This window comes from Myotis myotis, unplaced genomic scaffold (assembly GCF_014108235.1).
Source record: "Myotis myotis isolate mMyoMyo1 unplaced genomic scaffold, mMyoMyo1.p scaffold_m19_p_4, whole genome shotgun sequence".
NCBI lineage: Eukaryota > Metazoa > Chordata > Mammalia > Chiroptera > Vespertilionidae > Myotis > Myotis myotis.
The window spans coordinates 57187960-57260048 of record NW_023416346.1 but is presented as its reverse complement, the minus strand read 5'-3'; the positions used below and the strand labels follow the sequence as shown (position 1 = coordinate 57260048).

Genomic DNA, 72089 nt, shown 5'->3' with positions numbered 1-72089 from the left:
AAGAAATGCTTGGGATTCCTTACATCTGCTCTTCAACTGAACTTCAAACAGAACATAACTGTTTCCCCCTCCTATGCAAATCTTGTTTTGTCTTCATGGTCCAGCTCAGCAACTGCCTCTTCCTTTAGGCCTTTACTGTCCACACCATCGACAGTGCTCTTTCCCCCTGTGAACTCCATACTGGGTATAAATAGGCATTTGAACTTAGAAAATCTTTTCATGTATTCATGTCCTGTCTCTCTGCCTAGAGGAGAAGCCCTTGGAGGACAGGGCCCATTGCTCACTCACATTTCTATCCCCACATCATTGGACACAGAGTCACCTCTCAGTAAATGCTTGAAACCTTGTCTAGGCAAACCTGCAATTTCACATTTACCTCTGAAAATATATGCAGAACTTCCTTTCTTTTGACATTTTTGTTTATTATAAATTACACACCCATCATATGATGACATTGTTATTGTAAAATTTCAAATGATGCAGATAGTGTTAAATTCCTTTTTACCTTGACCACCTGCCGGGGTCCAACCCCAGCGGGTCCAGGGGTCCCCAAAGGTGTGGACGGAGTCGGCGAAGAAGGAAGGACATGGAGACAGTGTTCAGTTGATCAGCAGCCTAGCCAGGATCTCCAGCCAGGATCTCCAGCCAAGTTCTGGTCTGGATCTCCAGAGAGGTTCTGCTTCAGATCTCCAGCCAGGTTCTGTATCTATGTTCTCTTGCTAGGTTCTCCAAGTTCTCCAGCCAGGTTCTATAGCCATGTTCTCCAGCCAGGTTCAGTCACCAGGTTCTAGTCAGGTTCTCTTGCCAATTTCTGTAGTCAGGTTCAGTCCAGGATCTTTTGCCATGTTCTCTCGCTAGGTTCTGAGGCCAGTTTCTGTCCAGGATCTTTTGCCATGTTCTCTCCAGCGAAGTTCTTCTGTCTCTAGAGAACGTTCTGTGTAGGTTCTGTGCCTAGGTTCTGTCTCTCTTGGTTCTGTCTTCTAAGTTCTGTGTTGTGACATCTGTATTTATACCAGTTGATTCCAATCCTATCAATCTCTATTCCAAAGGTTAGGGCGTTTCTTATCTCCATTCCAGGGAGTAAATATTATGTAGCTTAAGCATGATTGTTCATAGTTAAAGTGATTAATTACCCGCCTGGCACTTAGTTAAGAGGTTTTATTCCCTCCCTAACTTCAGGGGAAAATCCCTACCTGGGGAAACAACCTTTCTCAGAGACCTTGGTTAAAACACATAGTGCCAAGAAGGTGAGCAAACATATTAAGAACAGTATGCCATATATGCCAGGTCCTTTGAAACAGCAAGGATGGACCGGCTCCCGGCAACCACCCTCCACATCTAAGTTCTCTTTCTAGACATAAATACAGTTTAAGTTTGGTGGGTATTCCTCCAAACATTTTCACTGCATTGACATACATGGAGATAAATATATGTGTGTGTGTTTTCCCACATATGGGTGTCATATATTATTTTGCAGCTGGATTTTTAAATGTAATTATCTTTAAGACTTTATCATGTTAGTAATACAGATTTACTTCACTCTATTAAACTGATGTGTTGTATTTCATAGAGTGGATATATTGATCCTCTATAAATGTTCATTTTGTTTTTTCTTAATGTTGGTTTAATTATTGCAAACAACAGTATGATAAAAAATTCTATATAAACAGCTCTTTGAGCACACATCTGTTTCTCTAGAGAAAATATCAAAAAGTTGAATCATTGGGCCATAGGGTATGTGTTTTTTCCCCCCCTCAAATAAAGCCTTTCTGACTCATGTGGAAGCAGCTGGAGAATGTCTCTCCCTAAGATCTACAGCTTACAGCATCAATGAGATTATTATTTTTTAAAATATTGTCAACCAGAAGATAGTAACAAATTTATCAAATCATTTCCTGGGCTTTATGGCTGTTGTTCAGAGACTTTTTATTTTATTTTAAATTTTTGTTGTTGTTAATCCTCACCTGAGGATATTTTTCCATTGATTATTTAGAGAGAGTGGAAGGGAGGGGGAGAGACATAGTGAGAGAAAGATTGATGTGAGAGAGACACATTGATTGGTTGCCTCCCTCGTTGAGCCTGCAACCAACGTACATACCCTTGACTGGAATTGAACCCAGGACCCTTCAGTCCACAGGCCGATGCTCTATCCACTGAGCCAAACTAGGTAGGGCTTATTTTATGTTTTTTTTCAATTACAATTGATAGTCAATATTATATTAGTTTCAGGTATACAGTGTAGCTTCTAAATAGTGTGATTTTACTGTCACTGTACAACCCTAGGTGGAATTTAAAATGGTTTTTGGGTTGTAAAGCAATACAGCAGCTATGCCAGCAGCAGGCAAGGTGGGGCTGCTACTCAAGGAACCTTCTTGTGAGCATACTACCATGGAGGTCTGATTGCCCTACTCAATGCTCCAGAAAGCCACTGGGAAACATGTGTTTTTAGCCTTAGTAGGCAGTTTGTGAATGAGTTTACATGGTTTAAGGACACATTTCTTTGAACTTGGAAAAAACAGTTGAAAGCCTAGCATTGCTGTCAGCAGGATGGCAAGCCACCTTGGAATACAAAGGCTGGCCCAGAACAATGAACATTCAGCAGTCATTTAAAAATAAATGCAGTTCAACTAAAATAATTATAAAATTAAATTTTGAGGCAATCTTAGAAATGTGAATATGTGCTAGGTTTAGATGATAGAAAGAAATTATTCATTTTTGGTGCTTGGTGTTATAGTAGGCAGTTAGGCATGAGCAGAGTAGGAATGATAGGCCAGGTGCAGGGGGTCACCAGGGTGAAGAATCTTGGGTGCTTAACAATGGGCAAAACTATAAGCCCTTGCACCACCATTCCCTTAAGCATTAACCCCTGGAAGATGACATCTAGGCTTCAGTTCCAGGCCAAGAGAAGCAGAAAAATTAGATGGAGAGATGTCATGGCTGACATCAGGACCAGCAGCAGTGACTAATGACTTTTGCCTTGGCACTGACCAATCAGTGGAGACCATGACCCCAAGGAGACACACCTGGAAAGCTGTTGAATATTCTATTGAGATCCTCCCCTGATACCTCCAGTTAAAAGCCCTCAGGATAAAGGACCCAGCTCACTTTCTCTATGGAGCGCCCAGGAGCCTTTTCCCCCCGCCCTTTCCCCCAGGCACGTTTTCCTTGCCTCTCTCTCCTAAGCCCCAAGAGCCCTTCTTTTGTCTCTGTAACTTTTTTGAGCCCATTTCTTCTATGGCTCACTTCTTTTACCTCTGTGACTTTCTAAGTAAACTTTCTCTTATAATTTGAGTCTTAGCTTTGAATTCTTTCTTAGCCAGAACTCAAGTACTGAGGTTGCTGAACTAAGGTTTGGTCTAGCTCAGTGGTCGGCAAACTCATTAGTCAACAGAGCCAAATATCAACAGTACAACCATTGAAATTTCTTTTGAAAGCCAAATTTTTTAAACTTAAACTATATAGGTAGGTACATTGTTATTAACTTAATTAGGGTACTCCTAAGCTGGCCTTTGCTAAAAACGTCCTCAATCTGATTGAGGTACGTTCATTGAGGTCGACCCCTTCCAACTCTTCCATCCTCAACTCGTGCATGAATTGCGCGCGTGCCTCCCTGCCCCCGCCTCCCCCCCTGCACTGCATATCCCATGGTCTGCCTGCGCTGCATCTCCCCTCACTGGACCACTGACCGACACCCCCCACTTCTAACGTCACTCGCTCAGGCCGAAAACCGACTTCTGCACATGGGCCACGAAGTTTCAATCACACTGTCTGTGCGCGCCCACATGTATTTTGTGGAAGAGCCACACTCAAGGGGCCAAAGAGCCGCATGTGGCTCGCGAGCCGCAGTTTGCTGACCACTGGTCTAGCTCATAGCTAACACCTGGTGCCATTTTCCTGCCACTAACAGTATGATAATGTTACTGGGGATGTGTAATAAAAATATCTATACTATTTAGAGATGCATAATGAAGTATGCAGTAACTAAATGACATTTTTGAGATTTGTTTTAAAGTACTTTAGAAATAAAGAAAACAGGGATAGCTAAAGTGAGAATTGCAGCATTTTGTTACTTGTTGCTTTGGATGAATGATCTATATGGTGTTCATTGTATTATTTTCTCTACATTTTTGTATGTTTGAAAATGTTCAGAATGCATGTTTATAAATTAGGCATGATAAAGAGTCACTTGGAGAAAAGGCACACCCAAAGCAACCTACCAAAGGAGACTATGGATTCATCTCTTGAGATAAATTTTAATGTATAGTTGGATATTCTATTCTCTAATGAGATTTAATGCAGATCTGTCAAAAAGATTGGGAACTGGATGAGATGACCTTTGAAAGTCTACTCTGGTATTGCTATTCCTTTGTACTCTAGGGACAGGAATCCGTATGCAAGCCTAAGGTAAGAAAATCTGAATTCTTACAGATGTAGCATTTTGGACATTTTTATTTTCTTTCTTCTTTTTTTTTATTGAATGCATTTGGCATATAACATATATAAAGGGCATTTTTTTAAAAAATATATTTTATTGATTTTTCACAGAGAGGAAGGGAGAGAGATAGAGAGAGTTAGAAACATCGATGAGAGAGAAACATCGATCAGCTGCCTCTTGCACATCCCCCACCGGGGATGTGCCCGCAACCCAGGTACATGCCCTTGACCGGAATCGAACCCGGGACCTCTCAGTCCGCAGGCTGACGCTCTATCCACTGAGCCAAACCGGTTTCGGCTATAAAGGGCATTTTAAAAAATAAAAAGTTCATTCAAAACTCATTTAAGTAGCCAGTTGCCCCTTTGTTTGTTGATTGGGTTAAAATATTTTTAGTAGTCAGATACTTATGAGAGTATATTGTGCTATTTATTTTTGACAAATAAATTGTATATATTTTAAGTGTACAATGTGATGGTTTGATATACATATACTTTGTGAAATTATTACCACAATCAGGTTAATTAAAACATCCATCACCTCACATAGTTACCATTTGTGTATGTGTGTGTGTGTGTGTGTGTTGAGAATGCTTAGGATCTACTCTCTTAGCAAATTTCAAGTATGCTATGCAGCATCCTTAACTGCAGTCACCATGCTGTACGTTAAATCTCCAGAACTTATTCATCTTATAACTGAAGGCTTGTACTCTTTGATCAGCATCTCCCCATTTCTAGTACTTCTCCTGCCCCTGGCAACCACCATTCTACTCTCTGTTTCTAGGAGTTCAACTTTTTAAGATTTCACATATAAGTGAGGTCATACAATAGTTGTCTTTCTCGCTCTGAATTATATTTCACTTACCATAATGTCTGCCAGACTCATCTATGCTATTGCAAATGGAAAAATTTCCTTCTTTATATGGCTGAATAATATTCCATTGAGGAAGTGTAATGAAAATATGTATAATATTTAAGATGAAGTATGAAGGGGCAAAAGGGCATGCTTGAAATTTGTTTTAAAATTCTTTAGAAATAAAGAATAAAGAGATAGCTATGTGATCTGTCTATATCTATATATCTATATCACATTTTCTTTATCTATTCACCTGTCATTTATCTGTCAACAGACATTTAGTTTGGTTCCATATCTTGGCAAATGTGAATAATGCTGTAATGGGCATGGGAGTACAAATATCTTTTCAAGATCCTGATTTCATTTCTTTTGGACATATACCCAGAAGTGGGATTATTGGATCATGTGATAGTTCCATTTTTAATTTTTTTAGGAAACTCTAAACTGTTTTCCTTAGTGACTGTACCAATTTACTTCCCACAAACAGTATACAAGGGTTCCTTTTTTTCCACATCCTCAGCAACACTTATCTTTTGTCTTTTTTATAGTAATCACCCTAATAGGTGTTTGGTGATTTCTCACTTGATTTTAATTTGCATTTTCCTGATTATTAGTGATGCCAAACAACTGTCATATATACATGTTGGCCATTTTTAGGCCTTCTTTGGAAAAATGTCTATCTATTCAGGTAGGTCCTTTGCCTATTTTTAAATTGGATTATTTTATTTTATTTGCTATTAAGCTGTACATATTTTTATATATATATTGGATATTAACTCTGTATCAGACATATGGTTTGCAAATATTTTCTCCCATTCTATAGGTTGCCTTTTCATTTTGTTGATTGTGTCATTTGCTGTGTGGAAGTTTTCTAGTTTCATGAGGTCCCATTGGTTGATTTTTGCTTTTGTTTTTTCCCCATGTTTTTTCTAGTTTTATATTTTCAGATCTTACATTAAAATCTTCAATTCATTTTTTAAAAATATATTTTATTGAGTTTTTACAGAGAGGAAGAGAGAGAGATAGAGAGTTAGAAACATCTATGAGAGAGAAACATCGATCAGCTACCTCCTGCACATCTCCCACTGGGGATGTGCCCGCAACCCAGGTACATGCCCTTGACCGGAATCGAACCTGGGACCTTTCAGTCCACAAGCCAACGCTCTATCCACTGAGCCAAACCGGTTTCGGCTTCAATTCATTTTAAGTTAATTTTTGGGAGTGGTGTAAGGTAGGTGTTCAGTTTTATTCTTTTTCACATGCCTATCTAATTTTTTCTAACACCATTCATTGAAGAGACTATCCTATTCCCATTGTGTGTTCTTGGCACTTTGGTTAAAGTTTAGTTGATGATATATGTGGGGTTTTATTTTTGAGCTCTCTATTCTGTTCTGTCTATGCATCTGTTTTTATACCAGTACCACACTTTTTTTTTTATTATTACTATAGCTTTGTATATAGCTTGACATTAGGAAGTGTGATGCCTCCAGTTCTGTTGTTTTTTCTCAAGATTATTTTCGCTATTTGGGGTCTTTAGTAGTTCCATACAAATGTGAGGATTGTTTTTTCCATTTCTGTGATAATTGCCAATGGATTTTTTTGAATTAATCTTTTAATGGGAAGGCATAAATATTTACAAAATGAATCTGAGTTTCATTTTGTGTCATCTGAATAATTTAACATATTCTAAGATGTGTAACAGTGAAATGTGAAGGTCAAAATACTCAGCAGAGATATCCAAAGACCCATGAGATGTACTTGCCAATGGAATTTTAATAGGGTATACATTGAATCTATATGTCTCTTTTGATAGTTTGTATGTTTTAACAATACTAATTCTTCCAGTCCATGAGCACAGGGTATTTTTTCATTTACTTGTGTCTTCCTCAATTTCTGTATGTGCATTTTAAGGAATGAAAACAGAGTGAAATGAAATGAACACTTAAGTCATCACCACCCAGCTTATGAAAGTAAAAATTTTGCCAATAATTGTGAAATTATCTGTCTGCTTCTGAGTGTATCCATCCTCTATCTCCCACGCAGAGATAACTGCTGGCCTGAAATGTGAATAGATCATTCCCTTGATTTTTATTTTATCACACATATGTGTATTCCTAAATATTGTTTCATTATGCTTTTGAAATTCACATAAATGAAATCATACTATGTCTTGCTATATTATTCAATATTATGTTTTTCAGATTCACTCAGATTAATGTGAATGGTATTAGTTCATTTTAACTACTGTATGATATTCAATTGTATAATTATATTAGGATTTATCTATTCTGTTGATGGATGTATGGGTTGTTGCCAGTTTTTTTTTATATTAAAAGTATTGATGCCATAACATTCTTATTCATGTTTGCCATTGCACCTGTGTAAAAGTTTCTCTAGGTATATAGCTTATACATATGTACAGCTGCCCTCCCCTGCTGGCCTGGTCCCCCCAACTGCCCTACCCTATAAGCCCGGTGAGGAATTCTGGGTTGACTACATGATATGAACATATTCAACCTGAGTTTGGTTAGAATTCTTTCAGTGATGATTTGCATTTGGTTCTGCCAGTAGTCTGGAGAATATTATGAACCTTGGACCAGTGGAAGTTGAAATTTTTGCTTGAGGGCTTTTGGACATGTAGCATGAATCTCAACCATAAACTCACATGGAGACGAGCTTGTGGATACAGATTCTCATGGGCATGCAATTTGTTTCTGACTGATTTTGTTTACTGTCCAGATCTGTCAGGTAGTTGTTATTTGGGGTTTGTCTGCAGTTTAATATTATTCTTAACTTCAGGAAGGTCAGTTTGTTAGGAGCTTACTGGACAGGACATAGTGTTGAGTGAAAAAACTTAAGTTAAAAAATATCATAAATGAAATGATCCTATAGCTTACTACAATCTGGATGGATAAACACACTTTTTATTTGTAGAAAAGTGGCATTATGAAGGATTTTTACTGTTTATTTTCTATACATTTTTATTATTTGAACTAGAAGCCCGGTGCACAAAATTCATGCACCGAGGTGGGGTGTCCCTCAGCCCAGCCTGCACCCTCACCAGCCTGGGACCTCTTGGGGGATGTCTGACTGCCAGTTTAGGCCCTCCCCTGCTGGCCTGGTCACCCCCACCTGCCGTATACTGCCAGCCTGGTCACCCCAACTGCCCTCTCCTGCCAGCCCAATTGCCCCCAACTTCCCTCCCCTGCAGGCCTGGTTGCCCCTAACTGCCCTACCTTACAGGCCCACCCCCCACCCAAATGCCCTCCCCAGCCAGCCCGATTGCCCTCAACTTCCCTTCCCTGCTGGCCTGGTCCCCCCCAACTGCCCTACCCTATAAGCCCGGTCCCCCCCAATTGCCTTCCCCAGCCAGCTCAATTGCCCCTAACTGCCCTCCCCTGCCGGCCATCTTGTGGTGGCCATCTTGTGCCCACATGTGGGCCATCATCTTTTGACCACATGGGGTCGGCCATCTTGTGCGAGGGTGTGATGGTCAATTTGCATATTACCTTTTTATTATATAGGATGTTTACAAAGAACCTGTATTATGCCCTGGCCAGTTTGCTTAAGTGGATAGAGTGTCGGCCTGCAGTCCCAAGGGTACCTGGTTCTATTCCCAGGTCAAGGGAATGTACCTTGGTTGCAGGCTCCTACCCAGCCTAGGCCCTGGTCAGGGCGTGTGCAGCAGGCAACCAATTGATGTGTTTCTCTCACATTGATGTTTCTTTCTGTCTTTCCCTCTCTCTTCCACTCTTCCTAAAAAAATAAAATAAAATAAAGAACCTGTATTACTTCTTCTAGTATAATCACAATAACAATAAAGATATTTTCACTTTTAAAAAAGAAAAATCTTGCTCCCAGAATAGGCTCCACTGTAAGTCATTATAAATACAGTGTATGTATAAGTAAATGTGTTCCCCTTTCTAGGGGTATATGCATCCTAAGGCAACAACCTCATTACAAAATGACAAGTCTGATCCAGGGAGGAAAAGATCTTTGTCATCTTGGGTCAGCACAAGACCTTTTAATAGTGGAACCTTCCCTGACCTTCTTAATAGCTCTTTGGGCCTGGAACTTATTCAAGGTCGTTTATGAGTTGACTTTTGAACTAATATTTCTCTCCATGGGAATTATCACAGCACTGAATTGGTTCTGTTAAACATCAACCTGGAAAATGTTACTGTCACCAGGAAGATGAATTCTTTTTCCATTTACTCTCATAGAAATAGCATTCTGCAGGGCCCCATATTGTATTTAGAAAAGTAGAAGGTGGGTAAAATTTGCCTGCTGGGAAGCCTCTAAACTCTTTTTCAGCCACCCTAGATGAGAGATGCATCCATAGCCCAGTGCTCTGGTGTTTTCTAGTGTATTGTCACATTCTAGCCTGTCTTCCTGGCAGTATGCTATGTACTACAATCTTCCAGACCTCTCTGCTACTTAATTTCCTAAAGGTCCTATGATTCCAAAGTGACAGCCAGCTAATCTGACACCAAGCTCCATGAAAATGTATTTGTGGTGTCACTGGGTACCCATGTGTTGCTAGGTGATCTCTTTCATTTCCAAATATAGTGTTAACTCAAATAAGTGATAGTAATTGGGAGCTCAGGCATGATGGTTGTTTGTAGAGGAGAATATTCCGGGTAAACAAGCAGGGAAGCAACACAGTCCAAACACAGTGGTGAAGTTTTAAGGTACAGGGTGAGAGATGTGGGATTTGGAATGTTTTTAGTCTGGTGTGAAAACTTCCCAGGAGGCATGAGTGACTTCTAATAACTCCCAACTTATTGAACAGGACTTGTTCTTTATGTGATTCAAAGGCAGTTCTAATTGATGAGCCCTGCAGGCTAAAAAACATCACTCTCTTAGTTTTTCCTGTGGAAAAAATGGCAGCTATGCCGATTGCTCCACTGGTTTATTTGTCTCTATAGAGACTCTTGAAACAGAAACCTGGAGAGTAAGGTCTGCCTTTGCCTTTATTGAGGCCAGAGCCTTATCTTACTGGAACCAATGTTTCAGAAAATGCTTTAAGTGTCTCCTTCACCAGAACAAAAGGCCTTCTGTTGTCTCCTAGTCACTACCATCACCAAACCCCCTTTGAGCTTCATAATTCTTATCTCCCCTTTTACTTTTTGAGTCTCTTTATTAAATCTTTAACACATCTCTATCACTACTTCCACTTTGTCTCAATAATTCTCTGTGTATTCTTTCCTCATTCTGTATCCTCACAAAGGAAGATGTAAGCTCACTCTTGTCCCCGTGGACAAGAGTAACCTCTAAGTGCTCTTTGGAACCTTCTCCTGATTTTATTCCTTCTTTTATCTGTCTCCCCATCCTTTATAATTCCATAAGTTATTTATCTTTGGCTTAAAAGAAGGCTCAAGGATTACCTAGTCCAAATAAAATAGATGTCTTCCCTAAAACCAACTTCTCCTGTTAGGGAGAATACAAGGAATAGCTTTCCCCTAAAGCTGCTATTTTCTCCCTCCATCCTTCTCTTTGCCAACATATTTCCTAAAACAGTGGCCTACATTTCCTATCTCTATTGCTTTACCACCCACTTGCCTCAACCCACTGCAGGGTCACTTCTGCCTTCACCACTCCATAGAATTGCTCTTTTAAAAGTCACCAATGTTCTCCTGGGTGTTCAATCTAGTGGCCTCTTTTTAAGCCCTTCATTTAATTAAGGCGGGTTTTCTAGGTACATTGATATTCTCAGTCACTGGCCAAATATAAAAGGCCCAGTCTTTGTTTTCGAGGAATAAAGGAGAACAGATGATAATGAAGCTTGTTTCTGACGTAACACTAGGGCAGTGATGGCGAACCTATGAAACGCGTGTCAAAGGTGACATGCAAACTCATTTTTTTTTGGTTGATTTTTCTTTGTTAAATGGCATTTAAATATATAAAATAAATATCAAAAATATAAGTCTTTGTTTTACTATGGTTGCAAATATCAAAAAAATTCTATATGTGACACGGCACCAGAGTTAAGTTAGGGTTTTTCAAATTGCTGACACGCCGAGCTCAAAAGGTTCGCCATCACTGCATTAGGGCAAGGGGATGGTGGGGTGGGGAGGAGCTGTTGTCTCTCTTTCCTTGCTGTGATTAAAAACCAAACAAAAATTCATTCTTTCGTTTATTTATTTGACATATACTTTTGTATATCTACCATGTGGCAGGATAGCAGCCCTCAACATTCTGGAATGTAGTGAGGCTTCTTTCTGCTAATATAAGGACCAAGAGGTGGGAAGACCCTCAAATTGTCTTAACTTCTGAGTTGGCAGATCAGTGGTTCTGAACCTGTGGGTTTTGACCCCTTTGATGGTCAAACGACCCTTTCACAGGGGTCGCCTACGACCATCCTGCATATCAGATATTTACATTACAATTCATAGCAGTAGCAACATTACAGTTATGAAGTAGCAATGAAAATAATTTTATGGTTGGGTCACAACATGAGGAACTGTATTTAAAGGGCCAGAAGGTTGAGAACCACTGTGCCAGATCTTCTGTAAGCTCAGCAATTAGTTGATACACCTGCCAGTCACTCTTTAAGAGCAATGCTCAGTTACCTGAGGATGAGTTTTAAAAGTCTCATACTAAGATACAAAATTATCCACATGGCATCACTTTTTTTAAATACCACTAGGATGAGGTGGGAGGAATAATTTGAGTGTAATTTATTTGAAAAATCCATTCTGGCAGGGGGAATTTAAGTTAGTATTAATACAGAGCCTCTTGAAAAGAGGTCAAAGGGGTAACAAAGGTTTAAAAAATTCTGTTTCATAATCCTGCCTGTTTGGAAGGAGGGAGGAGTGCAGCTTGTCTGAAGGACCTGGGGTGGGTGGGGGGAGCCAGGGCCTCTGGTCCTTTCTTTGAACTTCTGAGCTTATTAGCAAAGGGAATCAATATTCAGAAAGATTTCACCACAAGTTGCAATAACTTGGACTCTTCATTCAATGTGATTATTTCCTACCCCCTAGCTGTCTAGATGAGAGGCTCTAAGACACATTGTTCAGGCCTGATCAAAACATTAGCCAAGCCTTATGATGTTTGGACATGCTAGGCAACATTGGAGTCATTAATCATGGGGTTACTGACAGATGCTAAGTACAAGCATCTGTATGCTAAGTTTTTTCTTTTACTGATCAACACATATCAGAGCCCAAGGATGGGGGAAGAAAAGGATAAAGTACATTTGGGGGTGTTTTATGCATGCCTATTTGACCCAGATTCAGGAACCAGAAAATAAAATGCAAAATTGGATTCTTCACCACCCTATTGTCTGTTTCTATGGTTATGCATATATACATATGAGTTCATTGGTAAAGAACTGGGGAGGGGAGGGGAGAGAGGTCAATTGGGGGGGGGGAAGAGGACATATGTAATACTTTCAACAAGATTAAAGTAATATAATAACAAAACAAAAATACAAAATGGTTTTCTTTTTTTTAATTTATTGGGGTGACATTCGTTAATAAAAATCACATAAATTTTAGGTGTACACCACCCCAAGTCAATCTCCTTCCATCACCATTTATCTCCCCTTTACCCTCTTCTACCTCCCCCACCCCCAATTTCCTCTGGTAATCACCATACTGTTGTTTGTGTTTATGAGAGTTTATTATTTTTTGCTTAATCCCTAACTACGTTTGCAGACTACTAAGCATCTTAATTCTCTTGATGATCCTGAATGTCTTAAGGATAATTAAAGCTAACTAAAATAAAAGGGCCTACTCTTCAAAATGCACATAGTGAGCATATTCTGAGACTATGAAATTATACATTTCTGTTTCCCAGGTAAGAATTTGCTTGTAGCCGAAACCAGTTTGGCTCAGTGGATAGAGCGTCGGCCTGCGGACTAAAAGGTCCCAGGTTTGATTCCGGTTAAGGGCATGTACCTGGGTTGCGGGCATATCCCCAGTAGGAGATGTGCAGGAGGCAGCTGATCGATATTTCTCTCTCATCGATGTTTCTAACTCTATCTCTCTCCCTTCCTCTCTGTAAAAAATCAATAAAATCTATTTTTTAAAAAAAGAATTTGCTTGTAGAAATAATCCATAAGTAGAAAAAATGCTTATTTAATATTCATATTTTAGAAAGTACCAATTCCTTAGAAATTTTCTCAGTAACCAAGAAATTCCTATATTATTATACCAGTCTAATAGATCTGCCTATTAGTCACTTAAGCCTACAGGAAATGCATTTATTAGGGGGTAATCTATGCGATTAAGTACTCAGGGGAATCACTATTAAGTTATAAATTAGTGTCACTGTTGATTCAGGGAAAAAACAATGAGTCTTCACAGATGTTTCTTACTGATATCCATATATCTAGAGAAAATTGGGAAAACTTCAGCCTTGGTGCTTAAATATATGCATGCAACATGACTCCTTTAAACGGAAGAGGGAAAGTCCTTCAGAGTTGGCATATTTTTAACTCCAATTCCATGCATGAGATTATACAAGAGAAATCTATTGTATAACTGTATTTGAGAAAAAAATGGTTTGAAATGTGCTTAAGAGATTCAAGCCTCCTCATTAGTCTCCCTTTCTCTGGTTTTGATCCCTTTCCACACTGCAGCCAGATTGTTCCAAAAGGCATATCTGGTCATATCACTCCACTGCTTTCAACATTACTCTTAGGATAAGATAAATTTCTGTTCATCTTTCAGGTCTCACTTTATATACTACTTCTCCTAAGAAGCCTTCATTGATGCCCACTAGACTATGTGCCACTTCTACGCCCTCCCTAAATACCTCCTTTCCCCCCCAACCATACACTTAACACACTTAATTGTTACTTTTTATTAATCATTGCTATACTGTAAGCTTTATAAGGGCAGGGACCTCATGCCTTGCTCAGTGTTATATCTGTAGTGATTAGCACAATGCCTGGCGTTTCAATAAATGTTTGAATGAAAAAAAAAAAGAGATTCAAAATGAAGAAAGTACAAAATCATTTACACAGCCAAAGCTCAAAAACCAAACAAGTACCAGAGTGGATTATTTGTAGCAAAAATTGTCAAAAATGCTGTCTGGGGGGTCCTAGATGGTTTTGCTCAGTGGATAGAGTGTCAGCCTGGGGACTGAAGGGTCCTGGTGGGAGGCAACCAATTGATGTGTCTCATCAATGTTTCTCTCCCTGTGTCTCTCCCCCTCCCTTCCACTCTCTCTAAAATTCAATGGAAAATCCTTGATTGAGTACTAACAACAACAACAAAATGCTGAATGGGACAAGGTAATTATTTACTACTTACTTGTGTAACTAAGGCAAACGAAGAGAATAACAGCCGACACTAGATGTGTATTTGTATGGTCTTCATTGAATTTAATTATCCTCATGACTGTAAAAAAAATGGGTTCATAAAGAATAATAGTTAAGAAATATCATAGGCTTAATGGTTGTCAGGTATTCTTCTACATGTATTATGTCATTCAAGCCTCATAACTTTGCATTATGAGAAAGTGCTATTATAATTCCCATTTTACATTATTATCCCCATTTTACAGAAGATGAAACTAAGGTTCACAAAAGACTTTCCCAGTGTTACATACAGTTAACAAGAGATGGAGCTGGCATTCAAATGTAGGCTGTCTAATTCTGTGTTTATTATCACTATATAGGAATGGGGGCTGCCACTCATCATACTCCACTGGAGGGAACCTTATAGATAATTAACACCATTCTGTTCCACTTCCCCAAGTCTGTATTGTGGGGATAGTGAATCTGAGGCCGAGAGTGGGGAGATCAACACTCTAGAATATGGCTGCTTCTCAGATAAGAATTGTTGAGCTTATCATGGTCCAATATAGGAGGAGCATCCTAAGTCTATATTTATTGCCAAAACAAATAAGTAAATAAATAAATAAACCAGTTTATGGCTTGGGTAGCACCCTCTGGCACCAGGTTTAATGACCTTTGTGCAGGTTACTTCCGGGGCTTTGTGGTTAGAGAGTGAGGAGATGGAAGTGGTTTTGCCTTCACATCAGAGGGTGCAGCAAGTGTGGGGCCTCTGAGAATGGGAGAGTGCTTGACTCACTTGTCTCTGTACCTGGGCTATGCTAATCCTTCACTTTAAAATAAGTATTTAAATATATTTGATATACAATATTGTATTAGTTTCAGGTACATAATACAGTGATTTGACAATTAAATACCTTATGATGTGGTCACCACACTGTTTAGTAACCATCTGTCACCAGGCCAAGTTATCACAATATTATTGACTATATTCCCCTTCACCTTTTCTACCCATCTCCCCAACTCCCACCCATCTGGCAACTATCAGTTTGTTCTCTCTTTCTATGAGTGTTTTTGTTTCATTTTATTTATTTATTCATATGCTTGTTCTTTTAGATTCCATATATAAGTGAAATCTTATGTATTTGTTTTTCTCTGTGTGACTGGACAGTGAACCTCATTCCAAGTCCCAGCTGAGACTGGCAGCTCAAGTTCAAATGGATTCTAAGAGGTGGCTCCAAAGTTGGTGGGGAGATGGGAGCAGGAAAATGGGGAGGGCAATGTACTTGGGAGAGAGGGACATTGATGCAGTCCAACAAGGAACATCTTCCCTGAGCTTTCTCTTTGCCCTGACCATCCCTCAGAGCCTCTACCCTCCTTATCAACTGAGCAAAGAATGCTCACCCTTCATCCTTTGTTGTAGGAACTTCCAGAATCAGTTCATAAGGAGAGGAGGAGAGGATAAATTAAGCTGCAACTGGAATAATTACTCTTCATTGACACCCTTGCTCATCTTTGAACATTTAGAGGAAAAGAGAAAAAATGGTGAGTCTTGAGCTTGAAATCTTTTTATGCAATCAGATGGCTTTTTTTTAAGGAAGCCATATTTTTAGGTTTTTCATGTTTGTCTCACCATGATAAAGTGAACCATCTAACTCAAAGTGAGGCCAGAGAATGAGCCCAGTGCAGCTGTCAAGCTTGGAAAAAAGGAGAAAAATAGTTTTCATGTGCCATTCCTTCTGCCCGGAATGCTCTTCCCCCACCTTTTGAGATTTCAACTCAATTTTCGCTTATTCAGGGAAGCATTTGCAATTACACACCATCCTCTCCTTCAAGGTCACAGTCCTCTATTACCTCTTTTCAGAGAACCATATAGTTCCACTTGGTGTTACCTGTCACCATTATCACTTTACTCTTACTGGTATGATGTTTTTGGATGGATGATTATCTCCTACATTAGACTAGAAGTTTCACAAGGGCAGGAACTTACACCCCAATCTTCGGGCTACTCAATGTTGACATACTTCCTGTCACACCTTAGGTGCTCAGCAATAGTTTGCTAAATAAACAAATAACTCATCAAACAAAATCCAGCATGTGGAAGTAGAATACTTTCCATCACTTCTTCTGTCAATAGAGGCAGTATAGCATATTAATGCACCTCTGAAGTCAGAATACTTGGGTTCAAGTCCCAGCTTTCTCATTAACTTGCTGTTTAAACTTGGTAAGATCATTTAAGGTCTCTGCCTCCATTTCCTCATCTATAAAATGGGGAGAATAATTCCTGTTGTAAGGACTAAATGAGTTAATGCATGCAGAGCACATGCTTGGCATATTTTTTACATTCAATAACTGTGAGCTATTATTTTATTAAAGCAGTTGCTTTAGACTACACTAAGCAATTTCGTGCAGCTGTTCTTTATATGCCTTTTGACACCAGTGGCAGAGATATTGTATTGTGTTTTGATTCATAGTCCTTGGGTCCACTCCTATCCCCCCACCACACACACATTCTCTGTTTCACTCCAGTACTTGATTTGATGTCACTGAGGCAGTTTGTCGGGGTCCAGCCCCGGTGGTCCAGGGGTTCCCAAAGGTGTGGACGGAGTTGGCGAAGAATGAGGAACACAGAGACAGCGTTCAGATGATCAGCATAGCCAGTTTCTCTCTCTCTCTCTCTCTCTCTCTCTCTCTCTCTCTCTCTCTCTCTCTCGTCCTGTTACAACTGTATTTATACCATTTGATCCTATAAGCATGCCTCTATAGTCACATCATGGTATGTTTTGGGTCCTCCCTTGACCTTCTACAGTTCCTTGTTTCCTGTCCATAGTTTCTTATCTGACCTTTGCCAAAAATCTTATCTCTATCTAGCCATGTTGATTTTAATCTTGTCTAGGTTAATCTCTGTGTTCCATTATAAGGGCTATTCCAAGGTCACTATTTTACTGCTCTACTGATAAGCTACAAGGAAGTGACTGAAGGAGATTATCCTACCCAGTAAAGGTTATGTCCTCCCAGCCCTGCTGCTTGCCTTCCCTGGGACTGCCCTATGTCGGTGGGTCTCCAGGGGTATAGGCTTTGGTGCTTTCCCTGGTGGGCAGACTCCTGGGGATGTGGGCCCAACAAGTCCCAAATTTATTGCCAAAAGTCTTAGTCCAAGTTCTTCATAAGTAGTACATGGTATTTCTGTAATGCTAGAGGGTTTTACTGATTCATTCCCTTCCTTAGTCCCATTAATTCCTAACACCAGGGAAATATTCCCACCTGGGGAAACAACCTTTCTCGGGGAGGTGGCCCTGGTTAGAACACATAGCACTAAGAAGGGGAGCAAACATATTAAGAACAGTATGCCAGGTCCCTTGAAACATATGCTGTGCAGATGTTTCTTCCCTGCAGCGATTGTGTCAAGCAACAAGGATGGACCGGCTTCTGGCAGCAGTTAGTACCAGTAAAGGGGTCCTTGTGAATGTCACTAATGTTTCTGAAGGAGGGATAAACATGAAGGCAAAGCATAAATCCAGCAGCTGCCTAGGTTGCAAAGCAGTAAAATGAAATAAGTGTCCTGTGCATTTCTTTGTCTTGTGTCACTTTGAAGTGACAGTAAAATAAGTGGCTCATCAACACCTAATTACTTGGCAGATGACCAGTGAGGGTTCTGGCTTCTGCAAGATTGCTTGGGAGCCAGCTAGGTGTTTGTGGTTCAGTACATTGGCCATTTCATTAGTCAATGGGGAGGAATTGAAAGAAGCAAAGAGTTTCCATTTATTTAGTGCAGAGATTTTATGCATGAGGTTCCCAAGCTTTGAACAAATACATGTTGATAAGGAGGACATTGTGCCTGCTATTCTAATCCTGCCGCCCATAGGCAACCATAGTGGGTATTCCATCCATGATCACTGAAAATCCTCAACTCCTTGAGTGCACTGTTAAAAGAGCTCTCATTTGTTTCCTGATGCTCATATTGGATCCAGAGACGTTAGGGTAAAGATTTGGTTTTCTGCTTCCAGTGGTAGAGCAGCTTTGACATTTGTTTGAGGAGAGTTTCGTGTTTCTTTTTTATTTTATTTTTCAGTTGCAGTTTACTTTCAGTACTGTTTTGTATTGTTTTTATGTGTACAACATAGTGATTAAACAATCATATACTTTACAAAGTGTTCTCCTGATATTTCCAGTACCCACCTGGCACCACACATAGTTATCAAAATATTATTGACTATATTTCCTATGCTGTACTTTATATCTCCATGACTATTTTAAAACTACCAATCTGTACTGCTCAATCCCTTCATCTTTTTCACCTAGTCCCCCAACCTCTCTCCCTTCTGGCAATCATCTGTATGGTCTCTGTGTTTATGAGTCTGTTTCAATTTTTTTGTTTGTTCATTTATTTTGTTCTTTATATTCCACATATAAGTGAAATCACATGGTATTTTTTTCTCTATGTTCATTGCAGCATTATTTACAATAGCCAAGATATGGAAGCAACCTAAGTGCCCATCAATAGACAAGTGGATTTAAAAAAAGCTGTGGTACATATATTACATATACAATGGAATATTATTTGGCCATAAAAAAGAATGAAATCTTGCCATTTGCGACAGCATGGAAAGTTCTAGGCTCAGGTTCTGGAATGAGACAACCTGGGTTTGTGTTCTATAACCTTGGCCATGCCACCTAACCTTTCTGTTCCATCTTTTTCACTGGAAAAAAGATCTCAATATTAAAGGTTGTTGTGAATATCAAATGTTATTTTTTTTAATATATTTTATTGATTTTTTACAGAGAGGAAGGGAGAGAGATAGAGAGTTAGAAACATCGATGAGAGAGAAACATCAATCAGCTGCCTCCTGCACATCTCCTACTGGGGATGTGCCCACAACCAAGGTACATGCCCTTGACCGGAATCGAACCCGGGACCCTTCAGTCCGCAGGCCAATGCTCTATCCACTGAGCCAAACCAGTTTCGGCAAATGTTATTCTTATAGAGCAGTGGTTCTCAATCTTCTGGCCCTTTAAATACAGTTCCTCATGTTGTGACCCAACCATAAAATTATTTTCGTTGCTACTTTATAACTGTAATGTTGCTACTGTTATGAATCATAATGTAAATATCTGATATGCAGGATGGTCTTAGGTGACCCCTGTGAAAGGGTTGTTTGACCGCCAAAGGGGTCGCGACCCACAGGTTGAGAACCGCTATTATAGAGCATCATGTAGACTAAATGCTCAACAAATTATTATTAGTAGTAATATTTGCTTCATTTTTCTTTTCTTTTATATAATTTATAATAGTCATCTCTGTGCTAAAAGTCTTATTTAGTCCTCACAATCATGACTGTGAAATAAGTATTATTCTTATCTCTGATGTACAGGTCAGAAAATTGTTACTGTAAGATATTAAGTCACTTATCTGGGGCCACACAACCAGTAATTAGTTAAGCCTTTTCACCTCAACACCATGTGGGGAGGAAGGAAGAAGGCTGTAGAAAAGAAGGAGAGCTAGCAAGGCTCCAGGCAAGATGCTTGATCTGTCTTCAGGGTAGAGTGAAAAGGGAAGTCCAAGAATTCTGGACAATCAGCCACCCCCAACTGAGCAAAGAATGCAGTATGCCACCAGGCATCTCTAATATTTGGACTCATTGCCACCATGATAATTGCTCTCTATGGAATGTAGATATCCTTTTCCTCCCTGACTCGAGGGCAAACCAAAGAAGTTTCTTTTAGGTAGACAGTATAGCCCAGTGATTAAAAGCAGGCTCTCTGGACTCAGACTGCTTTGCTTCAAATTCGATCATTTTCTGAGTGATTGTGAACTCTTATTCAACCCTCTAGGCTAATAGTTTTTAAAGTGTGGTTGAAGATCCAAGGAGGTCCATGAGGTCAGAACTATTTTTATGATAATACTAAAATGTTATTTGCCTGTTTTACTTCCATTCTCTCACCAGTGTACAGTGAAGTTTTTCAAAGGCTTCATGATGAGTAATGATGTCATTACCCTCTTGGCTAATGTGATGTGTGCTCTTTGGCTTAGAATTTGTTAGTTTTAATTTCTAATGTGCTAAATATTGAGATACACATGTTTTACAAACAAAAGCTCATTGGGGCCCCGGCCAGTGTTGCTCAGTGGTTGAGCATCAACCTATTAACCAGGAGGTCACAGTTTGATTCCCAGTCAGGGCATATGTCCAGGTTTCGGGCATGATCTCTAGTATGGAGCATGCAGGAGGCAGCAGAACAATGATTCTCTCTCATCACTGATGTTTCTATCTTTCTCCCTCTCCCTTCCTCTGTGGAAAAAACCAAGCTCATTGGGGTCCTCCATGATTTTTAAGAGTATAAAGTGGTCTTGAGATCAAAAGGTTTGAAGACCACTCACTGCTTTAGACTTTAGTTTCTTCTGCAGATTAGGAATGATAATAATACCTACATTATAAAAGTTATTAGGAGATTAAAGGAAATCATGCACATAAAGTTCCTAGCCCAATGCCTGGTATATGGTAAGTAGGTGCTCAGTAAATAGTTATGATTTTCAATGTCATTATTGATCTTCTACTTTGTTCTGGATTTGCCGAGGGTCTACAGCTAATATCCTTGTGAACTATAATGTGGGCATACACATGTTTATTTATTAGGAAAAATACATGCATTATCAGTCATTGGTGTGGTCATCACAGTTCTGGGCATAGTAGCAAAACATATAAGAGCTTTCAATTAGTCTGGAGAGACAGGACTCACAGGGGAAACAACATCAAACCTGGTAATATGTGCAAGAATGCACGGAGTGAGACACTTCTGTACTTGTGTCCTCTAGAGGTTCAGAGAAGAAGTAGGCCAGAGCCAGAGATTGAAAGAGGTTTGGCTGGGTGATACATGTCACAGAAATATTCTAACCACACCCAGTGAGATTGTGTGCCTTCTCAGGGAGCCTATAGGGTATGTGCCAGGCTCTTAATATCTACATTAGAAATGAGATGTTCCTTAGAATCTGGGAATGCTCTGGTGCACTTTAACAAAACAGAAACCAAATTCTTAGTTCTTTAATTGCACTATCAGAAAATGCAGGCATTCAGACTCAGGTGACCTGATTTCAAATACCAATTATCTTACTTCAGTAACTATGGGAGCAGGGCATGGCCAGTCACTCTGTGCAGACTCGTAATCCTGTTGTAGAAAATGGCGTTGGTACTAATTGGCATCCAACATAAGGGGGTGGTGGCAAAGGAGAGCATGATGATGGCACTTTGCAAACTATAAAACCCTAAATGAATGTGTAGTGGTGTCACCGCATGGTCCTTTGTCTTTTTTGCCAATTACATCTCTACCCCCATAATGTTCTGAGACTGGTGGCATCTGCTCCAGAGAGGAAGCAGTCCTGGAATAGCCTGGGTATTTACAGAGGAAATTGGCAGAGTCTGACTTGTGAAACTCAATGGTCTGCTCCAGATCATCCTGTTGAGTTTCTCACTCTCATGAGCACTAAATTTGCTCTCCCCATTTTTAAAAGTAGCTTTGTAATTTTGCTTATTATGTTTCTCCTCACTTTCTGTTGGGAAAAAATTTAAGGATACTTCTGTACAAAGGGGCTGTTCCTTACCTCAGAATAATCCTGGCAGGTTGATAGCTCACCTCTCATTGTCAGGCACACAGCAGGAGAGTAATTTAGAATTAATGGTCTTTTCTAAACCCATTAAAGAAACTCTAAAGAATAGTTCCACTGTTCCCGGGCATAAGAAGGATTGCTTTATGTGGTTTGGGTTCCTCCAATAAGCTAGTTACCAGTGGAAGAGTAGCTGTAACCTGCCCTCCAAAGACTTGCACTCATAATGTAAAGGAAGTCACATCCCTGACTTCTGTGGCTTGGAATCAAAGTGAGATAAAATATAGTAACACAGACAACCCAAACGTGGGTGGAAGAGCCAGGGAGGTTGCATTTAGTTCAATGGTTCTTATTCCCTCCTGGTGGTTTCACTAAATTCTCCTTACCACGGAAGGAAACATTCTTTTAACTGCTTGGAAACCACTTTTCCTTTAATAACCCCTGCCCCAGGTGGGGTGAGGGGAAAGAGAAAGGGAGGAGTTAGTGGGGACAGGGAGAAACATGAGTTCTTGATTCGGAGGGGCTTTTGGGAAGATTGCTTGGGTGGTTTCACCAAGGCAATGCTTTATCTAATCATCTTGTCGCAGGCAATGTTCTGGCTCTAGCCAATCATGTATTTACATTCAGAAAGTGCAGATGCCAGACGCAGGTGTCAAAAACAATGGCATTCCCAGAAATGAATAGTCCTTCCCTAACTCTGCTGCTTGGGAGAGCTCCTTGTGAAACTGCATTCCCAGCCAGGGCCATGGGATGGGTCCATGATGTGAACATTTGATTCTGATCTGTAACCACACTGCAAAGCCTGTGGAATATGGGAGTAAAGGTTTGCCTTTTCAAGGACTCATCCTCAGCCTTGCTTGCAGTAGTTGGCACCCATACAAAGCTAGTAAACCATTGCTTGTAAATCTTTGCATCTTTCTGCTCAGAGAAATGCAAAGACAGACAGGGAACTTAAAATGGTGGGAGCTGTCATTCTTTGAAGATAAAATAGAAATAAAGAGAAAGTCTAGAGTTGAAGATGGAAAATATATTTGTTTTAAATTTAAATTGAATTAGAATATAAAAATTAATTCAATGATGTTTATAACAACCCTAGGAAGTATGCACTATTTTTTTTTAAATATTTTTTTTATTGATTTCAGAGAGAGGAAGGGAGAGGGAGAGAGAGGTAGAAACATGGATGGGCTGCCTCCTGCATGCCACATACTGGGGGATCAGCCCCAAACCCGGGCATGTGCCCTGACTGTGAATCGAACCGGTGACCTCCTGGTGCAGGGGATTATGTTCAATCAACTGAGGCACACCAGTCAGGTGGTACGCACTATTATCATTCCCATTTTTTAGATGAAGAAACTGAGCCACAAAAAGGGCTAAGCGATTTGCTCAAGTAAGTAGCACAGCCAGAATTTGAACCCAGGCAGTCTGGCTCCAGCATACATGATTTCAACCATTACACACTCTGTTTTGTTTTTTCCTGCTCAATTCAGAGAAAGGGCTTCCTTATTGTGACCCTATAGCTGAAGGTTGTTATTTTAGCATATAAGTATTCTTTCTAAGACTGTATATGTTGGAATTTATTTCTCATTTTGGTTTAGAATTTCGTAATGCTTTGAATGCTTTCCCACCTGTTCTGTGCACAACTGCACATAATCTCAAATAATTAAAATATGTTTCTTCTTGATTTAGGACAGTGATCGGCAAACTCATTAGTCAACAGAGCCAAATATCAATAGTACACTGATTGAAATTTCTTTTGAGAGCCAAATTTTTTTAACTTAAACTATATAGGTAGGTACATTGTTATTAACTTAATTAGGGTACTCCTAAGGCTTAGGAAGAGCCACACTCAAGGGGCCAAAGAGCCACATGTGGCTTTTGAGCTGCAGTTTGCCGACCATGGATTTAGGAGATGGAAATTGTTGTCTTTGGAGCTGGTGTGTCTTATGAGTGCCTTGTAATCTGAATTACAAGTAAAATCATGCTAGCTGCAGCCAGTTTTTAGGGATGCCTTGCCATTTTACCTTTGGAGACATGGGAAGGTATTTGCCAGTGACCTGACCTAGAAATGCTGTACCTTTGCTCTCCAAACCACATGATTCTTTCAGAACCATGAGGTTTGGTATGCATCTGAATATTGAAATTTTCAACCTCCTGGAGAACTATGTTTTCTTCATTACCTCCTCCAATCCTGTCTAGTAGAAGGCTGGGCCTTGGGAAGTAGGGTTTGAGAATTTAAATATCATGTTGCACTGAGTCAATGCTTGCTGGTGGATTGATGGCTGGAATCTGCTACATAGGAACTTTTGGAACCTCAAGAGCAAAATAAATTGTGCTTCAGATTCCCAGGCTAGATTCAATCTCCTGAATTTGGGAGGTCTAGTTTCCTACATAAAATCCACATTGGACAATCTCCAGAAAGTTCCTATCACCTGCAGGATGAAAGAAAAATGGTCCCCAGAGAAGGTAGTATGTACTTATTTCATGTTTTGGCTTTCATCACAGATGGAAGGGACAGTATCAAGAGCAGCAACACAACCTTGGACCAAATGAGCATTTAATTGAACTTTGTTTGATGGGGTAGCATTTTGTTTCTCAGTCAAATTCACTTGCTATTAACAAGGAGTTAGTTATAATGTATAAATATACTCTCATTTCAACAGAGTACTAGGGGACCTTTTTAATATTTATGTGACAATAATTGATCTCTCTGTCAACTACTGCTAAGGACTTATAAGCTTTCTGTTTCAGCACCATATGTTGTAGCCAGGATGCACTCTATGTGTCCTTCCTGTGCCTTGGGGAGAGAATATTTGCAATGGATCAGAATAGAAAATGGTGTGGACTTCAGAAAAGCTCCTTGCTTTCAGATTTCTCCTCAATGACCGGGTATATGAATTATGACTATAAAATAGAGAAATCACCTCCCCAAACCCCTTGTGAAATGAAGCCTCAGACCTTAGCTGTTCCCTTCCCTAGATATGGGCCCAAAAGGGGGTGACCCAATTATAGGGGACTCCTTGTAAGTTCACCTTGTATTGCATATAAATGATTTAAAATAGGACATTCTATGAAATCTGAAAACCCACCCACAATTAAATTGCTAAAATCTATACCATTTGGTTTCTCTTAATGAGCCATGTGCTGATTTTGCTTGTCTTAATTCAGCAATAGCAAAGTTTAGCACACATACCACATACATTTTCCAGGAACCAAAGAGTGAGTTTTTTTAAAAAAATTTTACTTGAGACAGATTGTCATTAGAAATTTATTTATGAGCATGAGTAACCTACCCAGGGATAGATAGTTTAACTGTTTGAAGCCGTGAGGGTCCCCTTAGGTAAACTGCATCTGTGAATCACAATGAGGGTCAAGGAACCTGAAACAATAATTCAAACATCCCATAGTCACTTGCACAGGGGACTAGTCCAGCAGTTCTTTCCCCTTGTTGAGCGGGGGTTGCTATGATTCTTAGATTCTTGTGACTGAAGGGTTACAATTATAGTGGAGGGGGTTAAACAAGGCATGTGTTACATGCCCAATAATTTTATTAAAAAAATATCCTGGATTCCAAGATGGCGGCTGGGAGGATGGCAGTGAGGGAGAGAGTGTGAGTGAGTGAGGGAGTGAAAGGGGAATGTGTGGATGTTGTGTGTGTGTGTGTGTGTGTGTGTGTGAGTGAGGGGCAGCTGGATCTTGCAGGACCTTTGGGGACTGGCGGACTGGGCTCACATAGGTGGGCAGCCTCTGCTATTGCTGTAATCTCTCCCAGAGCACTAGTTCTGCCACAGAGGCCATGCCATCTTGAAAGGGAGAGCTGCTGTGACTGAGAGCCCAGGCTCACCTCTACCCAGGGGGCCCTCAGACACAACACAGGATCCTACAGCCACTCTGGCCAGGGACCTGCTGCCTCAGCTGCTGACCAAGGACACCAGGACCCCAGCCTCCCTGGCTGAGGGCTACTGTGAGTTCCAGAGTGTGCTCGCCTCCCACCAGCCACACGCTTTAGCCCCAGGCACTGTGACCACACCAATAGCCACATGAGCAGCTGCTATCCATGACTGCCCAAGGAGCAGCTGCCGTCCGTGACTGTGTGACCCACCACCAAGCCCACCACTGCAGCCACAGGCCGCATATGACTTGAGACCTAGATCCTTCAGTGAGAACAAAAATGGGGAGACAGAACAATCCCCAAAGAAAAGGAGGAAGCTTCAGTAAAGGAACTAAATGAAAAGGAGGCATGCAATATGTCAGAAAAACAATTCAGAATAAGGGTCCTATAGTTCATAAACTGGATAGATGAGAAAATCTATAACCTATGTACAAATCAGGAGGAATAAAGAGTGATATAGGTACAATAAAAAATACTATGGAAGCTTTTAACATTAGACTAGGAGAAGCAGAGGATGGAATTAGCGAATTAGAGGACAGAGAAGCAAAACATACCCAATCTGAACTGCAATTGGAGAAAAAAATCAAAAGACAGGAGGAGAGCCTAAGGGAGCTTTGGGACAACATGAAATGAAGCACCATACATATAATAGGGGTGCCAGAACAACAAGAAGAGGAACACGGGTTAGAAAACCTATTTGGAGAAATAATGTCAGAAAAATTCCCTGATTTTGGGAAGAGGAAAGTCACACAAGCACAGAGAGTCCAAAACAAGATGAACCCAAAAAGACCCACACTAAGACACATTGTAATTACAATGGCAAACGGTAATGACAAAGAGAGAATCTTAAAGGCTGCAACAGAGAGACAGAAAGTAACCTACAAGGGATCTCTCATTAGATTATCAAATTATTTCTCAACAGAAGCATATCAGGCCAGAAAGGAATGGAAGGAGGTAAACAAAGCAATGTGAAGAAAGGGACTGACTCTGAGAATACTCTTTACAGCAAAGCTATAATTCAAACTTGAAAGGAAAATCAGGAGCTTCACAGACAAAAAAATGCTAAGGTAGTTTATCACTACCAAGCCAGGAATGCTAGAAATGCTGAAGGGACTGTTGTAAAAGGAAGAAAAAAAAGGAGGAAGGAACACAGGCACAAAAAATAAAAATAGTTACAAACAAGTACCTATCCTATCTAATAAAAGAGAAAATGGTAATTAGCATACTACCGCTACCCTTCCCATTGGCTAATCAGGGCGATATGCAAATTAACTGCCAGCCAAGTTGGCGGCCAGCAGCCAGGCAGCTTGAAACTAACATGGGGCTTGCTTGCTTCAGTGACGGAGGAAAGCAATGTTCCCCACCTGCCTTGCCGGCCTCTGAGCCTGCAGTTTGAAACATTGTAACAAATATAGAAGCTAAACAAAACCCCAGAAACCGGCTTTCAGCAAGCTGGGATCTCAGAGCTGGAGTTATACATTGTTTCGATTATAGAACCCAAACAAACCAGATACCTGCTTTCAGCAGCGGAGGCCTAAGAGCTGGAGCCTCAGAGCTAAAGCTGGCCCAGATTAAAAAAAAAAAGAAAAAAAGGAGCGGTTGGGAGCTTCCGTCACCCGCCAGCCTGAAAACAGTCCTCAGCCCCTCACCCAGACTGGCCAGGCACCCCAGTGGGGTCCCCCACCCTGAAGGGTGTGTGACCAGCTGCAAACAGCCATCATCCCCTCATTCAGGCTGGCCAGGCACCCCAGTGGGGACCCCCATCCTGGTACAGGACACCCTTCAGGGCAAACCACCCAGCCCCCACCCATGCACCAGGCCTCTATCCTATATAGTAAAAGGGTACTATGCCTCCCAGCACCGCGATCAGTGGCGCTGTGAGGCCTCCCTGCACTGGGGTCAGCGGAGCCGAGAGGTCTCCTGGCACCGGGATCAGTGTGACAGGGGGCAGCACCCAAACCCCCTGATCGCCCTGCAGCTCTGTGTGTGACAGGGGGCGGGGCCACAACCTCCCTATCCACCCTGCTCTGTTCATGACAGGGGAAGGAACCCCAACCTCCTGATCAGCCTTGCTCTGTGCCTGATATGGGGGAGCTCCCCAACCCCCTGATCGCCCTGCGGCTCTGTGTGTGACAGGGTGCAGCGCCCCAACCCCCTGATCGGCCCTGCTCTGTGGGTGATAGAGGGCAGTGCCCCAGCCCCTCTTCCCCCCATGGGCCCTGCTCTGTGTGTGTTGGGGTAGAGCCATAACCTCCCCATCAGCCCTGCCCTGAGTGTGAGAGTGGCAGCACCCCAACCCCCTTATCGGCCCTGCTCTGTGTGTGACAGGGGGCGGTGCCCCAACTCCCCTATCGGCCCTACTCTGTGAGTGACGGGGGGAGCTCCCCAACCCCCTGATGGGCCCTACTCTGTGCGTGACAGGGGGGAGCTCCCCAACCCCCTGATCGACCCTGCTCTGTGTGTGACAGGGTACGGAGCCCCAACCCCCCTGATTGGCCCTGCTCTGTGCATGACAGGGGGTGGTGCCGCAACCTCCCCATCGACCCTGCCTTGAGTGTGACAGGGGGTGGTGCCCCAACCCCCCAATCGGCCCTACCCTGAGCATGACTGAGGGTGGCATTGCAACTTCCCAATCTGCCCTGCTCTGTGAATTACAGGCGGCGGTGCCCCAACTCCCCAATCAGCCCTGCTCTGAGTCCGACCAGGGGCTGCATCCAGGGATTGGTCCTGCCCTCTGCCACCCAGGAGCAGGCCTAAGCCAGCAGGGCGTTAGCTCCCGAGGGGTCCCAGACTGTGAGAGGGCACAGGCCAAGCTGAGGGGCCCCCCTTCCCCCCTGAGTGCACAAATTTTTGTGCACCGGGCCTCTAGTCCTATATAATAAAAGCCTAATATGCTAAGTGTCTGGTCAGCTGTTCAACCAATCAAAGTGTAATATGCAAATGATATGCTAAGGCTGCTCAACCACTGGCTATGAAATGCATTGACCACCAGCGGGCAAACAGTTGACTGGTCTACCAATCATTATGACATTCACTGACCATCAGGGGGCAACAGTTGATCAGTCGACCAGTCGCTATGATGTGCACAGACCACCAGGGGCCAGACACTCTGACCGGTAGGTTAGCTTGTTGCTGGTGTCTGGCTGATTGGGACTGAGCAAGACTGGCCAGACATGCCCTGGAGCCCTCCTGTTGTCCCTCCCTGGCTGGCCAACCTCATCGCCCCCCCCCCCGGCCCCGATTGTACACCAATGGGGTCCCTCAGCCTGGCCTGCACCTTCTCACAATCTGGGACCCATCGGGGGATGTCAGAGAGTGGTTCTGGCCTGATACCACAGGCCAGGCAGAGGGACCCCACTGGTGCATGAATTTTTGCACCGGGTCTCTAGTCAATAATAACCTTAAACGTGAATGTCCTAAATGCTCCAATCAAGAGACATTGAATGGCTGAATGGGTAAGAAAACATGACCCATATATAGGCTGTCTACTAGAGACCCACTTCAGAACGAGCGACTCACATGGACTAAAAGTGAAGGGATGGAAAAATATCTTTAAGACAAATGGAAATGAAAAAAAAAAACTGGGGTAGCAATACTTACATCTGACAAAACAGTCCTGAAAGTGAAGGCCATAATAAGAGATAAGGAAAGCCAGTTCATGATACTAAAGGGATTGATACAACAAGAGGATATAACTCTGGTAAACATATATGCACACAATGCAAGATCATCCAAATACATAAAAAAGTCGGAAAGATATCAAGGGAGAGATTGATGGCAATATGATCATAGTAGGGGTCTTTAATACCCACTGACATCATTGCATAAATCCTCTAGACAAAAAATCAGCAAAGAAACAACAATCCTAAATGACTCACTAGATCAGATGGACTTAATTGACATCTTCATAACATTTCACTCCAAAGCTACAGAATATACATTCTTCTCAAGTGCACATGGAACATTTTCAAAGCTAGAACACATATTGGGACACAGGCAAAGCCTCTCCAAATTCAAGAAGATTTAAATCATATGAAGCATCTTCTCAGACCACAATGGCATAATATTAGAAATCAACTAGAATAAAATCAATAAAAAATTCAAACACTTGGAGGCTAAATAGCATGCTATTAAACAATGATTGGGTTACCAAAGAGATCAAAGAAGAAATTGAAAACATCCTGGAAATAAATGACAATGAAAACACAATAATCCAAAACCTATGGGACACAGTGAAAGCAGTCCTGAGAGGGAAGTTCATAGCTCTACAGGCCTACCTCAAAATATCCCAAGAAACCAGAAACACCAATCAGAATGGATATATGCACCTATATGTTCATAGCACCACAATTTACAATAGCTAAGATTTGGAATCAGCCTAAGTGCCCATTAACAGGTGAGTGGATTAAAAAACTTTGGCATATCTACACAATGGAATACTATGCTGCTGTAAAAAGGAAGGAACTCCTACCATTTGCAATAGCATGGATGGTACTGGAGAGCATTATGCTAAGTGAAATAAGTTAGTCAGAGAAAGATAAATATTACATGATCTCACTAATTTGTGGATTATAATGAACAACATAAACTGGTGAACAAAAATAGATCTAGCTCTAACCGGTTTGGCTCAGTGGATAGAGCGTTGGCCTGAAGACTCAAGGGTCCCAGGTTCAATTCCAGTCAAGGGCATGTACCTTGGTTGCGGGCACATACCCAGTAGGTAGTGTGCAAGAGGCAGCTGATCGATGTTTCTCTCTCATCAATGTTTCTAACTCTCTATCCCTCTCCCTTCCTCTCTGCAAAAATCAATAAAATATATTTAAAAAAATAGATCTAGAGACAGAGAAGCATTGATCAGATGCTCAAACCACAGAGGGAAGTCAGGGGAGGGTGGGCCTAAGTGGGAGAGATCAACCAAAGGACTTGTATGCATGCATATAAGCTTAACCAATGGACACAGAATGGGGGGGGGTGTGTTTGGCATGTGCGTGGGGGTGGAGGCGGCCAGAGAGAGGTCACTAGGGGGAAAAGGAAAGTTATGTAATACTTTAAACAAAAAAGTATTTGTTTATTTATTTTAAATGTATTTTATTGATTTTTTACAGAGAGGAAGGGAGAGGGATAGAGAGTTAGAAACATCAATGAGAGAGAAACACCGATCAGCTGCCTCCTGCACACTCCCCACTGGGGATGTGCCTGCAACCAAGGTACATGCCCTTGACTGGAATTGAACCTGGGACCCTTGATTCTGCAGGCCGATGCTCTATCCACTGAGCCAAACCAGTTAGGGCAACAAAAAAGTATTTAAAATTTTAAAAACGTATTCTGAAATGAGTCTTAAAGGATTGACATTCACAAGTCTTTTCCCTGACACACATTGTGTATGAATCAATAGGAAAAGTGAGCTCTGAGTAGATTCCCAAATAGTGGTGGCATAAGTGGAAGCTACACTGACACTGTCCCAGGACCAAACTGGAAATACAATTAAAATACAGAAATCCACCCTGAAAAATCATCTGAAGACTATATGGAGAGAACCCTGATAACCAAGGATGGAAAGTAGAGAATGCATAGAGACTGGTAGGAAGTGTGAAGGTATAAAAGGCCAGGCTGAGCTCCCACAGAGAACAGCTGAAGATCCAGAGGAATATCTCAGGTGTTGGGGACTCCCACTGAGAACTGTGGGCTATAAATCCCAAGCTGGGCTTCCCATCCCAGAACATAAGAACTAAGAACAGTGCCCACATAACATATGGCTGTGAAAAGCAGCAGGGATGCTGTCTGCCCATCTGATATGGCAGGAAATGCAGGCACCCTCTGACAGGGTCAGCACACAAAAGTTCATGTGAAGTTACTCATCATGAGCTCTGGCAGAGGTAGGGAAGAGTAGAATGGATTTGTGTGAGCAGAAGCCAGGATTGGGGGCTCTGGAGTTGGAGCTCAGAGGGCACCACCCTGGTTTCTTGGGCTGAGTAACTTCCTCATGTTGTGGAGGAAATCTTACTCCTATGGAACTTTTCTATCAAGGTGGTTTTTGACTAGAGGTAAGGCAGTTGCACCACCCTGTTGGAAGATCTCTCACCACTGTGGTCAATAGCCTAAGGCTAATAAAGAGTGAATGTCAATGGAACTGCAGGCAGAGGTGGGTGTCTATAGGGTTTGAGTCTTTATCTAATCTATTTTGGGCCCTGGGCCAGTAAAAACAGACCCTGGTGCACATCTTTCCAAAGGCACCCATTCAAGAAGAGGGAGCCAAAATCTGTGGATTGCTGAAAGGGCCAGTCACAGATAGCATCTGAAATTGTCCTGAACTAGAGATTGGGAGTCATAGCAGATCTATTAAATACAGAGACACAAATACAAAAAGGAACCAAAATGGGGGACAAAAAAATAAGCTCCAAATGAAAGAAAAAGAGAATTTTCCAGAAGAAGAGCTAAATGAAATGGAGATAAGAAATTATCAGACATAGGATTCAGAATAATGATGGCAAAGATGATCAACAGCATGAGAAAAGATTCAGCAATTATGAAGAATGACATAGCACTAATAAAAATCACATTAGAAGGAATGCAGAGATTAGGGGAAGCTGGAGATAAGCGCAATGAAGTAGAAGACATGGAAGAAAAATCACTCAATCAGAGAACCAAAAAGAAAAAAAAAAGAAAAGAAAAAATAGGAGGACACCTAACTGGAGCTATGGGACAACATGAAACAAAACCAAATTTTCATAATGGCTTGGCCAGAAAGTGAGCAAGGGATAGAGGACATGTTCAAAGAAATAATTGCAGAAAAATTCTCTAACCTGGTGAAGGAAAAAGTCACACAAGTCAGGAGACACATCAAGTCCCAAGCAAGAAGAACCCAAATAGGCCCACGACCAGACACATCATAATTAAAATGCCAAAAATTAAAGATGAAGACTCTTAAAAGGCATCAAGAGAAAATCAATTTGTTACCTACAAAGGAGCTCCCATAAGCCTATCAGCTGATTTCTTATTAGAAACTCCACAGGCCAGATGGGAATGGCATCAAGTATTCAAGTTAATGAAAAGCAAGGGTCTGAAACTAAGATTACTATATCCAGCAAGGCTATCATTCAAAAGAGATAGTGAAAGAAAGAGCTTCCCAGAAAAAAACCCAACCAACCAAACAAAAACAAACAAAAAAACCACAAAAGACAAACAAAAAACTAAAGGAGTTTATCACCACAATAACAGCACTGCAAGAAATAATAAATGGATGGCTGTAATGAGAAGAAGAAATATATACATATAGAAAAATATAGGCATACAGAATTAAAATGGCAATAAATAAGTACCTATCAATAATAACCTTAAATGAAAATGGATTAAATGCTCCAATCAAAAGTTATAGGGTAGCTAAATGGATTCAAAAACAAACTAATTATATGCTGGCTACAAGAGACCCACCTGAGGACAAAAGACTCACACAGGATGAGAGTGAAGGGATGGAAAATATTTTCCATGCAAATGGAAATGAAAACAAAAGTGGGGCAGCAATACTTATATCTGACAAAATACAATTCAAAATTAAGGCCAGCACAAGGTCAGTAAAGGTCACTACATAATACTAAAGGGATTGATCCAACAGGAGTATATAATCCTGGTAAACATATATGCACCCAATATAGGGGAACCTAAATATGAAAAAAATGTCAAGAGTACTTTAAGAGAGAGATCAACAACAACACAGTCATAGTAGCGGACTTTAACACCCCACTGACTTCACTGGATAGATCTTCCAGACAAAAAGTAACAAGGAAACAGAGATTCTAAATGACACACTGGATCAGATGGATTTAATTGACATTTGTAGAACATTTCTCCACAAAACTGCAGAATATACATTCTTCTCAAGTGCACATGGGGCATTCTCAAAGATAGACCACATGTTAAGACACAAAACAAGTCTCTACAAGTTCAAGAAGATTGAAATCTATCAAGCATCTTCTCAGATTACGATGGAATGAAATTAGAAATAAACTACAGTAAAGACTCAAAACCATTCAAACGCATGGAGTCTAAATAGCATGTTATTAAACAATGAATGGGCTACCAACAAGATCAAGAAAGAAATAAAAAACTTCCTGGAAACAACTGAAAATATACACACTTCAACGCAAAGTTTCTTGGATACAGCAAAAGCAGTCCTGAGAGGGAAGTACATAGCAGTATAGGTCTACCTCAAAAAAACAAACAAACAACCCCCCCCAAAAAAAAACCCCCAAAAAACCCCCAAAACAAAACAACAAAAAATTAATAATAAACCATTTAACCCTACAACTTAAAGAATTAGAAATAGAAAAACAAGAAGAGGTCAGAGTAAATAGAAGAATGGAAATAATAAAGATCAGAGCAATTAGAGCAGAATTTAAAAAAAAATCAATGAAACTAAGAGCTTGTTCTTTGAAAAGATAAACAAGATTGATGAACCATTACCCATATTCATCAAGAAATAAAGGGAGAGGACACAAATAAATAAAATCAGAAATGAAAGCAGTGAAGTAACAACTGACACCACAGAAATACAAAGGATTGTAAGAAAATACTGTTAACAACTATATGCCAACAGGATGGACAATGTTGATGAAATGGACAAATTCCTTAAAAAAAAACATAATCTTCCAAAACTGAATCAGGAAGAACCAGACAACCTGAATAGGCCAATAACAACTGAGGAAATAGAAGCAGTAATAAAAAAAACTCTCAGCAAACAAAAACCATGGTCCGGATGGCTTCACAGGGGAGTTTTATGAAACCTTAGAAGAGCAAATTAAACTTACCCTTCTCAAACTATTCAAAAATTCCAAGTGGAAAGAGTACCTCCAAGCTCTTTTATGAGGCCAGCATTATTCTAATTCCAAAACCAGATAAAGGTACTACAAAGAAGGAGAACTATAGGCCAATATCCCTGATGAACATAAATGCTAAAATCTTCAACAAAATATTAGCAAATCAGATCCAGCAATATATTAAAAAGATCATACACCATGACCAAGTGGGATTTTTTCCAAGGATGCAAAGTTGGTACAATATTCGCAAATCAATGAAAATGATACACCCTATAAACAAATTGAAAGACAAAAATCACATGATTATATCAATAGATACAGAAAAAGCATTAGACAAAATCCAACACCCATTTTTGATAAAAACTCTCAGCAAATTGGGAATAGAGGGATCATACCTCCACATAATAAAGGCCAGATATGACAAACCTACAGCCAACATCAGACTCAATGGACAAAAACTAAAACCATTTTTCCTAAGAACAGGAACAAACAGGTATGTACACTTTCACCACTCTTAATTCAACATAGTACTGGAAATTCTAGCCACAGCATTTAGACTAAAAGAAGAAATAAAAGGCATTCAAATTGTAAAGGAGGAAGTAAAACTCTCATTATGTGTAGACCGCATGATGTTGTACATAGAAAACCCTAAAGACTACACTAAAAAACTTCTAGATTTAATAAATGAATTTGGCAATGTGGCAGGATACAGAATTAATTCAGAAATCTATGGCATTTTTATACACCAATAATGAATTGTCAGAAAAAACTAAACAAACAATTCCATTTACCATTGCAACAACAACAAAAAAATTAAGATACTTAGGGATAAGCTTAACCAAGGAGGTAAAAAAATTTTACTCAGAAAACTACAGGACCTTGACAAAAGAGATAGAGAAGATATAAACAAGTGGAAGAATATATCGTGTATATGCATAAGGCATGGATACAGACAATAGGGTGGTGAAGGCCTGGTGTGGGCTAGAAGGGGGTAATGGGGGTGGGTGGGACATATGTAATACTTTCAAGAGTAAATATTAAAAAAAAGAAAGCAAAAACATGATTCAGCTACCCACCTGGAAAGGGAAATATCAAGATCACAAAGGTGATTTTCCCAGATAGAGTCTCATTCAAATCTGCTGACCTCTTCTATTTCCCCAAATATGTGAAACTTGGTTGCATAATTTGTGGTATGTGGTATTTTATCCATCTTGAGTTTATTATTGTATATGGTGTCAGTTGGTGGTCTGGTTTCATTTTTTTCCAATGTATCTGTCCAATTTCCCCAACACAGTATATTGAAGAGACTCTTGACTTTATCATATGTTCTTGCCTCCTTTGTCAAATATTAGTTGAGCATCATGGCTTGGGCTGATTTCTGGGTTCTCTGCTCTGTTGCATTGATCTATAAGCCTGTTCTTGTGCTGTACTGGGCTGTTTTGATTACAGTGGCTTTATAATATAACTTGATATCTGGTATTGTGCCCTCCAACTTTGTTCTTCTTTCTCAATATTACTGCAGCTATTTGGGGGTCTTTATTGGTTCCATATAAATATTTGGAGTATTTGTTCTAGACTTGTGAAATATGCTGTTGGTATTTTATTTTTTATTTATTTTTATTTTTTATTTTTTGCTGTTGGTATTTTAAATAGAGATTGCATTGAATCCAAAGATTGCTTTGTGTTGTATGGGCATTTTAATGAAGTTGATTATACCAATCCATGAACATGATGTATTCTTCCACTTGTTTATATCTCCCTCTATCTCTATTTTCAATGTCCTATATAGTTTTCCAAGTACAAGCCTTTTACCTCTGTGGTTAAGTTTATTCCTAAGTATCTTAATATTTTTATTGCAATGGTAAATGGGATTGTTTGTTTAGTTTATTCCTGAGAACTCATTATTGGTGTATAAAAATGCCATAGATTTCTGGGTGTTAATTTTGTATCCTGCTACATTGATGAATTCATTTATTAAATCTAGATGTTTTTTGGTGGAGTCTTTAGGGATTTCTACTTACCATATCATGTCATCTGTGAATAATGAGAGTTGAACTTCCTCATTTCCAATTTGGAGGCCTTTCACTATTTCTTATTGTTTGATTGCTGTGACTAGGACTTCCAGTACTATCCTATATAATAAAGAGGGAGTATGCAAATTGACCATCACTCCACCACAAAGATGGCTGCGCCCACAGGGGAGGCTGAGTTCCCGTAATGAGCCTTAACGAGTAATCAGCAGGGACCTGAGACTGCTCTCCCTCCAACCCCCGCTTTGGGTCTTGACAGGGGACCTCAGGCTGCTCCCCTTGCCCTGGTGCCAGGCCTCGGGTCCTCAGGCCGAACCTCCCACCCAGCAGGGCTTGATGGGGAACCTCAGACTGCATCCCCCGCCCTGGCACCAGGCTGGGGGACTTCAGGCTGCACCCCCCATGCCTGGTGGAGCTTGACAGGGGACCTGAGGCCACAACCCTCGCCTGGCAGGGCTTGACAGGGGACTTCAAGGTGCACCCCTTGCCTGATAGGGCTTGACGGGGGACCTTAGACTGCACCCTCTGCCCCGGCGCCAGGCCAGGGGACCTCAGGCCATGACCCCCGCCCTAGTACTGGGACAAGGGACCTGAGGCATGCCCTCCACCTGGCAGGGCATGATAGGGGACTTCAGGCCATGCCCCCCGCCCAGAAGGGATTGACAGGTTACCTCAAGGTGCACCCCATGCCCCGGTGCTGGGCCAGGGGACCTCAGGCTGCACCTCCTTGCCCAGCAGGGCTTGATGGGGGGCCTGAGGCTGCGCCCCTCTCCTGTCAGGGCTTGACGGGAGACCTGAGGCTGAGCACCCCTCATGGCGCTGACCTGGGAGACCTGAGGCTGTGTTCCCTGTCTGGTGGGGCTTGACAGGGGTTCTCAGACCATGCCCTTGGCCCAGCAGGGCTTGATGGGTGATCTCAGGCCATGTCCCTCACCTGGTGGGGCTTGACAGGGACCTCAAGGCATACCCCTCGCCCTGGCCCAGGCTGGGGGACCTCAGGCCATGTCCCCCATCTGGCAGGGCTTAACAGGGGACCTCAGGCTGTGCCCTCTGCCTGGCGCTGGGCCAGGGGACCTGAGACTGCAACACCACCTGGCGGGGCTTGACAAGGGTGGGACCGGCTGAGTCTGGATATAGCCCAATGGGGGTGGAGCTGGCCCGGTCTGGGTCTTGAACAATTTTGAGGTGCGTGTGGGAGGGCGAGGACTTGACTCTGGGTCCTGTGGTGAGCCTCAGACTGTGACAGGAGGAAGATTTTTCATATACATTTTACTAATTTTCTTTCATCTCTGACACTTCTATTATAGAGAAAGGGCAAATAGCAATATTAAAACATTTCTTCTAATTGATCCCCTTTTAATATGCATGAATTTCGTGCACCGGGCCACTAGTGTTGAATAAGAGTGGTATTGAATTTTGTGTAATGCTTTTTGTGTGTCTGTTGATATGATCATGTGATTTTTGTCTTTCAATTTCTTTATGTGAGGTATCATTTTTATTGAATTGCTAATATTGTACCAGCCTTGCATCACTGGAATAAATACCTCTTGATCATGTTGTATGATCTTTTTAATATATTTCTGGATCAGATTTTCTAATATGTCTTTGAGGATTTTAGCATCTATGTTCATCAAGGATATTGGCCTGTAATTCTCTTTCTTTGTAGTGACCTTATCTGGTTCTGGAATTAGGATAATCCTGGCCTCATAAAAAGAGCTTGGAAGTGTTCCTTCCTCTTGGATTTTTTGGAATAGTGTGAGGAGGATAGGCATTAGTTCTTCTTTGAACATTTGGTAAAACTCCCCTGTGAAGCCATCTCGACCAGGGCTTCTTTTCTGATGGGAGTATTTTGGTTACTGCTTTTATTTCCTCAGTTGTTATTGGCCTATTCAGCTTGTCTGATTCTTCCTAATTCAGTTTTGGGCATTTTATTTTTCTATGAATTTGTTCATTTCACCCACATTGTCCATCTTGTTGGCATATAGTTGTTAGTATTTTCTTATAATCCTTTGTATTTCTATGGTGTCAGTTGTTACTTCACTGCTTTCATTTCTGATTTTATTTATTTGTGTCCTCTCCCTTTATTTCTTGATGAATATGGGTAATGGTTCATCAATCTTGATTATGTTTTCAAAGAACCAGTTCTTGGTTTCATTGATTTTTAAATTTTTTTCTTTATTGATTAAGGTATTACATATGTGTCCTTATCCCCCCATTGCCCCCTTAATGCCCCCCGCTCATGCCCTCACCACCCTGGTGTCTGTCCATAGGTTAGGCTTATATGCATGCATACAAGTCCTTTGGTTGATCTCTCCCCCTTACCCCAACCCTCCCCTATGTTCTGTCTTAGTTTTGACGGTATGATCAATGCATCTCTGTCTCTGGATCTATTATTTTTCCATCAGTTTATATTATACATTATATTCCACAAATGAGTTATATCATGTGATATTTATCTTTCTTTGAATGGCTTATTTCACTTAGTATAATGCTGTCCAGTTCCATTCATGCTATTGCAAATGGTAAGAATTCCTTCTTTTTTATGCAGCATAGTATTCCATTCTATAGATGTACCATGGTTTTTTAATCCACTCATCTGCTGATGGGCACTTAGGCTGTTTCCAAATCTTAGCTATGGTAAATTGTGCTATTGTGAACATAGGGGTGCATATATCCTTTCTGATTGCTGTTTCTAGTTTTTTTGAAGGGATATATTTCTGGAAATGGGATCACTGGGTCCAATGGACGTTCCATTTTTAACTCTTTGAGGAAACTCCATACTGTTTTCCACAGTGGCTGCACCAGTCTGCATTCCCACCAGCAGTGAAGGAGGGTTCCTTTTTCTCTGCATCTTCACCAGCATTTGATGTTTGTTGATTTGTTGATGATAGCCATTCTGATAGGTGTGAGATGGTACCACATTGTCGTTTTGATTTGCATCTCTCGGATGATTAGTGACTTTGAGCATGTTTTCATATGTCTCTTGGCCTTCCTTATTTCCTCTTTCAAAAAGTATCTATTTAGCTCTGTTGCCTTTTTCTGATTCGGTTGTTTATCTTCCTTTTGTTAAGTTGTATGAGTTCCCTGTAAATGTTGGAGATTAAACCCTTATCGGTGATAACATTGGCAAATAACTTCTCCCATGCAGTGGGCTTTCTTGTTGTTTTGTTGATGGTTTCCTTTGCTGTGCAAAAGCTTTTTATTTTGATGTAGTCCCTTTTTTTATTTTCTTTTTAGTTTCCATTCCCTAGGAGCTGTGTCGGTGAAGAAATTGCTTTGGCATATGTCTGAGACTTTCCTGCCTTTGGATTCCTCTAATATTTTTATGGTTTCCCATTTTGTGTTTAAGTCCTTTATCCACTTTGAGTTTATTTTTGTGTATGGTGTAAATTGGTGGTCTAGTTTCCCTTTTTTGCATGCATCTGTACAATTTTTCTAATACCATTTATTGAAGAGACTGTCTTGACTCCATTGTATGTTCTTACCTCCTTTATCCAGTATTAATTGAGTATAGTTGTTTGGGTAGGTTTGTGCGTTCTCTATTCTATTCCATTGATCTATATGTCTGTTCTTGTGCCAGTACCAGGCAGTTTTGAGAACAGTGGCTTTGTAATACAGCTTGATATCTGGTATTAAGAACCCTCTTATTTTATTCTTTCTCAGAATTGCTGCAGCTATTTGGGGTCTTTTTTTTATTCCAGATGAATTTTTGGAGAGTTTGTTCTAGGTCTGTGAAATGTGCCTTTGGTATTTTAATGGGGAGTGCATTGAATTTATAGATTGCTTTGGATAATATGGACATTTTAATGATGTTGATTTTACCAATCCATGAACATGGTATGTTCTTCCATCTGTTTATATCTTCCTCTATCTCTTTTTTAAGTGTCCTGTCGTTTTCTGAGTAGAGGTCTTTTACCTCCTTAGTTAAGTTTATTCCTAGGTATCTTAAGTTTTTTGGTGTGACGATAAATGGAATTATTTTTAGTCTCTCTTTCTGAAAGTTCACTATTGGTGTATAGAAATGCCATAGATTTCTTGGTGTTAATTTTGTATCCTGCTACATCGCTGATTTCATTTATTAATCCTAATAATTTTTTGATGGAGTCTTTAGGGATTTCTATGTACAGTATCATGTCATCTGTGAATAATGATAATTTTACTTCTTCTTTTCCAATTTCGATACCTTTTATTTCTTCTTCTTTTCTGATTGCATTGGCTAACACTTCCAGTACTATGTTGAACAGTAGTGGTGAATGTGGGCATCACTGTCTTATTCCTGTTCTTAAGGGAAACGGTTTTAGTTTTTGCCCATTGAGTATGATGTTGGCTGTAGGTTTTTCACATAAGGCTCTTATTATGTTGAGGTATGATCCTTCTATTCCCACTTGGCTGAGTGTTTTTATCAGAAAAGTGTGTTGGACTTTGTCAAATGCCTTTTCTGCATCAATTGATAGGATTATGTGATTTTTGTCTCTCAATTTGTTTATTTGGTGTATCATGTTTATTGATTTGCAGATATTGTACCAGCCTTGCATCTCTGGAATAAATTCCACTCGGTCATGGTGTATCATCTTTCTAATTTAATACTGGATCCGGTTTGCTAGAATTTTGTTGAGGATTTTAGCATCTATGTTGATCAGGGATATTGGCTTGTAATTCTCTTTCTTTGTGGTGTCTTTATCTGGTTTTGGGATTAGGGTAATGCTGGCTTCATAGAAAGAGCTTGGAAGTGTGCTTTCCTCTTGAATTCTTTGGAATAGTTTGAGAAGGATTGGTTTTAGTTCTTCTTTGAATGTTCAGTAAAACTCCCCTGTGAAGCCATCTGGTCCAGGGCTTTGGTTTCCTGGAAGTGTTTTGATTACTGTTTCAATTTCATCAGTAGTTATCAGCCTATTCAGGTTTTTTGATTCTTTCGGATTGAGTTTTGGAAGCTTGTATTTTTTCTAGGAATGTGTCCATTTCGTCGAGGTTGTCCAGTTTTTTGGTGTAGAGTCATTCATAGTATTTTTTTACAATCCTTTGTATATCAGTGGGGTTAGTTGTTACTTCACCTCTTTCATTTTTGATTTTGTTTATTTGGGTCCTCTCTCTTTGTTTCTTGGTGAGCCAGCCTAGAGGTTCATCAATCTTGTTTATCCTTTCAAAGAACCAGCTCTTGGTTTCATTGATCTTTTGTATTTTTGTTGTTGTTGCTGTTGTTGTTGTTGGTCTCTATGTCATTTATTTCTGCTCTGATCTTTATTATCTCCTTCCTTCTGGATACCGTGGTTTTTCTTGTTCTCTTTCTAATTCTTTAAGTTGCAGGGTTAGGTAATTTATTACCATTTTTTCTTGTTTTTTGTTTGTTTGTTTGCTTGTTTTTGTTTTTGTTTTTGTTTTTGAGGTAGGCTTGTAGAGCTATGAACTTCCCTCTCAGGACTGCTTTCATTGTGTCCCATAGATTTTGGATTGTTGTGTTTTCATTGTCATTTGTTTCCAGGATGGTTTTTATTTCTTCTTTGATCTCTTTGGTAACCCAATCATTGTTTAATAGCATGCTATTTAGCCTCCAAGTGTTTGATTTTTTTCATTGTTTTCATTGTAGTTGATTTCTAGTTTTATGCCACTGTGATCTGAGAAGATGCTTGTTATGATTTCTATCCTCTTGAATTTGAAGTGACTTTGCCTATGTCCTAATATGTGGTCTATCTTTGAAAATGTCCCATGTGCACTTGAGAAGAATGTATATTCTGTTGCTTTGGGGTGAAATAGTCTGAAGATGTCAATTAAGTCCATCTGATCTAGTGAGTCATTTAGGATTGATGTTTCTTTTGCTGACTTTTTGTTTAGAGGATTTATCCAGTGGTGTCAGTGGGGTATTAAAGTCCCCTACTATGACTGTATTGCTATCAATCTCTTCCTTGATATCTTCTAGAACTTGTTTTATGTATTTGGGTGCTCCTGTATTGGGTGCATATATGTTTACCAGAGTTATGTCTTCTTGTTGGATTGCTCCCATAGTATTATGTAGTGGCCTTCCTTATCTCTTTTATGGCCTTTACTTTGAGGTCTATTTTGTCAGATATAAGTATCACACCCCAGCTTTTCTTCTCATTTCCATTTGCCTGAAAATTTTTTTTCCCATCCCTTCACTCTCAGTCTGTGTGAATCCTTTGTTCTGAGGTGTGTTTCTTATAGACAGCAAATATATGGGTCGTGTTTTCTTATCCATTCAGTTACCCTATGTCTTTTGATTGGTGCATTTAATCCATTTACGTTTAATATTATTATTGATAAGTACTAGTTTGTCGTCATTTTTATTCTTAATATTTGTGTTTCTTCTTGCCTTTCTGTTTTCTTTTTATAGCAGTCCCTTTAGCATTTGTTGCGTTTCTGGCTGGTGGTAATAAACTCTCTTAGTCCTTTTATGTCTGTGAAGCTCCTAATTCCACCTTCAAGTTTGAATGATAGCCTTGCTGGGTGTAGTATTCTGGGATTCAGTTCCTTGGTTTGCATCACTTTGTATATTTTATTGCATTCCCTCTAGCCTGGTGTGTTTCTGTTGAGAAATCCTTTGATATTCTAATGGGAGATCCTTTGTATGTAACTCTCTGTCTCGCTCTGTATTTGTCATTGAGTTGCGTGTATTTGTCATCCAGCCATTTGAGCATTCTTATAACCATTACTTTTAAGGTTTGTACTTTGTCATTGATGTTTGCCATTTTAATTATGATGTGTCTTGGTGTTGGTCTTTTTGGGTTTATCTTGTATGGGACTCTATGCGCTTCTAGGATTTGCATAGCTTTTTTCTTGCCAATATCAGGGAAGTTTTCTGTCATTATTTCTCTGAACAGGTTTTCTATTCCTTGCTTCTCTTCCTCTCATTCTGGTACCCTTATTATGCGGATGTTGTTTCATTTTGTGTTGTCCCAAAGCTCCCTTAGGCTCTCCTCTTGCTTTTTAAATTTTCTTTCCAGTTGCTGCTGTTTGTGTGTTTTTTTCTATCTTGTCTTCTAGCTCACTTATGCAGTCCTCAGCCTCTTGTAGTTTACTGTTTAAGCCTTCCATTGTGTTCCTTATTGCAGCTATGTTGTTCTTCATTTCCTCTTGGTTCCTTTTCATATTGGTGACATTCTCATTCAGCTCCTTATAATTCTCATTGTGTTGTGTGTATTTGTCATTGAGTTGCGTGTATTTGTCATCCAGCCATTTGAGCATTCTTATAACCATTACTCTGAATTCTTTCTCTGAGAAGTTACTTGCCGTGGTTTCATTTAACTCCCTCTATGGTGATTCTTATTTTTTTTTTCTTTTGGGGATTGTTTTTTTGTCTCCCCATGTTTTTCTCTAATGTTTTAATTGTTTCTGTGTCCTAGATCTGACTGTTTTGCTACACAGGTTCTTTGGAGGATGGTGATGCTGGTGTGATCTCCCGGGCCTCCTGTGCTTGATAATCTAGTGTAGCTCCCCTACTTGAGCTATTTGGGTTTTCTTGTTGTAGGCCTGCAAGCTGGAAAGGTGTAACTGCTGTATCCAGATGTCAGCAGCTGGAGAGGGGGATGTCCCAATTTTTGCTGTCTTGCATCCTTGGTTGAAATAGCATGTGCCCAGCAGAAGCTCACAGAGGTACCCAGGAGCTGTTTGTCGGGGTGGTGAGGCTTGGGAGGCCTGCACACTGGAAAGGCACGACTGTGGTGTCCTGAGTTCTGTAGCTGTAGGGTGGGAAGACTCAGTTTTTGCTGCTGTGTCTGTGGTTGGATGCACATGCTCCCAGTGGCAGCTCACAGGGGCACCCGCAGTGTACTTTCCAGCATGGCACCCTGGCACACTCTGAAGGGCCCTGGTTGAAGCCAAGCAATTGAGATGCCTGTGGGAAGGTATCCAGGATGAGGGTATTCAGATTTTCTACTGCTGGAGCAGTGCACCCTTGTTTGGATAAAAGCACGTCTGTGGAGCCGTGGTCTCAGGAGCCCTGCTTGCTGGAAAAGCATGACTGTAGTGTCCAGAGTTCTGCAGCTGTGGAGTGGGAAGACTCAGTTTTTGCTGCTGTGCCTGTGGATGGATACACACGCTCCCAGTGGCAGCTCACAGGGGTACCCGTGGTGCATTTGAGGCACGGAGCTCTGATATACTTTGAGGGGCCCTGGGGCTGAAGTTGTGCGACAGTGTCTGTTGGCAGTTATTCAGGAGAGTGAATTCAGAATTTCTGCTGCGGGGCAGTGCACCCCCATTTGCGCAATGTCGCACCCAGTGAGGCTCACAGTGGCTCCCAAGATCTGCCTGTGGGGTGGTGGGCTCCGAATGCCTGCCTGCTGGAAACACACATCTGTGGCATGGTATTTGTGGTGTGGAGCTCTGATGCACCCTGAGGGGCCCTGGGGCTGAAGTTTGCAACAGTGTCTATTGGCAGCTATTCAGGAGAGTAAATTCAGAATTTCTACTGTGGGGCAGTGCGCCATTGTCTGTACAATATCGCACACTGTGAAGGGTTCGCAGTGGCTCCCAGGGGCTGCCTGTCGTGTGGTGGGTTCCAGTCACTCGCCAGCTGGCAACACGAGTCTCTGGTGGTGCATTTGGAGAGTGGAGCTCTGACGCACCTTGAGGGGCCCTGGGGCTGAAGTTGTGCGACAGTGTTGCTGCGGGAGCGGTGCTCCTTTGGAGGTGGAGGTCCTAGGGTCTGCGGTCTGTGGGTGGGGTTGCAGGATTTTGGTTGGAGTGGCTGCCGGGTCGTGGCCAGTGTCCAAGGGCTGTCTGGGTGGTGGTGTTGATGAATTCTAGATGAGGCCGCTCTCCCCTTCAAGATGGCGTGGGTTTTGCGCCTGAGTCCTGCAGCCCCAGGCATGTCCACAGCAATGATAGGTGCTCCCTGTCCAGGAGAGTCTGATCTGCCAGCCCCTGCTACTCCTGTCGGATTTAACTGTCCCTCACTCACAAGCATCCACACACTCTCCCTTCACCCTCTCACTCACTCACATCCTCTCCCTCACCTCCGTCCTGCTAGCCGCCATCTTCCTCTCTCCCCTTTGCCCATTAAAAAAACAAACATTTTTATTGATTTCAAAGAGGAAGAGAGAGGGAGAGAGAGATAAAAACATCAATGATGAGAGAGGATCATTGATCGCTGCTTCCTGCACGCCCCCTACTGGGGATCTATCCCGCAATCCAGACATGTGCCCTTGACTGGAATTGAACCTGGGACCCTTCAGTCCACAGACTGATGCTTTATCCACTGAGCCAAACCCACTAGGGCATAATTGGATTGTTCACCTTCCTTTTGCTAAGTTGTATGAGTTCCCTATATGTATATTTTGGAGCTTACCCCTTATCAGATGTATCGTAAACTATGCCTTTTGATTGTATCATTTAATCCATTTACATTTAACTTTATTATTGACTAGAGGCCTGCTGCACGGAATTCATGCACTGCAGGGCGGGGGGGGGGGCGGGGGGACACTCAGCCTGGCCTGCACCCTCTTGCAGTCTGGGAGCCCTTGGGGTTGTACTCTTGCCAGCCATGAGCCCATCTCAGGGCTCTGGCTGAGCATTGCTCCCCCTGTGGGTGTGCACTGGCCACCAGGGGGCAGCTCCTGCATTAAGTGTCTGCCTCATGGTGGTCAGTGTGTGTCATAGCGACTGGTTGTTCCGCCGTTCAGTTGATTTGCATATTAGCCTTATGTTACATAGGATAGGTTCTTATTTATTTCCATTTTAATTCTGTATGCCTATGTTTTTCTCTCTATTTTTTCTTCTCTTTACAGCAGTCCCTGTAGCATTTCTTGTAGTGCTGGTTTGATGGTGATAAGCTCTTCTAGTCTATTTCTTTGTCTGGGAAGCTCTTCATTTATCCATCTATTTTGAATTATAGGCTCCCTGGATATAGTAACCTTGGTTTTAGATCTGTGCTTTCATTAACTTGAGTACTTCATGCCATTCCCTTCTGGCCTATAGAGTTACTGATAAGAAATCAGCTGACAGTCTTATGGGAGCTCTTTTGTAGGTAACAAATTTCTTTTCTCTTGCTGCCTTTAATATTCTTTGTCTTTAATTTTTGGCATTTTAATTATGATGTATCTGGTCGTGGGCCTATTTGAGTTCTTCTTGCTTGGGACTTGATGTGTCTCTTGGACTTGTGTGACCTTTTCCTTCACCAGGTTAAAGAAGTTTTCTGCCATTATTTCTTCAAACATGTTCTCTATCCTTTGCTCACTTTCTTTCCTTTCTGGCATACCTATTATTTGAATATTGTTACATTTCATGTTGCCCCACAGCTCCCTTTAGGTGTCCTGTTTTTCATTGTTTTTTTTTTCAGTTTTTTTTTTTAATATATTTTATTGATTTTTTACAGAGAGGAAGGGAGAGAGATAGAGAGCCAGAAACATCGATGGGAGAGAAACATCGATCAGCCGCCTTCTTCACACCTCCTACTGGGGATGTGCCCGCAACCCAGGTACATGCCCTTGACCGGAATCGAACTGGGACCCCTCAGTCCGCAGGCCGACGCTCTATCCACTGAGCCAAACCGGTTTCGGCAGTTGTTTTTTTAAAAATATATTTTTATTGATTTCATAGAGGAAGGGAGAGGGAGAGAGAGAAACATCAATGATGAGAGAGAATTATTGATTGGCTGCCTCTGGCATGCCCCACATGGGATTGAGCCCACAACCCAGGTATGTTCCCTGACCGGGAATTGAACCGTGACCTCTTTGTTCATCGATTGATGCTCAACCACTGAGCCACGTGGGCCAGGCTGTTTTATTTTTTTTTTTAAATTTTATTTTGTTGTTTAAAGAATTACAGATAGTAGTACATATGTCTCCCTTTTCTTTTCCCCATTGACCTTCCCCCGGTCTCCCCTACCACCAGGCACATGCCCTCACCCCCCCCCCCAGTGTCTTGTGTCCATTGGTTATACCTATATGCATGCATACAAGTCCTTAGGTTGATCTCTTACCTCCCTCTACCCCCCAACACTCCCCAGCCTTCCCACTATAACTTGACAGTCTGTTCCATGCTTCTCTGCCTCTGTACCTACCTTTTTGTTCCTCAGGTTATAATGTTCCTTATTATCCATAAATGAGTGAGATCATGTGTTTCTTTTCTTTCACTTCTTGGCTTATTTCACTTAGCATAATGCTCTCCAGTTCCATCCATGCTGTTGCAAATGGTAAATACCACTTCTAAGAATATATCCCAAGAAAACAGAAACAACAATCATAAAGGATATATGCACCCCTATGTTCATAGCAGCACAATTTACAATAGCCAAGATTTGGAAACAACCTAAATGCCCAACAGCAGATGAGGGGATTAGAAAACTATGGTACATCTACACAATGGAATACTATGCTGCTATAAAAAAGTAGGAATTCTGTTCAGTTTTTTGATTGAGTGATTTTTCTTTTTTTTAAATATATTTTATTGATTTTTTTACAGAGAGGAAGGGAGAGGGATAGAGAATTTGAAACATTGATGAGAGAGAGAGAGAAACATCAATCAGCTGCCTCCTGCACACCCCCTACTGGGGATGTTGCCCGCAACCAAGGTACATGCCCTTGACTGGAATTGAACCTGGGACCCTTCAGTCCGCAGGCCGATGCTCTATCCACTGAGCCAAACCGGCCAGGGCGATTTTTCTACCCTGTCCTCTAATTCACTGATCAGATCCTCAGCTTCCCCTAATCTGCTATGTATTCCTCCCATTGTGTCCTTTCTTAGTGCTATGTCATTCTTCATAATTAGTATATATTTTCTCACGCTGTTGAGCATATTTGCCATAATTATTCTTAACTCTGTGACTGATAAATATCTTATCTCTATTTTACTTAGCTCTTCTTCTGGAGAATTCTCTTGTTCCTTCATTTGGGATTGTTTTTTTTTGTTTCCCCATTTTGGCTACAATTCTCTATGCAGTCTCCACTTTCAATCCTTGGTTATCAGGGGTCTCTCCAACTAGTTTTCAGTTGATTATGAAGCATTTTTAAATAGTGCTTGATTTTGTCTTCTTCAGGAGGCAGTAGGAGAAGAAAACATCAGATGACATAATTTATGTAGACAAAAAGAAAGAACAAAACAAAAATATTTATTTCCTATGGGTACATATCTGTGTATATAAATGCATAGAATGTGTTCTGGAATGATACACACCAAAGAGACTCTTGTCACTCTTGGGAGTGGATTAGGAATGCAGGGATGAAGGTGCAGTCAAGAAAAGCTTTTGATGTCATCCTACCTTGTTTCAATTCTGTCTTAGCCAATTACTAGGTATGTGATCTTAGGCAAATGATTTTACTTCTCTCTACCTCAGTCTTCTCATCAGTAAAATGAGGACATTATCAATACCTAATTCAATACCTACCTGAGTGGCCAGATTACTATGACCACCTGACGTTTGTAGGCAAATTAGCTATAATTTCGCACTGAAGTTGCTAGAGGGGCAGACCATTATAAATAGGGAAGCAGGTTGTTTACCATGATATTTTTCTGAAGATATGGGTAAACAATGCGATTTAACAGCCTTTAAACATGGGATAAATATATATATATATATAATACAATACAATACATGTAAAGAAATTGAGTCATATCTAGCATATTATAAATGCTCAAAAATGTTAGTCTTTATAATTTTTTTTTTTGCAGAGGCATTTGTACGTGGAACAGACTGACAGCTGATGGGGTTGGGGGCCTGGATGAAAGAAGGTGAAGGGATTAAACAAATATATATATATGATAAAGACAGCAGTGTAGTAATAGCCAGAGAGAAATTGGGGTAGGGGTAGGTGGTGGTGGACAAAGTGGTATTGACAGAAAAAGACTTTGCTTTGGGATATGGGTGCATGATGCAGTATATAGATGATGTTTTCTTGAGTTGTACACTGCAATCTCTATGGTGTTGTGAACCAGTGTCACCCAATAAATGTAATAAAAAATAAAATGATTTTTAGAAAATATAAAGTATTATCTTTGATAGTGATAAACCTTGTTTTCTGCCTCCATACTATTTTAGTGGGTAATTAGACTCTTTGAACACAGTGATTATCACTCAGCAGGAGTACTCACTCTTTCAGGAGGCATATCATAGTCCCTGTAAGGGAATCTATGGCTTGAAAGCACCCCTGTAGAGACTGTAATATGCATTCCAAGTGGGCACAACCCTCAGTCTATATGAATGAAGTTATGTTTTTATTCATTGTCAAGTACAAATCAGCCCTTTCTCAAAGAGATAGTGCAATATTGAGTTTCTAGGAAACAGGAATAAACTGATTTAAGTATAGGGAGCTGCTAAAAATGCCCACAACTAACACCATCTTACTGCTTACAATTACAGCATCACAAAAAGATTACCTGTATGCAATCAAAAGGAATATTGAACCACAGCACTTCCTGTTACATACCACAGGTAATTTAGAATACATTGAATCCCTAATTCATAGCACTATGTATCATTTGAAATGTCAGGAATCATTAAAATAATGAAAAATGAATAATCTGGCTATCTTTGACCTTCTTTTTATGGACAGCATATTTGCCTTCTAAACTATGACCCACTTAAATGAATATTTAATATGAGTTTGTAATTTTGACTGGTATGAGAAATTGGGAATATATTTGGTACTAATAAGAACTTGATCTGAGAGGAAAAATTGGTTTTAAATGCCCTATCAAATATATACTTAAAATCTGTATAACAATGTGGTAAAATAAGAGGGGGTATAAAATTGTCAGTCTGACCAATCAAAGTGGTAGCTTTACCAGAGAATTCAGAAGAAAGAATGAGGCCACATGTTTTTATGAAATAGTATTTGCTTGACTATCAGAAGATCTCACTTCAGGTCCCTTCTGTTACTGACTTTGGATTCATCAGTTAAATTCTCAGCCTCATTTTTCTCCTCCATGATTTGACAAGACTGGACTTGATGAGTTCAAAGGTCCCTTTGGCCTGAATATTCTATTAATTGTTAATGGCATTATCCAGAGTCATGAATTTCTGCCTGGGGCCTTACTTTGAGGCAACCATCTATGGTATGTGAGGGAGAAACAAAGCTCTCTGATGAACCCTCACCCATTTGTGGAACCAAATTAAACTTTGAGACGTCAGTTTTCATTGAAATGTCATCTCCAGATTGACTGCTTTTTATCATAAAAACAAAGGCCCTCTTGATTCATCTCTGCATTAGTCAATGATGGTAGGCCTTGGGAATGTTTTCTGATATGATAGTACATTGGGCTTTTTTATTTGGAATTAACTTCAACAGAGAGATTCTATTAGCTGTGGTGGAAAATGTATATGAAGATGACTGAGGTGTTTGTACCAATTCTATATGCTAATGAAGGAATCTCCAGTTAAACCACACTCTACAACCCTTATTTACTTCCCTTGAACCTCCTGTTTTTGCTGTTATGAAGAAAAAAAAAAACCTGGTTTGACTCTGATTACTGTGTGTGGGGCAGTGATGACTGAGAGAAGCCGTGGAACCTCTGGCTAAGCAGAATTCCTTCTTCACACTCTACCTTGTCAGTATGTTCTCTGGCCAAAAGTCTCTTAGTTGTGGTGGTGGGTCTCTTTAGCTACAATGGGGAGAGGTAGCTATGGCCTTGCACTGACATTTGATAACTTTCCTCATTAAGGGATCTGTGGTTCTTCCTCAGGATAAATCTGAACCAGCTTGAGAAAGGGACTTGCTTTGCTTTAGTTTTATTCTTTAAAAAATCTAATTGTTTAAACTGCAAAAGGAAAGATAATGAGTAAATCAGCAGAATAGTGACAACTAGTTTGATAGATAACAAAAGTAACTCTGCCTTTATTTTATGTAGTATATCTGTATCATCATTTTATTCTGTTCTTTGGAACCATCATGTGAGCAGAAAATGGTACCTCCATTTTACAGATTAGAACATTGATAAGTCTAGTGACTCACTCAAGGACAGTTATTGACTGAAGTGAGATTCTAATCCTATTCTTTCATCTCAAAGTCTTATTGGAATGAGTACAGTTCTGATTCTCTAAACTCTTTCTGATAGGGATCCATAATGGCATACTGTGGCTGGGAAGAGTACAGGAGATGTGATCTGCCTAGGTGCAGACCATAAGGAGGTATATTATATAAAAGTCAAAAAACAATGATAAAGCCAACTCTAAATCTGTCTTCTTTTTATTATTATAGCTAGAAGCCCAATGCACAAAATTCGTGCAGGACTAGGCCTTCCTTTCCCCAGCTGCTGGCACTGGCTTCCCTCTGGCCCCCAGGACCTGGGCTTCCCTTGCAGCCCGGCTTCATTCAGAAGGACATCCAGTATAATTAGCTTATTATGCTTTTATTATTATAGATGCCTTGGCAACTTTAAACAGTATCAGTAATAAAATAATTATCTGCTAGAATAAATCACTTTCATCACTCTTCCTGGAAGATAAGGAACTTCAGGTTGTCCATCAATTGCCAAAGATGTTGCTTAAGGCCAGAAAGGAAGCCAGTCAGTAGGCTTTTGACTAGAAACTAAGTCCCTCAGTAGGACACTGAATCAATTAGCAAGTGTTTATTGAACACTGTTTTCTTGCTCAGCACTGGGTTCAGAGCTTGAGGAAAGAGCAGTCAGGCATGATTCCTGCTTCAAGGAGCTTACTTACCTTGATGAGTTAGGACTTATGTTGAGGCAGCTATAGCTCACACTTGACACAACAGATAATTAAGAGTGTGATCAGGCAGACTATACGGTGTAAAAGAGCTCATTCATTCATTTAAAAGTTAAATCTAGATTGGGTTCAAATTCTCCATCATTCTCTGGCTCTGTGATCTTGGGAAAGTGACTTATTTTCTCTGTGTCTCATTTTCCTCACATGTAAAAACTGAGGATGATATACTGGGTATCATCATAATAGCAATAGGATTCCTTTGAGGATTAAATGAGATAGGAATTGCTTAATAGATTTTAGCTATTATTCATTTGCCAAACATTTGTGAAAATATACTGTTTGTCATATTCTGTGCTAGTTGGAGATAAGGCCAGCACTTAAGGAGCTTCTATAACTCACTCATTGTTACCAACAATTGCAAAGAAGTATAGTGGAATGGCTTAGAGCACAGGCTTTAACATGACATAAGATCGTCTAGGCTCAAATAACCTCTGTCATTTTATGCCTGTGTGTTCTTAAGCAGATTACCTAACCTCTGTGTGCTTAATTTCCCTCATCTATAAAATAGGAATAATAATAGTATATAGATCATTAAATTGTTATGAAGATTAAATTAAAAGATGCTACATTCTTAGAATAATACCTGGAACATAGTTATCATTCAGTAATTTACCATTATTATGGTTTGCTCTCTCACCAGCACTAATGGAAATAACATTAATTTGGTTATTGGTAAAAGGTTCCTAAATCAGTTACAGAAATGTTTAAGCTTTAAGGTGATGTTTATCTTTTGACTGTACTCTACTTGATTATGCAGTATGTGGTAGTATGCTGATTTTAATTTTCCAGTTAATTAACCAAGGGTTGACTAGAACACCCTATTGACTTCAACCCTTGTGGTTGCAAATCTTTCTTAAAGGCATGTAGCCACTTTCAGTATAGTAAATAGAGCAGTGATGGCGAACCTTTTGAGCTTGGCGTGTCAGCATTTTGAAAAACCCTAACTTAACTCTGGTGCCGTGTCACATATAGAAATTTTTTGATATTTGCAACCATAGTAAAACAAAGACTTACATTTTTGATATTTATTTTATATATTTAAATGCCATTTAACAAAGAAAAATCAACCAAAATAATGAGTTCACGTATCACCTCTGACACGTGTGTCATAGATTCGCCATCACTGTAATAGTGACTATCTCCAAGTCTGCATTAGAGGCAAAGGGTCCTCTCCACTGCCACGGTGATGTATTTGACATTAGGTAGTCAAATTATGACTGCAGCGAGTGAATATGATGGCCCCCAGATGCCATAGAATTCTTGGAATTTCTAGTTTTCTGTTTATACTTTGTCAATGACTATTTTTCATGGTTTTTAGTAACCTTCAATGCAGGAACAAGTTAATAGCTTCATAATTTTTCATGTCCCTCAGGTAGGAAACTCAGTTGCAGGTTGCTTTGACTGTTTCTAAAAGCAAGGGCCAGGAAGCTGTGTGTTACTTTCTCCATCCAACACAGTAGCCACTAGCACATGTGCTTGTTGAGTACTTGAAAACTGATAATTTAATTTTAAATAATCATAGGTAGCACTTAGTGGCTATCATATCAGATGGCATAGCTATGGATGCTTTGTGTAAATGTTTAATTATTTTTTTCCCTAAAGATATTGAAGGCCCCTGCAAAATTTCAGGTGTGTTACTAGGGGGAAGAATAGTCATTTATAATCTTCTGTTCAAAACTGATTGTTGTACAATTTAGTTTGTTTGCTCCTATCACCTAAGCGGGTCAAATAGAGATAAGTGTGGATTATTGGGAAGTGAGGGTGATAAACATTTTAAGGGAGAAGATAATTTGGGCTTGGAGAATTTTTACAAAAAGAACAGGCAAGAGGGTACTACTGAAGGAGCAAGCTGAGAACTGTGCTAATAGATGGTAAAAGCAAATTTGTCCCAATTCATCTTTCAGTTGAGGGTTGGTGCAGATTTAGGGAGGCAGGGTGGGAGAGGAGATGAAGGCTTGGGTTATGAGCTTGGAAAAATGACTATCTCATTAATGAAGGAAATTTCCTCACCAGATCCAGTGTATATAAGACTTGTCTTGAGCTGACCAGCTCTGCAATAGAAATGCCAGCACTGTGTCCCAAAAGGCCAAATTTGGTGAGTCACAGGCCAGGGAGAAGAAGGCAATAGGGCAGGGGATAGCTCTGGAAAAGTTTTAACCTTGAGAGACTTTTGCCAACCTGCCAATAGAAGTAAAATCCAGCATCTTCCCTTCAATGGATGTCCTTAGCACTTAGATAAAATGCCAGTTAGCAAACTACCACTTCTTTCCGGGATCTCTAAGGCTTCCACTGGCCAGACTACTCACAGATAAGTCAATTTTTTTCAGCACAGAAACAGGTGAGTAATTTTATTATTATTTGGAAATGTGGTGCATGGGACATACTATAGCTACTCATGGTAAAACAATCACTGTTTCAAATGTACTCATTAGCTTCTGCAGACAGTATTAGCAATGTCCAGACTCTTAGAGGGGGTCTTGTTTTACTGGAGACTGTCAGCCTTTAGTGGTTTATATTTTCTCTTACCTAGTTTAAGTGCTTGGCATTAAATACATTTTATGCTTCAAGATTTACCATGGAAAAGATCAACAACCCCACAGTGAAAGTTAATAGTCAGTGTCCTGCACTAATCACATTACCCAAGAAGGGTGAGCATCAGGGCAGCAGGGATCTGGAGCTAGTAAATGGCAGTGTCCTCCTACTGGGAACCAAGTATTAAATGAAGGACAGGGAAGTGCTTGGACTGTGTGTGGAGCTAGGAGAGCTCCAGGGGTTAGGACACTCATGAGGACACTCAGGCTACCTGATGCTATCCTTTTGAGAAGGGCTTAGAGTTCATCCTTAAAGCAGATATGCTCAGTGACAGTCAAAGAATAGAGGTACTGGGAGGAGAGCTTACATAGGAAACTAGCTGTGGGTATGGAAGGCTTTACTGAGCCCCAAATTGGAACATATGGACTGACACATATCTAACTTAGGAATGTTGAAATTAGGCCTATTCCGGCAATTCTCAGCATTATGGTTGATTCTTTTATAGATTACTCTCTCCTACCAAAATGGAAATTCTACTTAAGGATCCACCTGCTCTGTCTTTATGTGGAGGGTAGGGTTGAGGTCTATCATTCCTCTGCTTCTTCCATGTAGTTCATAAGAATGAAGCAGCATCAACATGAAGTTTTGTTTCCAATATTTGCAGAGCACATGGCAAAACTACAAATGCAGGTCTCTGGCCTATAGCCTGCATACTCCTATCTCATCATCTTCCTCCTGGCTCACTTCTGCCCCTAGTTCTCTTTCTGCACCATCAGAGGCCTCATGTACATGCATATGGGCATGCTGAACTGTATGTCCATGCTCCATACAGCACTTCCCTATCACAAACAGTGTCCTAGATCACCCAATCGTCTAGGAGTGTGTACAACTGTAGCACTATCTGCCTCTGCGAGGATAACACTGGGGAAGAAGCCTACATAAGCCCCTGGAACAGGGTGTTGGACAGAGAACTCTGGTCCTATTTACCTGGACTTTGGTCTAGAAGCTGAAGGTAAGGGCTCCAAGTGGGCATGTCCTTTTGACCCCACTTGGTTGGGAGAAGTGCAGCCAGAGGAGAGTCAGAGTGGGGTTGTCTAAAGTGCAGGCCTTAGTACAGGGCCTCTGCTTGAGTCTAAGGGCAATACTGTTAACCTGATAACAGTATACACAATGAATGTGGATAGATCACTGGGTTACTGTTTTTGGTTAGAGACTCCATCAGCCACTGGTGGAGTATTGTGAGTGTTGTGAAAATAACTTCAATTAGCTGCAAAACAACAAATTCCAAGGGCCAGCTGAAGTGGTGACCAGAATTCCTGCTGCTTAATATACAGTCATTCCTATGCAGAGCACCGTGGGAATCTGTCAGGACAAGACTCTAAATCTCATGGCTGCCCTTCATAGACAGTTAGCTGGGAATAGACAGTTTATTTTATTTTTAATTTAAATTCTGTATTGTTTAATGTATTACATAAGTCTCCTTCCCCCCCCCCATTAACCTCTCCCCGGCTGCCCCCAACCCCCAGCAAATGCCCTCCCGCCCCGCCTGTGTCCATTGGTTATGCTCATATGCATGGGAATAGACAGTTTAAATGCAATGAGGCAGGAATAGCCCTCGACAACCTTGGGTTTTAGGGACTGATGCCCGAGAAAGTACTGGAATCATAATATGAAAGCTGAGCCCCACTGTGGGTGTCTTTCCTAGGAACAAATTGTTAGTATTACATTATTGGTGGAAGTAGGTAACTCAGGAGTTGACAAGTCCCTTTCTGGCTGTTCTGGTCATTGGTCAACTGTAGAGCTCAGAAACACTCACTTATGGTCATGTAGTAGCCAAGGCATTTATACTTCGTTGGTTCTTGTGCCCTCTTTCTATGTTGTGTCTACCCCAAGGAAGCCAGACAGCTCATGGGCCTGAGTTGTGTTCTTGAGAAGGACCTATGGGCATTTCATTTGTCTATATCTGTGATTAAGAGTGGTTTCCATGAATACTAATGCACTGTTGGTGGGAATGCAGAATGGTGCAGCCACTGTGGAAAACAGTATAGACTTTCCTCAAAAAAATTAAAAATAGAACTACCTTTTGACCCAGTGATCCCACTTCTGGGTATATATCTTAAGAATCAACAATAAAAAATAATATATGCACCCCTATGTTTACAGTAGCATTATTTAGAATAGCCGAGATCTGGAAACAGCCTAAGTGTTCATCGGTAGATAAGTGGATAAAAAAGCTATTCTATTGATACATTTACACAATGGAATACTCCACAACTGTAAAAAAGAAGGAACTCTTACCCTTTGAGACAGCATGGATGGACCTGGAGATTATTATGCTAAGTGAAATAAACCATTCAAAGAAATGCAAATATAACGTGATCTCACTTGTATATAGACTCTAAAGAACAAAATAAACTGATAAACAAAATAGGATCAGAGGTTGGATAAATGTAACAGACTGACAGATATCAGAGGGGAGGAGAATGGGGAGGGTTGGAAGAGAGCAACCAAAAAATATATATGTATGTATGTATAGCCCATGAACACAGGTAATAATGTGATGGAAGCCTAGGGGGGTTGGAGGGAAGCAAAGAGGGGGGGTAATGGGGGACATTTGTAATAGAGTGAACAATAAAAAAGAGTGGTTTGCATTGAATGGTTTTTATATGCCAGACTGTGTGTTAAGTGATTTACATGCAACTTATTGAATTCTCACAGTAGCACTGTGAGAATTTTGTTATCATCCCCATTTCATAAATGAGCAAATTGAGGTGGAGAGTTGTTAACTTGCCCAAACTCATGCAGCTGTAAGTAGTAAAGCCAGTATTCAAATTCTAGTCTGACTTCAAAGCCCATGTCTCTGACTATAATCCAAACCTCCTGGCTGTTCTCTCCTCCATCTGGGCCTAGTGTCTGCATAGAATTCACAATGAACTTTTCCCTACATTTAATTTAGGGTTCAGGTCATTCATATGCATTTGGTGAATTCTTATTGTGCGCACAGTCCCCTAAGCTGCTGTTGGAGCATATAAACTGAAGAGGTGTGTTGACAGCATGCTCAGCAGAGCTTAATGAGTTGAATTAGACTCAGCATCCTGGAAGAGAAGACTTGAAATGAGCTCTTGAAGGACAAGAGAGTCATAGTTTAGCAGAGAGGAGGACATTTGTGTGGGGTGCTTGGCATAGTGTCTGGAACATTGCATACTCTCAATACATATTTGTTGTATGAGACTTGGCAGATCCCTGGCAAGAACATGAATTAAACTGACCTTTACCCTCTATGCCTAGCAAAGCACTCTTTATGTCTCCTCTACCCTTTGTGCTTAGCAAATAGCCAGGTCCCAACTGAAGGGAAAGGAAGAGCACCATTGCCCAAAGACAGTGTAGGGAGAGGCTGGGTTTTAATCTCAGTTCTGCCACTTGCAAGCTCTCTGATCTTGGAAAAATTCCTTAACCATTTATGCTTCAGTTTTCACATATATCAAGTGGAGAGCATAATGCTATCCATATCATGAAATTTTTATGAGGATAAAATGATATATGCATGTAGCACTGGGCCTGGCATATACTCAAGAACTGTTTGCTATTACTATTATTGCTACTACTAGTACTACTACTACTACTACTACTACTGCCTTTGTTTAGAACAGTGGTTCTCAACCTTCCTAATGCCATGACCCTTTAATACAGTTCCTCATGTCGTGGTGACCCAACCATAAAATTATTTTCGTTGCTACTTCATAACTGTAATTTTGCTACTGTTATGAATCATAATGTAAATACCTGATATGCAGGATGTATTTTCATTGTTACAAATTGAACATAATTAGAGCATAGTGATTAATCACAAAAGCAATATGTAATTATATATGTGTTTTCCGATGGTCTTAGGCGAGCCCTGTAAAAGGGTCATTCGACCCCCAAAGGGGTCGCGACCCACAGCTTGAGAACCGCTGTTTTAGAAGCTTGATGACTTCCAAGCAATATTCAAAGATCCTTATCCCAAAATCCTTTCCAAAATCAAGTATGCATCAGGATACATAGAAGAACCCAGTTCATCTATTTTTTGTTGTTGTTAATCTTCACCTGAGGATATTTTTTTCCATTGACTTTTAGAGAGAGTGGAGGGAAAGGAGGGAGTGAGGGGGAGGGAGAAACATTGATCATTGATGTGAGAGAGATCGGTGATCAAACCTGCAATCCAGGTACATGCCCTCGACTGGGAATCGAATCTACAACCCTTTGGTGTGCAGGCCAATGCTTTAACTATTAGGCTTCACCTGCCAGGGCCAGTTCACCTATTTTTGAAGACAGATAAACATACATACACACACATACATGCATGCAATGTCTGATTTAATTTTAATAAAAGGCTGTACAATATGAAAGTTCTGAATTTTCTTGTAACATTCAAAGTTACATTATGGAAAGGGAACTGTATGAGTTAAAATTAAATACTAATAGTCACATGATACATGCTCATTGTTACCTTAAATATAAAGGATGCACTCTTAAAAAAAAAAAACAGAAAGAAAATACCATGTGGAAAATAATAGGATATTATTTGAAACCAGAGTTTAATTTGAAAATGATTCTCCTCAATAAGATTTGAGGATAGGTCCTTGATCCTAGATTCCATCTCAGTGAACGATGGGCAGTCTGGATCTAAGCTAAGAAGAGCAATTATCTAATTTATTCATTAGAGCCTTCAATATACTTCTTTGGTGAGTAGTAATCACTTATTTGACCTAAGCTCTCCTGCTTTCACCGCTGTAATTAATACTATCAGTGAGAAAATTTATTTTTTAATTTCTTCAAGAATGAGTGATTGCCATAACCGGTTTGGCTCAGTGGATAGAGCGTTGGCCTGCGGACTGAAAGGTCCCAGGTTCGATTCCGGTCAAGGGCATGTACCTTGGTTGCGGGCACATCCCCAGTAGGAGGTGTGCAAGAGGCAGCTGATCGATGTTTCTCTCTCATCGATGTTTCTAACTCTCTATCTCTCTCCCTTCCTCTCTGTCAAAAATCAATAAAGTATATTTAAAAAAAAAATGAGTAATTGAAGTCTGGGGAGGGTTGGGCGGGGGAGATAAGAGATCAACCGAAGGACTTGTATGCATACATATAAGCATAACCAATGGATGCAAGACACTGGGGGCGGGGGGCGGTGAAGGCATGTGCTGGGGGGTAGGGGAAGCCAGGGGAAGGTCAATGGGAAAAAAAGGAAACATATGTACTACTATTTGTAATACTTTAAACAATAAAATAAAATTTAAAAAAGTAGTAGAAACAACAAATAGTAATTAATAGTGGTAATAAACAACTCACACACACACACAAAAAGAATGAGTGATTGTTACTCTTTGTAGCAGAGACCAGATCTTATTCAGTAGATTCATGTGCATAATCCACCTACTGACAGTGATAGCAAACACTGAAACAGTACTTGCTACATGCCAGGTACTATCCTAAGCAATTTATATTCATCAACACAATTTTCAAAAAAACTTACTTAATTTTCCACAAGTGGAAATTGAGTCAACGAGCAATAAAATAACTTGCTCAAAGCCACACAACTAATAATGATCTATGATTTAAACCCAGGCATTCTGGCTCCAGAGTTGGTACTCTTAAGATACTAGAATATGTTGCATCACCAAAACCTAGGCTAAAGAGGATCTTGCTGAATTCCTTATTCTGAGATTTGCCTGCTATCCCAGATATTAGTGTAGTCTAGGCTGTCAGGACATGTGGACTGTATTTCTTAGTATTCTATCTGCCCTAGAGCCTCACCTATGGATTTAAAAAAGAGAGCCCTATAATTTCGTGGTTACTTTCAGAGTGTGGGAGCCCAAGCACTTTTGGAGTTGAGATTTTGAGATGAGAGAATAAATAGCACCATCTCCCCTACCCAAGTTCTGTAGCAACTGAATTGTAAAGCAGATGGAGTACTAAACATTACCTTTATTCCTGATAAAGTCTAGCTAAGTGTGAGGGCCAAATGGGCTTGCTAACTGAATGAATACCATTGGGGTTAGACAGATGTATCCATCCAGCTACAACAGGCACTGTACTGCCACAGATGTATCTTGTAAGGGCAACACTTTCAATTAATTTAGAGCCTGGCCCAAAAAGCGTTCTCAGTTGGAAAGCTGGTTCACAATGAGAAAGGAAGGCAGAGTCAAGTTAAATCTGTTTTATTTATTCTCCCTATTTTTACCACCCAGTTAAGATCTCTTCTGACAGGGAATGATAATGGAAGAAGGCAGAGAAAGAATAGGAGTGTTAGAGCAGTGCTCTTCTGGAAAGTAAGAGTGGGGAAGAATGGTCTGTTCTAACACTGGGCCAATGTTTTGGGGAGTTCCTGCCATAGTTTTCCTTTTCTGTTTCTAGACAAATATATGATCCAGGGCTGTGTGCTTTTTTTTACTATATCTGACCTCGTCATGTTTCTCTTAAAAAAAAAAATAATGGACATAAGACACTGGGGGGTAGGGGAGGCCAGGGAATTGTCAAGGGCGGGGAAAAAAGGAGACATATGTAATACTCTTTGTAATACTTTAAGCAATAAAACAATTTAATAAAATAAAAATAAAAATAAATCTTTATTGTTGAAAGTATTACATATGTCCCCGTTTCCCCCCATTGACCCTTTCTAGCATGCCCTCACCCCCACCCCAGGCCTTCACCATCCTATTATCTGCATCCCATCCACGGTTTATGCATATATGCATACAAGTTCTTTGGTTGACCACTTCCCACCCACCCTCCCCTGCCTTCCCTCTGAGTGTCATGTTTCTCTTAAGGAATCATTTTGAGGTCACCAGGATCTTGTGAACCCGGAGAAGCATTTCTGTTGGCTAACTAGGCTTAAATTTTCAAAAACAGAGCCTGGGAGCCATTTCTGCAGAGGGGCCTTTCACACAAATTGCAATTAATGGAGAAGCCTGTGGTGTACTGACTGCCTCTGCATTAAACTGCCTGCCTGTACTGTGTTTCTGCCACCTGAGCCCGCCCTTATAAAGGGATTTTTGGAGTCCTATTTTGACTAAAGAACTGAGATTTTCTCCATCCAATCAGACCCATGCAACTCTGGACAATCAGAGTGACCCTATTCTGATCAATCAGGATTTCGAGTCCTCATTTGCATGAGTATAGACCAATCAAGGACCAGGGGCAGGGACTCCTGTTCAGGTAAGGCAGCTTACCCTCTCCCCTCACCAGCGGCATGCACAGCTGCCCTAACACCAATGTCTTGAGTATCTGTGTGCCCATCCCAATGCCCTGAGGGAGCAGCACACCTAGCCTTGTGGCCCACCTGGATCTTTGGACCTGCTGGCCCATCCTGGCACAACCAATCCAGTGCCCCTAGATGACTGGCCCCAAAGCCTTGTCATGGTGCACCTGAACCTCCTACTGTGACCCAACACCATCGTGAGTCATTGAGCTTGACCTGGCCCCCCGGGATGACCATACCGTCTACTGTGCTACCAACCCTGTAACCGTGACCTATAACCCCTGAACACATGGACCTACTGCTGTGAAGAGGCTTGCCTGTCCCAGTGCCCCTGGAAGACCAGATCCCACTGCAACCTGATGTCCCCAGATGCATGGACCTGCCATGGCATCCGGGTGAGCCTAACTGGGTGCCACCAGAAGATCAGACCTACTGTTGTGACCCAGTATGACCCATCACCCCCAGACCCACGAACCTGTCCCCTGTGACCTAGCTCACCTCACCTGGCACCGCATACTACCAGACCTCTAAAATGGGGAGGCAGAAACAACAACCCCCAAATGAAAGAAAAGGAGGAATTGCCAGTAAAGAAATTAAATGGAATGGAGGCAAGCAATTTGTCAGATAAAGTAATGGTTATAATTGGGCTCAAACAACTTACTGAGAACTACAAGCAACTTAATGAGAACTATAAGGAACTTAATGAAAACTACACCAGCATGGGAAGAAAATAGGTTGAAATCATGAATAAGAATCAATCAGAAATGAAATAAATGACATAGCTGAAATAAAGAATATACCAGAAGGACTCAACAGTAGGCTAGAAGAGGAGAGAAACCAAGATGGCGGCATAGGTTAACACCGGAGATTGCTGCCTCTAACAACCACTTCAGAAATATAACTAAAGGACAGAACGGACATCATCCAGAACCACAGGAAGGCTGGCTGAGTGGAAATTCTACAACTAGGAGGAAAGAGAATATCATACCCAGACTCAGAGGAGGCACAGTGCTGAAGTGAAATACTCAGGTGCGGAGTGAGCCCAGGCTGGAGGCGGAGGGCCTGGTTGTTGTTTTCAATTGGGAGGGAGTTTCAGACTCTGAGATCCAGATCCAGGCAAGTCTCTGGGGATACAGACTCAAACGGGAGAAGCGGGACTGTCTGGGTTCGGTCGGAACTCGAAGGCAGCTTTCTCTCTGAGGTTTGCAGCGGTTTCTGGGACTCTGAGAGGCAGAGCCCCTAGGGACGGATCTGAGAGCAGCCATAACTGCTTGCCCCGCCTGCCTTGTAGATCCCCAGGGACCCGCCCCACCCAAGCCCTGCTCAGAGCCATTTGCTGGATAGCCTCAGGCAAACGCTAGATTAGCACTGCCCTAGAGATCCAGCACAGAAGCTCTCCCACTGCAGACACAGCTGACTCTCATAGCCAGTTAGCCTGGAGGTCAAATCACCCCTGGCATTGCCAACAACAATCAAGGCTTAATTACAACAAGACTGCGCACAAACACCACTAGGGGGTGCACCAAGAAAAGATAAAAAAATGCGGAGACAAAGAAACAGGATGCAAATGTCAGAAATGGAAGATATAGAGCTCAAAACCACACTTTTAAGGTCTCTCAAGAACTGTCTAGAAGCTGCCGATAAACTTAGTAAGGCCCTCGAAAAGACTGGTGAGACCGCCGATAAATGTAGTGAAATCATCAAGAAATCTAATGAGACCCTTGATGTTGTGATAAAGAACCAACTAGAAATTAAGCATACACTGACTTAAATAAAGAATATTATACAGACACCCAACAGCAGACCAGAGGAGCGCAAGAATCAAGTCAAAGTTTCAAAACGCGAAGAAGCAAAAAACACCCAACTAGAAAAGCAAAATGAAAAAAGAATCCGTAAATACGAAGATAGTGTAAGGAGCCTCTGGGACAGCTTCAAGCGTACCAACATCAGAATTATAGGGGTGCCAGAAGATGAGAGAGAGCAAGATATTGAAAACCTATTTGAAGAAATAATGACAGAAAACTTCCCACCTGGTGAAAGAAATAGACTTACAGGTCCAGGAAGCGCAGAGAACCCCAAACAAAAGGAATCCAAAGAGGACCACACCAAGACACATCATAATTAAAATGCCAAGAGCAAAAGACAAAGAGAGAATCTTAAAAGCAGCAAGAGAAAGAAACCCAGTTACCTACAAGGGAATACCCATACGACTGTCAGCTGATTTCTCAACAGAAACTTTGCAGGCCAGAAGGGAATGGCAAGAAATATTCAAAGTGATGAATACCAAGAACCTACAACCAAGATTACTTTATCCAGCAAAGCTATCATTCAGAACGGAAGGTCAGATAAAGAGCTTCACAGATAAGGAAAAGCTAAAGGAGTTCATCACCACCAAACCAGGATTATATGAAATGCTGAAAGGTATCCTTTAAGAAGAGGAAGAGGAAGAAAAAGGTAAAGATACAAATTATGAACAACAAATATGCATCTATCAACAAGTGAATCTAAGAATCAAGTGAATAAATAATCTGGTGATCATAATAGAATCAGGGACATAGAAAGGGAATGGACTGACTATTCTTGGGGGGGAAAGGGGTGTGGGAGATGCGGAAAGAGACTGGACAAAAATCGTGCACCTATGGATGAGGACAGTGGGTGGGGAGTGAGGGCGGAGGGTGGGGCGGGAACTGGGAGGAGGGGAGTTATGGGGGGAAAAAAGAGGAACAAATGTAATAATCTGAACAATAAAGATTTAATTAAAAACAAAAACAAAAACAAACAAACAAACAAACAAACAAAAAGCAGTAGGCTAGAAGAAGCTGAGGACTAAATCAGTGAATTAGAAGACAAGGTAGAAAAAACCACCCATGCAGAGCAGCAAATGCAAAACAATTAAAAAGCAGGAGGAGAGTTTAATGGAGTTTAGTGACAACATAAAATGTAACGACATCCACATCATAGGGGTACCAGAAGGAGAAGAATCTGAGCAACAAATTGAGAACTTGTTTTAAGAAATAATGACAAAAAACTTCCCTGAACTGGTGAAGAAAAAAGTCACATAAGTCCAAGAAATACTGAGAGTCCCAATCAAGATAAACCCCAAAAGACCCATACCAAGATACATCATAATGAAAATGGCAAACGTTAAAGACAAATACAGAAACTTAAAAGCTGCAAGAGAGAGACAGAAATTTACCTACAAGGGACTCCCATTAGACTTTCAGCTGATGTCTCAATAGAAACACTTCAGATCAGAGGGAAGGGGCATGAAGTATACAAAGTAATGAAAAGCAAGGGACTGAATCCAAGATTACTCTGTCCAGCAAGGATAGCACTTAAAATTGAAAGTGAAATAGAAAGCTTTCCAGACAAAACAAAAACAAAACAAAACAACAACAACAAAAAAAGGTTGAAGAAGTACATTACCATCAAACCAGCAATGCAAGAAATGTTAAAGGGAGTGCTTTAAGCAGAAAAAAAAGGAGAGAGAGAACATCATAGGCATAAAGGGAATAAAAATGGCAATAAATAAGTACTTATTAATAACAACCTCACATGTAAATATATTAAATGCTCCAATCAAAAGATATAGGGTAACTGAATGGATAAGAAAACATGACCAGAAAAGAAAATGGTGGCCAAATAGGCAGATGTGTCATGCACCTCCTCCTTGGGCCAGGCTGGGAAAGCAAATAAATTGGAGACCAACCACCCAGACTTAACAAATTAGACACAGCTGAGGAGACAATTTTCAATAACAAAGGGTAGAGGATGCCTGGAGAATGGTAGGAGCAGGGATCTGGACTGGAGAGCAACATCCAGCCCCCTGGGCCAAGAGGGTGTGGTGGAAGCTGCATTGCACCAAAGCCATGTCCCTTGGCCACAAGTGTAATACCCAATTGTGAAAAGGAAAACCTGCCAAGCTTCTGGTGCCCAGGGAATCTAGAACTAGGACCACAGCTGTAGGGGGCTGCACCCCAAAAGATGACCTGAAAAGTGGCCCAAGTGGTGTGGGTCCAGGGGGAGAGAAACCCGCAGTTTTGTGGTGGTTTTTCTTTCATTTTATCTTTGCTTTTATTAACTAAATCCAGAATATAGGACTTTCAATTTCAAATACTCACCCGAGGCTCCAGTGCAGGGAGAGTCAGAGGCTTGAGATGCCTGAGGAGAAGGTGGGAGGGAGGCAGGGCAGTGATACTTGGCAAAGACTCTTCCTAACTCTCCAAGCCCAAGCAGTCATTAATCCCTAGAAGAGCTAGACCCTCCCAGTGACTTTAAGGCAGAGAATACAGCCTGCCACACCTCGTTTGCATTTTGAGCTATGCAAAGAAAACAAAGGCTCTGAATAGCCCCAAAGAGCCCTCAGTGGCTGGGGTGGAAGAGGGGCTTGTCCACTCCACTATTCTGGGAATCAGACTGATAAAAGCTCCAGGTGTCCAGTCTACCCCACTGATCTCCATACAAGGATGTCTAACCAACCAGGGACAGAGTTATATTTTGGGTCACTCATGGAGGAGTGGACCTGGGTCTGGGAAGATACATCCATCTGATCCCCTGATAGCGAAACAGCATCAACCCCACCTAAAGCCCTGTCAGAAACAAACACTAGAGTGATTAAGATTGAAAGCTGGCAGACAAGCAAAGCAGGCAGATTGGTCCTGTCTGCTTGCAGCCAAGGCTCGTGAAGACAGACACAAGCAGAGGAGTGGTGGATTTCCAAAGACTGCCTGACAGTGGTCAGCACCTAAATACCTAACAGGGAGCCCAGAAGTGCTAGACAGAACAGAATAGTGGGTCCTAAACCAGTCCACATGGGGCATTAAGATGCATCTGAAGCAAACTACACTTCATTTTTAAAAAAATTTTTCCTGTTATCCACTCATTCTCTTTCTCCCTCCTCTATACTAAACTGAGGTACCTCCATTATTTATCCAATTTCTTAACCTTATTTTCTGTATTTAAGCTCTGCCTCTACAGATTATGCCCCCCCCCCTTCTTCTGGGTGGGTTTTGTTTGGGCTTTTTGGTTCATTTGTTTGTTTTGTAGTCTTGTCTCCCCATATTCATACTTTTTACCCCCTATTTTTCTTTTTTCCTTTTCTTTTTTCTTCTCACTATAGTTTTTGGTCTCCATTCTCTCTCCTAATTCTCTTTTTTCTGGTGGTCATTTCTTTTGGGGTCATATGTGTCTTGAGTACATCTGTTCCTTTTTTGTCATGTCCTATGTTATGTTTTGTGCTGTTCAGTCAGCACCTCCATAATGGTTGGCACAATGGGGTAAAGAGTGAGCCACATAACCAGACACTCTAAGAGGAGACTCCATCCATAAGTGGGACAATGACATTCAAGACCCAAGTACATCAAGAGAAACCAAATATCTTAGTTCAGAAGACCTGAAAGACTAAACCACTGGGTCCCAGAAAACATCTACTACATAAGACAAATTCAAAACATCTGGGTGGCATACCAGTTTGAGCTAATACATAGAAACAACCACAAAGGAAAGCAAAAATGGGGAAACAAAGAAACAACCCCTATATGAAGAAAAGGAGAAATCACAAGAAAATAAATGAAATGGAGGCAAGTAATATGTCAGAGAAAGAATTCAAACTAATGATTATAAGGATGCTGAAAAGGCTGGATGAGAAATTCACCAAAATGTGTAAGAATCAAGAGGAAATGAAGAATGACATAGCAGCAATACAGAACACAATGGAAGGTTTCAACAGTAGACTAGAAGAAGCTGAGGAACTCATCAGAGAGTAAGAAGACAAAGTAGGAAAAAACCCTATTAGAGCAGCAACTGGAAAAAAAGTAAAAAGCAGGAGGAGAATCTAAGGGAACTTTTGGACAACATAAAACAAAAATCATCTGCATATTAGGGGTTTCAGAAGGAGGGGAAGCTGAGCAAGGAATAGAAAACCTGTTTGAAGAAATAATGACAGAAAACTTCCCTGACTTTGGGAAGAAGTCCAAGTCCAAGAAGCACACAGAATCACAAACAAGATGAACCTAAAAAGACTGACACCAAGACACATTGTAATCCAATTTCCCTCTCTTGCACATGGAGGTATGTCAGTCTATTCCATGCCTCCATGCTCCAGGTATTATTTTGTTGGTCAATTCATTTTGTTCATTAGATCCCCCCCAAAAAGTGAGATAATGTGATATTTGTCTCTCTCAGATTGGCTTATTTCATTGAAAATAATATTCTCCAGGTCCATACATGCTGTCCAAAAAGGTAAGGCATCCTCATTTTTACAACTGTATAGTATTCCATTGGGTAAATGTACCACAGTTTTCTAATCCACTCATCTACTGATGGGAATTAGGGCTGTTTCAAAATCTTAGCTATTATAAATACTGCTGCTATGAACATAGGGGTACATATATTCTTTCTGATTGGTGTTTCTGGGTTTTTAGGATAAATTCCTAGATGTAGGATAGCTGTGTCAGATGGCAGTTCCATTTTTAATTTTTTGAGGAAACTCCATACTGTTTTCCACAGTGGCTGCACCAGTCTGCATTCCCGACAGCGGTGAACTATGGTCCCCTTTTTCAACATTTGGGGAGAGATAAACCAAAGAACTTATATATGTATATGCATAGCCCATGGACACAGACAATAGGGTGGTGAAGACCTGGGGGGTGGGTGCAGGCAGGTAAAGGGGGAGGGAAATGGGAGATATCTGTAATACAGTAAAAAGATTAAATTAAATTAAAGACAGAAAATATGCAAAATGAAAAACAAAACCAAAATGTGATGCCAATTTATCTTTCTCCAGGGGAAAGGGAGACATGTAAAACTTAGGCAATTTAAAAAATGAGATGCCATACTTCAGAGATCTAGAACGAACTCTCCAAAAATTCATCTGGAATAAAAAAAGACCTCGAATAGCTGCAGCAATCCTGAAAAAGACCAAAGTAGGTGGGATCTCAATACCAGATATCAAGATGTATTACAAAGCCACTGTTCTCAAAACTGCCTGGTACTGGCACAAGAATAGGCATATAGATCAATGGAATAGAATAGAGAGCCCAGAAATCGGCCCGAACCAATATGCTCAATTAATATTTGACAAAGGAGGCAAGAACATACAATGGAGCCAAGATAGTCTCTTCAATAAATGGTGCTGGGAAAATTGGACAGATATATGCAAGAAAATGAAACTAGACCACCAACTTACACCATACACAAAAATAAACTCAAAATGGATAAAGGACTTAAATGTACGACAGGAAACCATAAAAATTCTAGAAGAATCCAAAGGCAACAAAATCTCAGACATATGCCGAAGCAATTTCTTCACTGATACAGCTCCTAGGGCACTTGAAACGAAAGAGAAAATGAACAAATGGGACTACATCAAAATAAAAAGCTTCTGCACAGCAAAAGAAACCATGAACAAAACAACGAGAAAACTCACTGTGTGGGAAAACATATTTGCCAATGTCATATCTGATAAGGGCCTAATCTCCAAAATTTATAGGGAACTCATACAACTTAACAAAAGGAAGATAAACAATCCAATCAAAAAATGGGCAAAGGACCTAAATAGACACCTTTCAAAAGAGGACATTCAGAAAGCCAAGAGACATATGAAAACATGCTCAAAGTCACTAATCATCCGAGAGATGCAAATCAAAACAACAATGAGGTACCATCTCACACCTGTCAGACTGGCTATCATCAACAAATCAACAAACGACAAGTGCTGGAGAGGATGTGGAGAAAAAGGAACACTTGTGCACTGCTGGTGGGAATGCAGACTGGTGCAGCCACTATGGAAGACAGTATGGAGTTTCCTTAAAAAACTGAAAATGGAACTCCCATTTGACCCTGTGATCCCACTTCTAGGAATATATCCCAAGAAACCAGAAACACCAATCAGAAAGGATATATGCACCCCTATGTTCATAGCAGCACAATTCACCATAGCTAAGATCTGGAAACAGCCTAAGTGCCCATCAGTAGATGAATGGATTAGAAAACTGTGGTACATCTACACGATGGAATACTATGCTGCTCTAAAAAGGAAGGAACTCTTACCATTTGCAACGTCATGGATGGAACTGGAGAGCATTATGCTAAGTGAAATAAGCCAGTCAATGAAGGAAAAATACCACATGATCTCACTCATTCATGGATAATAGAGACCATTATAAACTTTTGAACAATAATAGATACAGAGGCAGAGCTGCCTCAAACAGATTGTCAAACTGCAGCAGGAAGGCCGGGGAGGGTGGCGGGGCAGGAGGTAGGGGGGTAAGAGATCAACTAAAGGACTTGTATGCATGCATAGAAGCATAACCAGTGGACATAAGACATTGGGGGATAGGGGAGGCTAGGGGATTGTCTAGGGCGGGGGGATAAAATGGACACATATGTAATACCCTTTGTAATACTTTAAGCAATAAAAAAAATAAAATAAAATAAAATAAAATAAAATAAAATAAAGTAAAAAAAAAAATGAGATGCCAACTCACATCCACTAGAATAGCTATTATAAAAATGACAGATTGTAATAAGTGATGGTGAGGGTGTGGGAAAATTGGAAGCCTCATTCATTAATGGTGGGAAATGTTAATTTGTGTATCCACTTTCAAAAAAATTCTGGAAGTTCTTCAAAAAGTTAAACATAAACTTATTAATTGACCCAGCAATTCCATTTCTAGGTATACTAGTATACCCAAGAAAGTTCAAAATATATGTCTATGCAAAACCTGGAATATCAATGTAAGTATCAGCATTATTCAAAATAGCCACAAAGGGAAAGCCATATGAATGTTTACCAATTAATAAATGGGTAAAAAAATGTGGTATATTTATACAATGGCATAATATTTGGTCATAAAAATGACTGAAGTACTGATTGATGCTTCAATATGGATGAACCTTGAAGATGTTATGGTAAGTGAGAGAAGCCAGACATGAAAAGCCACATATTGTATGATTTTATTTATATGACTGTCCAGAATAAGTAAATCTATAGAGACAATATAGATTTGCATTTACCTAGGGCTAGTGTAGGAATAGAGGCTTGAAGGGGGGTGGTGGTAGCTAGTGTGAAGTATTTCTTTCATTTTTTTTTACTTGTATCATTTAATTTTTATAAGTATCAAGTAGGATGGTATTATTATCAAGCTCCTACAGTTCATAAATCAAAATACTGAAGGTTAAGTTTCCCAAATTTACACAGGTATAATAGGAGTCAGGGCTAAGATTGTTTCAGGTCAGTGTTTCTTTTTGGATTGATGGAAATGTTCAAAAATTGTTATACAGCTCTGAGGATCTATTAAAGCCATTGAATTACACACTTTAAATCAGTGAATAGTCTATATGAATTATATCTCAAATCTGTTAGCAAAAAATAAACAAAGTCTATGCTTAATAAATAATTATTTATTCGGCCGAAACCGGTTTGGCTCAGTGGATAGAGCGTTGGCCTGCGGACTGAAAGGTCCCAGGTTCGATTCCGGTCAAGGGCATGTACCTGGGTTGCGGACACATCCCCAGTAGGAGATGTGCAGGAGGCAGCTGATCGATGTTTCTCTCTCATCGATGTTTCTAACTCTCTATCTCTCTCCCTTCCTCTCTGTAAAAAATCAATAAAATATATTTAAAAAAAATAATTATTTATTCTTCCAATGAAGACAATCTAGGGGTAGGATCCAATCTTCAGTAAGTTTATTTTCTTTTCTTAATTTAAATTCTTTATTGTTTAGAGTAATACATATGTCACCTTTTCCCCCCATTGACCCCTCCCCAGCTCTTCCCATCCCCCAACACA

At 40.7% G+C, this 72089-nt stretch overlaps 1 pseudogene; it reads left to right on the top strand.

Annotated features, from left to right (window-relative positions):
* The first annotated feature begins 35898 nt into the window (after positions 1–35898).
* Positions 35899–36041, top strand: LOC118654920 (annotated as a pseudogene).
* Positions 36042–72089: the final 36048 nt, after the last annotated feature.